General features: G+C 42.9%; 1 protein-coding gene across 1 annotated transcript; it reads right to left on the reverse strand.

Annotated features, from left to right (window-relative positions):
* Positions 1-17,463: 17,463 nt before the first annotated feature.
* Positions 17,464-56,536, reverse strand: LOC144616256 (uncharacterized). Its single transcript, XM_078446426.1, has 3 exons — positions 55,873-56,536; positions 28,866-28,978; positions 17,464-17,869 (listed from the first exon to the last, which is right to left on the reverse strand). Exons 1-3 carry the CDS (start codon positions 55,951-55,953, stop codon positions 17,545-17,547), a joined length of 519 nt encoding a protein of 172 aa, XP_078302552.1. The 5' UTR covers positions 55,954-56,536; the 3' UTR covers positions 17,464-17,544.
* Between the last annotated feature and the right edge of the window lie 15,553 nt (positions 56,537-72,089).

A 72,089-nucleotide genomic window follows, 5' to 3' on the forward strand; every position in this document is an offset into this window, starting at 1 on the left:
AAACCCAAGGCCGGTAAGGTGTCACAACCTGGCCGAGGCTTTCTGTGGGTAAAGGGAGGGGGACCAAATGCACAGAAGGTATGTGGAAAAGGCATCATCTTGGATCTTAAAAGGAAAGGAAGACACTATAGGAAGATGACTTTAGGGTGATATTTTTTCTCTAACCAAGAAATTTTTTTTTAAGCTTATTTGATTTACTTTGAGACAGAGAGTGCACGTGGGAGTGTGCGTGCGAGCGGGAGAAGGGCAGAGACAGGGAGACAGAGAATCCTAAGCAGGCACCGCGCTGTCAGCGTGGAGCCCAATGTGGGGCTCGAACTCACGAACTGTGAGATCGCGACTTGAGCCAAAATCAAGAGTTGGATGCCCAACCGACTGAGTCAGCCAGGCGCCCCTATAATTGCTTTAATTTTAATTCCAGTATAGGTAACATACAGTGTTCTACTAAATTGGTTTCAGGTGTGCAATATAGTGAATCAACAATTCTATACATTGCTCAGTCCCCATCCTGATAAGTGCGCTCTTAATCCCCTTCACCTATTTCACCCAACCGCCCACCCACCTCCCTTCTGGGAACCATCAGTTCTCTATAGTTAAGAGTCTGTTTTTTTTTTTTTTTTTTTTTGGTTTCTTAAATTCCACATGTAAGTGAAATCATATGATCTCTGTCTTTCTCTCATTTCACTTAGCATTATACTCTCTAGATCCATCCAGGTTGCAAATGGCGGCAGTAATCCATTCTTAAAAAGCAAGGTGACAGACTCAAGGTATCAAACACACACACACACACACACACAGGCAAGTGCCAGAGATTGTAGAGTAACGCACAGCACACAGGAGACCGGAAGGGTGGGTTCTCGTTCTGGTCCCACTCCGTAGCAGCACCCCAGATGTAAGATGGTTCCAAATACTACAAGTCCTGTCTTCTGCTCCCCAGGAACATTGGGAAGAACATAAAATGATTGTTAGGAACGTCTTTTGAAAAGAACAAACGCTGTTGAGATTAAAACTATTATAGCTATGGATGACCATTATAGTTTTGCTTTTTTTAAACGAAACTTTTCTTTGAATTACTCATGATGCAGCAGCAGCATAATCCTCCCCCATCAAGACGGGGCTCTGTTCAATGAGACGATCGCAGGCATGGCGGCCCGTCAGAATCACCGCCATGTAGTAAACACAGGTTCTCAAACATCTTCAATCATCTGTGAAGCTTGAGTTTTCTGAGTTGATATAAAGGAAATGGTATTAAAAAAGAGTTCGCCAAAGGATGTTGGTCACTTAGCCTTAGGATCCACTTTTTTTTTAATATTTATTTTCGGGAGTGTGCAAGTGGGGGAGGGGCAGACAGAGAGGGGGGCAGAGGATCCGAAGTGGGTTCTGCACTGATAGGCTAACAGCGGTGAGCCCAGTGTGGGGCTGGAACTCATGAACCACCACATCGTGACCTGAGCCAAAGTCAGACGCTCGATGGACTGAGCCACCCAGGCGCTCCAGGATCTGCTTTTTAAAAACAACTTTTTTGTGACTGAAAAAACTAAAGTATGACTCATGCAACTGTTTCTATTATTTCCCTGGTTGATGTGATGTATCACGTTCATTGATTTATGAATACTGATCAACCCTTGCATCCTGAATAAATTGCACTTGATTGTGGTGAATGATTTTTTTTTTTCAATGTATTGTTGAATTTGGCTGGCAAATATTTTGTTGAGGGATTTTGCATCCATGTTCATCAGAGATCTTGGCCTGTAGTTTCCTCGTGGATTTTCTGTTTGGATGATCTGCCAATGATGTAGGTAGGGTGTTAAAGTCCCCTACTATTATTGTATTACTATCAGTGACTTCCTTTATTTTATTATTCGTTGCTTTCTGTATTTGGGTGCTCTCATGTTGGGTGCATTCCATGTGCATGATAGATGATTTTCCATCCCTTCACTTTCAAGCTGCAGGTGTCTTTAGGTCTGAAATTAGTCACTTGTAGGCAGCATATAGATGGTCTTGTTTCTTCATCCATTCCCTCACCCTACGTCTTTTGAAGAGAAACCAGAGTATACACCCTACATCTTTTGATTATAGTGTTTGGTCCATTTGCATTCAAAGTAACTATTGATAGGTATGTACTTTTTGCCAATTTGTCACTTGCTTTATGGTGTTTTTTGTAGTTCTTCTCTGTTCTTTTCTTTCCTTGCTCTCTTATGATTAGCTGGCTTTCTTTGGTGATATGCTTGCATTCCTTTTTCTTTATTTTTTGCATATATATTAGTGGTTTTCGATTTGCGGTTGCCATTAGGTTTGTTCATATAGAAGTCTGTAAGAAGTTGCTGGTCACTTAAGTTTGAGCCCATTCTTTATTCCTCCCCCCACATCGCACTTTAGGTATATGGTGTCATACCTTTTATTTTGCGAATCCCTTCCTTGATTTTTATAGATATACTTAATTTTACTGCTTTTGTGCTTCCTACTCTTCCTACTCCTAAGAATATAGGAAATTATACGTGCAATGTTAAATGGGATGGTCAGGAAAGGTGTCACTTGAGAAGGTGGCATTTGAGTGCAGGTGTAAAGGAGGTGTGAGTCGAGGTCTGCAAATATCTACAGAGGAGCATTCCAGGCAGAGGACAGAGCCTGATGCAGGGGCATACCTGCCATGCCAGAGAGACAGCGAAGAGACCACTGAGGTTGGAATGGAGTAAGAAAGAGGGAGAAGGCATGAGGTCTAAGAGGGGACAAAGGCCAGATCACCCAGAGACCTGAGATCATTTTAATCACTATGCATTTTACCAAGATGTGAAAGTGTGGAGCAGGGGACTGAAGGATGCAATTTGAGGAAGGCATTTTTTTGAGGAGGGAGAGAATTTGCACTTTATATCAGAACTCCTCTCTCCGTTGGAATGTTTCTTTTTTTTTTTTTTAATTGTTTTTAATGTTTATTTTTGACAGAGAGAGAGAGAGAGAGAGAGAGAGAGAGATCATGAGCGGGGGAGGGGCAGAGAGAGAGGGAGACAATATCTGAAGCAGACTCCAGGCTCTGAGCTGTCAGCACAGAGCCCGATGCAGGGCCTGAACTCACAGACTGTGAGATCATGACCTGAGCGGAAGTTGGACGCTCAACCGACTGAGCCACCCGGGCGCCCCAGAATGTTTCCAAGGAGAGGTTCATCAGGAAAATGTCATGGTGCCGCAGTACCTTTGGAGGTTGGGAGCTTGCATTTTTAGAGCCTTGGGCACTCATCCCACCTTCTCCCTGAGTAGTAAGCTACCTAAAATCAAAGTTCCCCAAGGAGAGAGCAGTTTCCAAATTGTGTTAAATATGGAGGTCTGAACGTGAGAGGAATCAAGCTGATCTAGTCAACAAAAGCCCAAGGAGAAGCAGTGGGGGCTTGAAGCCACCCAGGGACTCTGCCCTTTGACTCCCAAACATGAGCTGTGTAGAGTGTCCCCGTCCCCACAAGGGGATTCAGGCACTCGTTCCTGCTAAGCATGTGACCAATGGCCAGAAGCCCACAGCTGGCATCTGAGGAGACGATGACAAGAACAAGGAACAGGGCGCTTGAGTGCACGCAGGCCTGGCTCAGACTCCGAAGCTGCGACCAGCCGCATATTTTCTTTAAAGGTGCGGTGATACTTCCGGACCTATGTTTTTGTTTTGCTTTGCTTTGTTTCATTTTTTCAAAATGTGGTAAAGTGCACGTAACACAGTACTTGCCATCTTCACCTGCCTTCAGTGTACAAGTCAGTGGTATTAAATATATTTGTAACACTGAAAACCTACACCCATTAGATGATAATCCTCCATCTTCCCTCCACCCAGTCCCGGGAAGCCACCATGTACTTTCTTTCTGAACCTACTTTCAATCACCCTTTGAGGTCAGGGAAAACCTCTTCTAAATCAATGGATTCATTCTCCAGGGTTCTAAGGTAGAGTTCTACAGGGCCCACACCTTGACCGAGGGCTGCTGGTTCCACCGCAGCAGAAAAGCAGGGAAGAGGTCCATAGGCATAACCCCCAGTCTTCCCACTGTGCTTTTTCTCCAGGGAGACCGGCCAAGGCCCAGAAAACTGCAAAAGGGTCCTCTGGAGAGACCTTTGAACTCTTGCTACAAAGCAAGAGCCCGTATTAAAATATGGGATATTTCTATTCTTTAGATTCCTTTTTACTGGAAAAACAAACTATCTGGGGAAAATTGTGGCCGATACAACAGCAAAGACGATTGGACTGTTGGAACGCAACTGATGTCAACTACCAAGCAGGATGAAACTTGTCTTTATTGAGGGAAGAGTTTGAGGCAAAGAGGTCAGGTTTGCCTACGGGTTGAGATTTGCACACAGAATTTCCAGAGTGCTGGATTTTAGTCGGGAGAACTATGAAGAGGCTGGAGCTCATCGTGTGCAAAGCTCTCAGGTGAGGAGGGACTGGACAACTGAGACTCCACTAATAAGTGATAAAAATTATGTGGGCAATAATTTGACATTTTTAGCGTTAATGTGTCTACTGAAATAGAATGCGTAAATTAATACTCTTAGGAGATCTGCTTGGTGGAAAAACAGAATGGGGATCACAAACCCTATTAACTCCTATGTCTCAAGCCTCTAATGGAAGATTCCCGATGGGATGAGGAGGATGCTTCGAGTTCATAGAAACTTTGTAAAGCTCACAAGCATGTGTTTTATAAAGTCATGTAGCAGAGTCCCCCAACTGATTTTATAACTGAGATTTATGTCTCTAACAAAATAAGATACACAGCAAATGAATGGCTCTGCTGGCCTTTTCTGGAGAGCGGATGATAAGTTCTCTAAAGATATTGTTTACTTTGCCCAGTTATCTGTTTTTATTCTGTAAATTCTCCACAGTGTCCCAGGCCGGAACTCCAAATCTACTGTTCCCATCAAATCAATTTCCCCACAGAATGAAGAATGCTGTAAATACTATGCTTAAAATTCATTGTTATCTGTGAAGAAGCCAACTCAACAGGAATCATTGAGATTAAGAGGGTCTATGCAGTGAAGGTGGATAGAATGTGTAGAAAAAAAGAGATCTACACACTGATTATTTTCTAATAAAACTGTTCCTTCTATCAGAAAGTGGAGGGAATTAATATAAACAGACAGATTTGTTTAAACCCAATTTCACTACCATTCTGTAGGTTGCTTTAACCCTGTTCTGACTTCACTTATTAAACAAATGATGGTATTTTCACAGATATGAAACCACTGAGCTAAAGTCACCCATTCCTACAGGATGGTCCTGCATTTAATTTCACTGTACAAAGGCTGAGAAAATTATATGGCTATCGAACATGTTCACAGATTGTACAAGCTTGGAATTCCATCCAACAAAATGACTATTTGTCAGAAAGCACACCAGAGTTTTTAAAACATGAAAACAGAAAACGAAAACAGTAACAGCAAGACTTTGTGGTATGGCTGATACGTGACAGGGCCTTGACATGTACTTTATATTTCCAGTTCTTCCAACAACCCTACAAAGTACTATTAATATTCCCATGTTACAGACAGGAGACCTGAAACTCATAGAAATGATCCAAGTTTACATAAAGTCTCATCCATAGTTAAAGAAAGTGTAGAACCAAGGTTTAAGCTGTATCTGTCTAACTCCTAAGTCCCATGTACATTGTACCGCGGTGCTGTGTCCCATATTACCATTAGTTGTCAAACAGAAATTCAAAGAGGCTAGCTCTCATAAATAAAATGCCAAATCCATAATTAAGGGACATAAGTTTATTCCAAATGTATTTGTGTGCATGCTTCCCTAATCAGCTTCCTTGACTGAATTCCAAATTAACAGACTTATTGTATTCTAACCCTACCCCTAACCCTAACTGCTTTCTCCCACAGACCAAATGCCTTCCTTGCCAGCACGGCTGTTTGGTTGCTTATCCAGGACAGTCCTGCACCCCCTGGCCTATAAAAATCTCCTCCGGTTGGAACCTTCTCCCTGATACCCCTGGTCTGAAGGGAGACCCCCACCCACTCTCCCATAGCACCTAGCCCTTACTTCTATCAAGCTTCACTTCTCTGCAAATGACAGACTTTCGTCTAATCCTGTCCTCATCCTTCCTGCTCCCTTCACAGTGGCAGAACAGCGCTCTACAGAGTGGTGCTCAATCAACATTGGCCGAGTAACTGAATCCATTTTTAATTAGCACGTGGAAGGGGTTAAGGAAGAAGGTCCTTTTCCTTAGCCAGGCTCCATTCAGTAATGATTTCAGTCATCAGAAAGACGTATAGAATACAGGTAATTATAAAATTTTTTCTTATGTTTTATTTTATATTTGAGAGAAAGAGAGAGATGGAGTGCAAGCGGAGGGAGGGGCAGAGAGAGAGGGAGACACAGAATCCGAAGCGGGCTCCAGCCTCCGAGCTGTCAGCACAGAGCCCGACGCAGGGTACAAACTCAGAAGCAGTAAGATCATCACCTGAGCCAAAGTCAGAGGCTTAAGTGACTGAGCCACCCAGGCACTCCTAGAAAAAAGGTAATCTTAAACAGCACATTTTCCAGTGAGGATACGATTCTCCACACTTAAAATCCCTCACGAGACTCCAATAAGGAAGTGATTTCGAGGGAAGATAATCAGTGATCTCCAAAAGTTTTGATTGTGTACTCCTATCATGAAAAAGGTATATTTTTTTAAGTTTGCTTATGTATGTTGAGATAGAGAGAGAGCATGTGAGTAGGGGAGAAGAAGAGAGAGGGAGGGAGAGAGAATCCCTAGCAAGCTCCGCACCGTCAGCACAGAGCCTAACGCTGGGCTCAAACCCACAAACTATGACAATATGACCTGAGCTGAAATCAAGAGTTGGACACTTGATTGACCGAGCCACCCAGATGCCTCATGATAAAGGTATTTTTAAAAAACTTAAAAAAACACATACCTTGTATTTTGTGTGTAAATAGAACACAGAATTTTATTTTACCTCAATATACATATACTTATGTATTTATAAAACATGTATATATCCTACTGTATTAATATAATATAATATATAAGATATACACAGAAAATATAACTTTCAATGAATAAATGAAAATAACATTTTAATATTTTCTTTTTGCACCCCAATAAATAGTCTGGCAGGAGGAAAGACTAATCTTGGCTGAGCAGCTATATTTTCTGGTAGAAGAAAGGAAATCATGTTTTTCTTTTCCTAGGCTATTCCCCAACATTGGCTACTTCCTCTCTTTATTCAGATTCTCTTACAAGACCACCAACATACTTCAAACATCAGTGAAATAAAACAGGAGGAAGGTTTAGGGCTCTGGATTCGCAGTCTGGAAATGTCACGATTTAATCTCAGAGATTTGCTGTGAAGTTGTAAGCATGACAGTGTGAAACCCAACAGATTACTCTTGAATTCCTTGTTTGTTTTCATTGTGACCAAACTCTCATAAAATTTATTTTCTTTAGCTTCAAAACTCAAAGGATGTGTGGACACATGACTTAAATGGAGAAAAACATCATCAAAACAATATTAAGAAGTAATTACTTTTATATTGTTTTCATTAAATAAAAACCCCTCATATTCAGATAATCACATAGTATAGTTTTCATCTCTTTTAAAGAAAAAAGTCAATAAATATTAAAAGGGTTTGGAAATGATACATGCAGTGCCCACCGCATTAAAACCATTTTAATTGTTTTTAAACACACACACACACGCACACACACACACAGGAAAAAATATCAGATAGATATTCTCCAAAAAAATGAACAAGCTATATCCCAAAATGGTGAGAATAAGTTTACTTTTCTTTTCTTCTTTAGGCATTTCTGTGACTTTTCAAACACCCTTTAGTGGCCACGTATTTTTTTTGAAAGAGTATAAATATAACCAATTGTAAATAATTTACATAGATTTCTATATTTTAATAGAATGAGAATCCTATTCTTCTAATAGAACATTTTAACTCCTTTTGGAGTTACTAGCATTCGGAAGAAAAGTGCCTATTATTTCCATGTTTTAGAATTCATTTTAACTTCAGTACAATTTTTAATGTTACTTTGGTTTCACATAAGAAAGTTGCACTTTTAATAATCAAAACAGTATGGTACTGGCACAAAAATAGACACATAGATCAAGAATAGAATAGAGAGCCCAGAAATAAACCCACACTTTTATGGTCAATTAATCTATGACAAAGGAGGCAAGAACATACAATGGGGAAAACAACAGTCTCTTCAATAAATAGTGCTGGGAAAACTGGACAGCTACGTGCAAAAGAATGAAACCGGATGACTTTATTATGCCACATATAAAAATAAACTCAAAGTGAATTAAAGGCCTAAATGTGAGAGCTTGAAACCATACCCCCAAAAGAAAACTTAGGCAGTAATCTCTTGGACATTGGTCTTAGCAACATATTTATGAATGTATCTCCTCAGGCTAAGGAAACAAAAGCAAAAATAAACTATTGGGACTACACCCAAAAAAGCTTCTGCACAGCAAAGGAAACCATCAACAAAATGAGAAGGCAACTTACTGAGTGGGAGAAGATAATCTGTAAATGACATATCTGATTAAGGGTTAGTATCCAAAATATATAAAGAACTTACCCAACTCAATGCCCAAACAAAAACAAGAATAGCCAAACTGATCTGATCAAAAGAGGGCAGACAACCTAGATATTTTTCCATAGATGGCCAACAGTTACACGAAAAGATGTTCCACATTGTTAACCATTAGGGAAGTGCAAATAAAACCACAGTGTGATATCACCTCACACCTAATGCAATGGCTAGTACCAAAAAGACAAGGAATAACAAGTATTGGTGAGGATGTGGAGAAAGAGGAACCTCTTTCACTATTGGTAGGAATATAAATGGATGCAGTCACTGTGGAAAACAATTATGGAGTTTCCTCAAAATATTAAACAAAGAAATACCATGTGATCCAATAATCCCACTACCAGTTATTTACCCAAAGAAAACAAAATACTAATTTGAAAAGATATCTGCATCCCTGTGTTTATTGCAGCATTATTTACAATAGCCAAGATATGGAAGCCACCCAAGTGTCCATCAATAGATGAATGGGTAAAGAAGATGTGATACACACACACACACACACACACACACACACACACACACAGTGGAATATTACTCTGCCATAAAAAGGATTAGATCTTGTCATTTGCAACCATATGGATGGACCTACAGGGTATAATGCTAAGTGAAATAAGTCAGAGAGATTAAGACAAATACCATATGATTTCACTTCTATGTGGAATCTAAAAACAAAACAAACAGACTCTTAAAAAGAACAAACTGATGATTGCCAGAGGGGAGGTGGCGGGGGGTGGGGGATGGGGATGGGTGAAATAGATAAAGGGAATTAAGAAGTAGCAACTTCCAGTTATAAAATAAATAAGTCACAGAGATGAAATGTACAGCATAGGGAATATAGTCAATGGTATTGGAATAGCATATGGTGACTTATGTAGTTACACTTATGGTGAGCATAGCATAATGTATGGAGTTGTTGAATCACTATGTTGTATACCTTAAACCAATGTTACACTGTATGTCAACTACTCTTCAATAAAAAAAGGAAAATGGTACTATCCACAATAGCCAAAGTATGGAAAGAGCCCAGATGTCCACTGATGGATGAATGGATAAAGAAGATGTGGTATACATATATATAATGGAGTATTACTGGGCAATCAAAAAGAATGAAATCTTGCCATTTGCAACTACATGGATGGAACTAGAGGATATTATGCTAAGCGAAATTAGTCAGAGAAAGACAAATATCATATGACTTCACTCATATGAGGACTTTAAGACACAGAACAGATGAACACAAGGGAAGGGAAGCAAAAAATAATATAAAAACAGGGAGGGGGACATAAGAAACTGTTAAATATGGAGAACAAACAGAGGGTTATTGAAGGGCTTGTGGGAGGGGGGATGGGCTAAATGGGTAAGGGGCATTAAGGAATCTACCCATGAAATCATTGTTGCACTATATGCTAACTAACTTGGATGTAAATTAAAAAATAAAATAAAATAAGAAAAATGACATTTTAAATCACATGCTTCATAACAGAGACCCAGTTATCCAGATTACAGATATATTTTAGATTGAGGATACAGAGAGAGGCAGCGAATGGGTCCAAAGGAACTTGCAAATTAATGGAATCAAGGCAGAAAGAGAGAGTAAATTAGGAGGTAAGTCTGTCTGGAGAAGATTAAGATTATGGAGAGCCCGTGCAATCTAAACATGTGACAGTTCTTGTAAGGAAACCCATCATCATCTAAATAAATAATATGGAAAAAAAATAAATAATATAGAATCCTAGTTTCTGCAATTATTTTCTGGCAGAGTCTCAATTTTGCTCAGGTGTTCACCTTTCCATGTGCCCAAGTTGGTCTAAACTATATATGATGGTCTTATTCCCCTTGTCATTGACTCTTTTAGTCAATTCCTGCCATTGAGATGTCAAGAATTCTGCTGGGGGCATTCTGGATAGATTCTTCCCTCCTTATCAAAGCTGAATAAGGGGCACCTGGGTGGCTTAGCTGGTTGAGCGTCCAACTCTTGATTTTGTCTCAGGTCATGATCCCAGGGTTGTGGTATCGAGTCCTGCATTAGGCTCCGAGCTCTTCCCTCTGCCCCTCTCCCTCATTTGTGCTCTCTAAAATTAAAAAAAAAAAAAGTTAAAGCTGAATAAGAAATTTAAACCAACTATTGAAAGGCACAAGAGAACAACTAAGGCAGACAGAACTTGATTGGCCAGAATCCTGGAGAGAGGGGGAGAGAGATACTGAAAGAAGCCTCATGTTTGCCTCTATTTCCACCTAGTATGGGATGGAGAATAGAGATAGGCAAAAAAGTGGGCTGGGGATAGGGACAATTTTTCTGGGATGGAAAATGGCAGGGTTTGGCGTTCCCAAAGGGGATGGACAGATAGAGTTTGAAGTGTGGGGCCTAGAAAGATTGAAGGGCTCTGGCACCATTGAGACTCCAGAGGACTCTACCATGAGAGCAAGAGCAAACCATAAAAAGATCAAGTCTGGGGCGCCTGGGTGGCTCAGTCAGTTAAGCATCTGACTTCGGCTCAGGTCATGATCTCATGGTTCATGGGTTTGAGCCCTGCATCAGGCTCTGTGCTGACAGCTCAGAGCCTGGAGCCTGCTTCAGATTCTGTGTCTCCCTCTCTCTCTGCCCCTCTCCTGCTCATGATCTGTCTCTCAAAAATAAATAAATGTTAAAAAAAAAAAAAAAGATCAAGTCTAACAAAGCCTAAGACTCATGCTCAACCAGATCAAGTCTGTCTGCATAAAGCCTGTCTGTCTACCAGAAAAGAATTAAATCTTCTTTGGGTAGAAATGCCATTAGTCAGAGCTTTACAATTTCTCATACACAATGTCTGACATTCAATAAAAAAAAATCTACCAGTAAAAAAAATAAAAATCTACCAGGATATGAATAAATAGGATCACATGATGAAAACCAAAAGAAGAAACAGGTAATATACACAGACCTAAGGGTGATGATTGCCAGAGGGGAGGTGGTGGGGGGTAGGGGAGAATAGGTGAAATAGCTAACAAATTATTGGAGTTATCCGACAAGAAATTAAAGGTAACTCTGGTTAACATGCTTAAGAAAATAGAAGAGGGGCGCCTGGGTGGCTCAGTCGGTTGAGTGTCTGCTTTCAGCTCAGGTCATGATCTCATAGCTCGTGAGTTCGAGCCCCGTGTTAGGCTCCGTGCTGACAGCTTGGAGCGTGGAGCCTGTTTCAGATTCTGTGTCTCCCTCTCTCTCCGCCCCTCCCCTGCTCATGTTCTGTCTCTCTCTCCCTCAAGAATAAGTAAACATTAAAAAAAAGAAAGAAAGAAAATAGAAGAAAAGTATTCGATTTCATTAGGAAAACCACAGGAATCTTGGAGGGGTTGTGAGGCACTGGTAATGATATATATCTCGGTCTGTGTGGTGGTTAATTTTAGTCAATTCTTTTAGTCATCAAGTCATCAAGCTAGACATCAAGCTGAACATTTAAGATTTGCGTATGGGGGGCACCCGGGTGGCTCAGTCGGTTACGTGTCCGACTTCAGCTCAGGTCATGATCTCATAGCTCGTGGGTTTAAGCCCCGCATTGGGCTCTGTGCTGACAGCTCAGAGCCTGGAACCTGCTTCGGATTGTGTGTCTTCTTCTCTCTCTGTCCTTCCCCCCACCTTTCACTCCGTCTCCCCCTCTCTCAAAAATAAATAAACATTAAAAAACCCATAAAATATGTGTTTATTGACTACGTTATTAGTAAGGCTTCTGGTCTATAGTAGACTATTAGCAGTTAACTTTTTAGGGAGTCAAAAGTTATAGGCGGATTTCTGACTGTGTCGGGGGTTGTTGCCACCAACCCCCATGTTGTGCAAGGGTCAACTATATATCCAAGTGCAAAGCATGGTAGTGTTAGGGTAATAGGAGTGCGGAATTTTTTGGTTGTTTCTTTTCTCTGTATAGCAAGTAGAATTATATTAGTTGTATTAGTGGAAAAATTTCAAATTAAATTAATTAAAAATAATATGATTTGAATATATTGTGTATTCCTGGAAATATGAAACTAAGGGCCACAGAACTGAAACAAAGTTACGTGTATTCTGAACACTTCATATAAATCTCTATCAGCTGCCGATTAAATCCTATGCTATAAATTCACCTTTTATTAATTTCAGTGACACCCCATTTAGATAATCAGCTTAAATCTCTGGAATGTGGTCAGGAAACAGATAAAAGTAAAAAGTAAAATTTCTTACAAGCAAAATGACTGTCAATGCCCCTATGCGTTATTCACAGGTACTTACTGAGAGCCAGGTAGGCTCACTATTGCCATAATTCGAACAAGCTAGAATTGCTACCCCAGGAAACGGAAAAGTGGATGGGGTTGCAGAAAGTGACATCTGCCAGCCTGACAGTAAAGTCCAGAGGTAGAAAAAACAACCCCAAAGCAGACCAAAATATATTGAAAATGATTTAATACTGGGTACCGAGCATAACTATATTCCAGCATTTTCTATGGCAGTTGGCTCTAATAATGACTAGAGCTCTCAATAGCAACACACTTACCCTACTTGGGAGGCTATCTAGTCAGAGAAGCATGTGGAATGCACATTTTGGAAAGGATTCCACTTAATATGGTTTCTTTTTAAAATATATTTTTGGTTGTTTTGCCTGAACACACACGTGTGCACTCTGCACGCACACACACGTACCCCTGTAAGGAACTGCTCACTTTTCCTTAACAGGCAATAAATGAGGAGATCTACTCAAGCTTTTCTGGAAAAAAAAAAAAGTGACAATTTATCAAAGCAACTCGCGCCTCAAATTTCCGTCATTTTGCTGTGTTAGTAAATGAAGCACTAAGAAAACATTTTTCAATCTCAAGGCTTGTCTCCTGTTCCATACTTGCCTCCACCCACCCCTTCTTCCCTCTACCCTCCGTCCCCCCACTTGCTTATCGCAGCCGCAAGCTGCACCAGTCTGGGGGCGGGGGGGGGGGGGGGTGGGAATTAACGCGGAGATCTGTAAATGTCAGTTGCTATTAGAGCCAACGAGAAACTCTTCCGCCAGGGTCCCCGCAGCACTGCGGGCCGGGCCGTGGGAGCTGCGTTCCACTGGAGCTGGGCTGCCTGTGGCTCGCAACAGTCAGGGCTGTCTGGAAAGTTTTCAGGTTGTTTGCTTTCGTGGATTCGCTCCAAGTGAGGCACATGTTTTTCAAAAATGAATGCCAAAGATAACAAAAAAACGCAAAGGAGAGGAGAAAGGGAGGATTATCCAGAATATACGAGTGAACCAGGATAAGGCTTAGCGAACGACACAAGGGTTCAAGGGCACTTGGCTCCCCACCACATTTAGAACGGCCCACAGAGACCGAGGTTAAAAACAATGTACATAATGACTTGAAAGACAGTTATTTGGGCCCCTGGATGTGTTTTACATCTTCTTCATATTGCTTGGGGCAGAGGTCACTGAATTATTCTGTTATTTAAGCTGTTTACAGCTATATTTGAGTGGTCTTTGTTGACAATTTTGCTTCCAAGTAATTTTCTAAAAACATCCTAATTACTGTTCCCTGTCATTAGCTACTGTAATTTGTTTTCAGGGCTGATGGTCAGCACTGTGACTGCATTTAGAACACCGAACGGGTTTGCATGATCATTCAGTGCGTGTCCCTGTTAAACCTATTGCTGTTTCTTCAAACCACTTCAGGTTTTTGGGTTTTTGTTTTTTAAGTATTCCATTTACATCTTTAAAGAAGAAAATGGAAGATGATTCTTTTTGTGTCATTATAATTTAGTGTTTCCATAGGACTTTCATTTCTAAAGGCATTACAATCATTTATTAATTACCCAGCCGTGTGCCCTTAAGCTCTCAGCCATTTGGAGTCTCTCTGATTTCTAGATAAGCCACTGAGGCTAGGGAAGGGCACTTGGCTGGGGAGAGGTTCCTCCCTTCCTGTTAGGATTCCCACCCTTTTTCCAGGCCACCCCACCCAAGTGGGATCTGCACAGGCTGGCTTCATTGCTGTATTTGAAGTTTCGTGTTTGATGTTCCCTGAACGTGTGTATAAAATACATACCAAAGGAACATATAGATTATTTTTGGGTTATTTGATGTTTTGGATTTTCCCTGTTACTATTCATTTCTGTTCATTCATTTACCCCTTCATGGAACCCTGTGTTGGGCTCCCCCTCTATGTCAGTCAGTGAACCGGGCTCTGAGGAGAGGAGAGCCACAGTCTCACCATGCAGTTAAGAATAGGGCTGAAGATACTGTTAGACGAGGTGCGTGATGGCATCTGATGAAAATGCCATGGGAGGGGGGAGTGTGCAAAAGAGACGGAGATAAATAACATTATTCCAGGGAGATAAACCAACATGGAAAATGGGAATTCAGGGAGCAACAGGTCACTTAGTTGCCCTACCTGGAGGGTTTATTGTGAGGACTAATGGTAAATGAGGCTGGGGTCGTGGTTTAGAGGAAGATTTCGGATGGTGCTGAACTGCCTGCTGGGTGAACCTCTCCAGCCAACGCAAAGTCTCCCCAACCGGACTGTAAGTGATCACTAGTAGCCAGAAAGACAGAGAAAGCAAGGGCCTTAATTGCATTCACTATATGGCAGAAAAATTCACAGAGAGATTAATTAATTGTATGGCTGAAAGACCAGTAGGCAAACGACCAGGTGATCTAAAACAAGGCCAAGAAAATGGGCTTTAGGAAGGAAAACAGGTAATTATGCAACAGATTAATTATACTGAAGAATGTCGAAAGCGACCAGATTGTGGGAAGTTTTCTGATTTTACAGCAATAGAAAATCATACCTGAAACCACACGGGCTTCACGCACTCATGCATTCATTTATTTGTAGGTGATAATACAGGGTTTCATATTCTGTGAATTTCCGATCTTATTTACTTACAGAGTCCTCTGTCTCTACTCCCTTCTGACTTTCTGTCTCCACCCTATAGTCAATACCAGACTCGTGCCAAGCTTCATTTCATGCCAACTTCCACAGGAAATCCAGTCATATCAACAATCCTATGATTTCTGCAGTTTACAGATACATATGGGATATTGGGGAGTGTGGGTCACATCACAAGCCTCTATCATGTCCCTCTCCTCAGCATCACCCTGCTTGTAAAGCCTCCCTCTGACTCACAAGGCTCCCTTTCATGACAAGTGACCCTCGCCTCCTACTCTCAGTCTGTGGACACTGAAGATCTGGCCCCGATCCACAATTGGATGTGTATAATGATCCAAAAATACAAAAATAAAGTAGTAGAAACTACCATTTATTGGGCATTGACTATGGGCCAGGTCCTAAACTGAGAGCTTACCCGCATGACGTCATCTGACTGTCCAGCCCCATGGTAGGTATTATTAAGCCATGTCACAGATAAGGAAAAAGAAACACAGAGACGTTAAGTGATGTGCCCAAACAAATCCGAATGTTAAGAAGCAGATCAGTTGGCTGCCAAAGCATGGCATCTTAACAAAGTATCATTCGAGTTGTCTTCCAGACCCAATGCGAAAGACATATTGTTCTAGGCATCCCCTGGATAATAGCGAAAGAGACCACAGCACAATTTTAAACACAGGAACACAGAGGACTTAATCTGACTGCTTCTAGAAGGCTTGTCTTTGAGACACTGAAAGCATTTGTTATTGTACTGAGTGTAGCAGGTGAGGCTGTCAGGGATCAGTGCCTTTACGGCAGCATGAGGTTCTCACATGGGTTTTTGCTAAATGCCACACCTCTGCTCCCCAATTATGGGTTGAATTTTGCACCCCTGAGATTCATATGTTGGAGTCCTAACACCCAGTACCTTAGAATGTGACCTTATTTGAAGACAGGGTCTTTCCAGAGGTAATCAAGTTAAAATGAGCTCATTAGGATGGGCCCTAACCCAGTATGACTGGTGTCCTTGCAAAAGGGGGAAACTTGGACCCAGGAACACTCAGAGAGGGAAAACCTAGGGAGGAGATTGCTATCGACGAGCTAAGAAGACAGACCAGCTCCAGATTCTCCACCAGCCTTGGAAGGAACCGACCCCACTGATACTTTGATTTCGAACTTCCCAGCCTCCAGAACCATCAGACAATAAATTTCTGTTATTCGAGCCACTCGTTCTGTGATACTTTGTCACCGCAGCCCTAGCAAACGGAAATACCCCCCATTCCATACTGCCCCAGTTGGAATTCTCTCTCCTTTCCTCAGGTTCATCAACACCAAAAAGAACCAACAGAACTAAGTGTTCCAGAACTTAGAACCAACAGAACTAAGCTGCCACATTTTGAACAAGGTACCAGATAGTGAGCCTGTCCCCAAAGAGTTCCCTTTGATTTGATCCGCTCGACTGATTGAGTATATAAGAACAAACATTTGAATATTACTTCCTCTGGGTTAAAAAAAAGGAGTTCTTTAGGGTCCGTAGCAACTTCAGGGTAGCAGGCGCTGACCCTGATCATAGAGGGACTCTTCTGGAAGACTGCTGGGGAGTGCCGGTAGTATTCCAAACAGATCTTAAAACAAGTATATGCAGCTTCTTGTTTAAGATGTGTAAATAAACTGTCAGCCAAGTCAGCAGCCCCTTGTCTGTTCCTTTTTTTTTTTTTTTTAAGTAATTTTCAAGACAAGCTCAAACATAACTCTCACAGTTGGTTACTAGAGGAGTTAATGGCTTTAAGCTCAAAAGGAATGACTTTTTTGAATTATCCATTTGACAAAAGTCTCCCTAAGGCAACACTTTTACCCCCTGCCCGCTCCCCTAGTTGAAGTTAGCAACCATGTATTAATTAACTGAAGCCAATCTCAGGAAACACTAAACCTCTGTCTTTTCTTTTTAAGAATACAGAGTTTACATTAGAAAACAAGTAATTCTAAATTACCTGAGAGCTTCTTGTTATGTGAACGGAAAGGTTTCCTGGTAAATGTTTTCCACAAACCACCTGAATTAAGGGGCTCTCATTTCAGTAGGACTGATGCTCTAGGAAGGCAGTCAGTTGCCTACGTGAGATGATTAGAGAGTTAAAAAGAATGTGTTTCTCCCCAAAACATTTCCTTCGCTGGCTTGTTGCAAATGTCTGAATTTCACAACAAATACATCAACTTTAGAGTTCGTCCTTGCTTCTGTTTCTGCATCAAAATGTACCCCTGAAAGAGGTAACGTCTGGTTCCTACCTGAACTCAGCCGTGTGGTGGGGTCCAGCGGAGACAGGCCACGAGGGCCACACCAGGCCCTGGACACGAGGCATAGTTTCGCAGGAAGCACTGGGGCAACTGGTAGCAGAGGGTCACTCCCTTGGCTGTGTCTGAAGATAAGGTTGGCTTTCCAGAGCTTCTTCCTGTTGGGAGTCAAATACACACAGTTGATGGTTTGGTGGTACTATCTGGGTAAGTCCACTGTTGCATGAACGTGTAACTTTTTTTTTTTTTTTTTTTTTTTTAAGACAGAGAGACAGAGTAGGGGAGGGGCAGAGAGAGAGGGAGACACAGAATCTGAAGCAGGCTCCAGGCTCCGAGCTGTCAGCACAGAGCCCGACGCGGGGCTCGAACCCACAAACTGCGGGATCATGACCTAGGCCTAAGTCGGATGCTCAACCGACTGAGCCACTCAGGCGCCCCATGAACAGGTAACATTTTAAGTTGCTTGCACATTAGTAAGAATTAGGCTTTTGTGTCTAATGTTCTATGTGATCCAAATGATGCCAGCTGGATAAGAGGACTGTTCCCCAGAGGAGGCTGGGGGAAGGAGGGAGTGTTGGGAGGGGGAGGGGTGGGGACCCCAAAAAAGGGTAACAGAAGAAACTAAAGACAAACATCTAGCCTCTAGAAATGTGAAAAAATAAACTGCTATTCTTTAAACCATCCAGGTTGTGGGACTTTGTTACAGCAGTCCTAGCGAACTGATGTATTTGCCTTGTTTTTAGTCTCTTTATTTGTGTGAAGTTCTATACAAGATTGGAAATGCCTTTTGCCAAATACATTGCTTCTTTCTGGGGTGAGCTACCACAATACATTCAGCCCACATCTGGGGTGCCTGGGTGGCTCAGTCGGCTGAGTGTCGACTTCGGCTCAGGTCATGATCTCACAGTTCGTGGGTTCGAGCTCCAAGTTGGGCCATGTGCTGACAGCTCAGAGCCTGGAGCCTGCTTTGGATTCTGTGTCTCCTTCTCTCTCTGCCCCTCCCCCACTCACGCTCTGTCCCTCTCTCTCTCAAAAATAAATAAACATTAAAAAAAATTAAATTCAGCCCACATCCAACCCTCTTGGAACATTCAAGGTACATTAAAATCTATCTGCTAAGGCTTATTCATGATAAGACACTTATCAAGTCTGCTAGTGAAAAGATACACCCAGAGGTGATGATGGGATAGTTCTTTTTTTTTTTTTTAATTTTTTTTTTTTTAACGTTTATTTATTTTTGAGACAGAGAGAGACAGAGCATGAACAGGGGAGGGTCAGAGAGAGGGAGACACAATCTGAAACAGGCTCCAGGCTCTGAGCTGTCAGCACAGAGCCCGATGCGGGGCTTGAACTCACTGACCGCAAGATCATGACCTGAGCCGAAGTCGGCCGCTTAACCGACTGAGCCACCCAGGCGCCCCTGGGATAGTTCTAAATGTAAGTAAAGTTCACAGAGCCAGTGATGACGATAGCTAATAATCAATGCTTACTGTGCATCTGCACTTTAAACGCACAGACTCTTTCTCAGGACAATTCTATAATTTGATTTTAATGCAAACTAGTGAGGTAGTTACTGCCTATCCCCCTTTACATATGGGAAAGGTGAGGCATGGAGAAATGAGGGAACTTTCCTTAAGATCAATCTTGTAACTGGAGAAGGAAGGTTGTTTTACAATACAGCAGCTGGATGCTGGAGCCTGAGCTTGTCATCACTCTGTTGTTCTACCAAGACATTTAATTCTAGTGATAGAAAAACAAAATGAAGTTGGAACCCTACCTCACGCCATATAAAAAGATGTATTAAAGACCTAAATGGGGGCGCCTGGGTGGCGCAGTCGGTTAAGCGTCCGACTTCAGCCAGGTCACGATCTCGCGGTCCGTGAGTTCGAGCCCCGCGTCAGGCTCTGGGCTGATGGCTCGGAGCCTGGAGCCTGTTTCCGATTCTGTGTCTCCCTCTCTCTCTACCCCTCCCCCGTTCATGCTCTGTCTCTCTCTGTCCCAAAAATAAATAAAAAACGTTGAAAAAAAAAAAAATTTAAAGACCTAAATGTAAGAGTAAACTCTAAAACTCTGAGAAGAAAATATACATCTTTTGGACCTGGGATTAGGCAATGGTTTCTTAGACATGATACCAAAAGCATAAATGACAAAAGAACAAATGAATAAATTGGACTTCATAAAAATTAAAAACCTTTGGGCTTCAAAGGACACTATCAAGAAAGTGAAGACACTCTAAAGAATAGGAGAAAATATTTGCAAATCACATATCATATAAGGGGCTAGTATCTAGAATATATATATATATATTTTTTTTAATTTTTTTAACGTTTATTCATTTTTGAGAGACACAGAGACAGCATGTGAATGGGGTAAGGGCAGAGAGAGAGGGAGACACAGAATCCAAAGCAGGATCCAGGCTCTGAGCTGTCAGCATAGAGCCTGATGTGGGTTCGAACCCACGAACTGTGAGATCATGACCTGAGCTGAAGCCAGACACTCAACCGACTGAGCCACCCAGGCGCCCCTAGAATGTATTTTTTAAAAAAAACTCTTAAAACTCAACATTGAAAAGACAACACAATTTAAAAATGGGCAAAGGATCTGAACAGACATTTCTCCAAAGCAGATATACAACGGCCAACATGTGAGGTGCTCAATATCATTACTCATCAGGGAAATGCAAATCAAAATCACAGTGATATACCATCTCTTACCCACTGTGATGACTGTAATTAAAAACCAGAATAGAAAGGAGAATAACGCGTGTCAGGGAGGATGTGGAAACATTAGAGCCTCACACCTTACCGGTAGGAAAGTACAAAGGTATAGCTGCTGTACAAATCACAGTGCGACAGCTCTTCAAAAACTGAACATAGTTTAAACCAACCAATTTCGTTCCTAGGTATATGCCCAAGAGAATTGGAAATGTACTAGCACAGAAAAAGTTATACGTGAGTGTTTGTAGCAGTATTATAATAGAAAGTGAGGGGGACTGGGTGGCTTAGTCATTTGGGCGTCCAACTCTTGGTTTCAGCTCAGGTCATGATCTCACAGTTTGTGGGATGGAGATCCGGGTAGGCAAATTCTGTGCCTACTGCGTGGATTCTGCTTGGGATCTCTATCTCTCCCTCTCTCTGCCCCTCCCCAACTCACTCTCTTCGTCTCTTTCAAAATGAATGAGTAAAAAAATGTAAAAAAAAAAAAAAAAAAAAAAAAGATTCCCTCTCACCTTCTTCCCCATGCTCTCCCTCTCTCTCTCTCAAAACACAAAACCCACAAAAACCACTGAAGTGCACACTCTAAAGGGTGAATTTAATGGTATGTGAATTATATCCTTCTAAAAAATTTTTTAGGTCTCACAAATTTTAGCCACGATGCAAAGAAAATGATTTTAGGTGCTACTTGATTAAGAAGTGCCTTTTGTCCCTTGCCTTTGCTATAGGGAGCACATTAAAAAAATTTTTAAAGCTCTAGAGACGACTTTCAAAATGACTTAAAAAAAAAAAGCTGTCGGGGCGCCTGGGTGGCTCAGTCGGTTAAGCGGCCGACTTCGGCTCAGGTCATGATCTCGCGGTCAGTGAGTTCAAGCCCCGCGTCGGGCTCTGTGCTGACAGCTCAGAGCCTGGAGCCTGTTTCAGATTCTGTGTCTCCCTCTCTCTGACCCTCCCCCGTTCATGCTCTGTCTCTCTCTGTCTCAAAAATAAATAAATGCTAAAAAAAAAAAAATTAAAAAAAAAAAAAGCTGTCACACATACGGATAATATGGCTAAATGGAAGTTCTGGGAGAAAGTTTCTAAGTTGTTTTCCGGAAAAGATAAATTTCTGCTGGCTTTGAACTAAAAGTTCCTCAAAATAATTGAGAACGAAAACGAACGAGGTTTAACAGATTATTTTTAAAAACTCAGCAAGTTCTAGTAAGATTTATAGATATTAAATCACATAAAATTTTGGGTTTTCAACTTAAGATGGTTGTGTTGATTATTTGAGTGATGATGACTAAGACACGACCACCTGATTTACCTTTCTGTTAACTGAATAATGGATGCAAACGGAAAACGTTGACTCTGTCTTCTTGGTCTTTATTGTAGTTGGGGAAAACTGGTCAAACCAATGGCCCACAGTTGCCCAGAATTCAACAACTCATGTTTCATATAACCCTACACGTTCACACACTTAGGCACAGACATTCAGTGTGGTACACTGAGAGGGCTGTGTGGTCCCACGTGGGCTTTCCTCTTCACTCTGCCACCGGGTATAGACGCCGGGCAAGCTTCTTCATCTCTTCGAACGTGACTTTTCCTATTTGCAAAATGAGCAAAACAGTGTCTCCGGTGCAGGGGATTTGCTAACATTCAAAGAAATAACGCATCGAAAGTGCCTGACACACTTTTCATCACACGCTGCCTGCGTGGATGATGGCGGTGCCGTTGGTGTTGAACAGCGCAAGGATCCCTGAATGAGGTAAGTTCCTGCAGACCAATAGGCCCGGGCACAGGGCTACACATGAAGTAGATCCTAAATAAATCCGTGTGAGTTGATGAATTACTTCCTACTGGAAACCACACAAATCAAAAACATTTGTCTTCTGACTTGTTGCCTTTCCCCAAGTGACGTCCAACCCCCGGACTTCGGTAGATGCCCTCTCTGACTAGCAAATCCACCTTCCCATTCATGAATAGTGGCTAAGGTCAGGCTCCTCATGACATTATTTTCTTTTGATAACATTTTCCCCACCGAAGAAAGTTTACTCATTCTGTATTATGCCAAACCGCATCATCTGGGGGGACGAGCTACAACTCCAGTTGGAAAGACCTAATTGGGTTCCAGCCATTTGCTGGGAAAGTTGTAGTCCTTGTTTAAAATTATTATTTTAACTGGCCAAGTGCCTTTTGTTCTCAGATTAATAATCTCTGCATCGTGCCTGAAGCCTTGATGTTATTTTCACTTCTACACTAAATATCGCCCAATTAAAAAAAAAAAAATAGCACAACTCTCAATTTCAGAAGTCAAAACTCCTGTTTTTCTAATTGCCTATTTCAGAGGTCTGAGCTTTTGAAAATAAATCTCATCACACTGGTTTTAGTTTTCTTTGGCTGGTCCATCCAGCCGGCTACTTTCACTGGCAAAAGGAAATAATATTTGGTTATTGTTCATTTATTTGTTTCAGGGAGACTTTGTCATGCCTCAGTTTTAACCATACATGTTAACATTGGTCCAGTAAGAAAAAAAAAGCAATATTTTGGGGTCCAATTGGTCTCAGACTGCGGTGTTGAGATATTCTAGCACAGCGAGTTATGTACAATAGGGTACAGCCTACAAATTGTCTTGCCTGCAAATTGTAAATTACTACAAAATCTAAAAGCAAAAACATAAGCTGAAGTCAGAGTGGAAAATGGAAGTGTTGTTTCTTCAATAAGGTGTTTAAAGTTTTGAAACTCTTGGGCTAATTCTCAAATGTTCCCTGTTAATTAACTGGGCTATTGAAAACCTGAGGTCACCCAGAACTTTACTTTTGCCTCCTCCAAGATAAAATTCAAGTTCATTCTCGGTAACAAGGGAAATAATTTACTGGTCTCCATGCCTCTGCCTCCCTCTCTCATGCTGTCACCTCCAGGCTCTGAAATAGCTCAGACTCAGGAACACATTAATGCTCAACCCAAGGGCAAGTTCATTGAGAATTTGCAAAATTAGGCTCTGAAAATCTGAAGCTGACTGCAATTCCAGAGAGGTCTGTTTGGAAGAGACAGTCCAGTCGATCAGTCCAGGAGGCTGCCGTTAACATGTCACCGTGGGGCCCGCTCTTGCCGGCCCCGTGTGCGCCCCAACCAGGGGTATCTGTGGGCGAGAATGGGAATTGCCCTCGGATGTTAACTCCTGTCCCCTGCTTCCTCTCAACTGTCTGTTATTGATTTATTGTCTGTATCTTTGTCTAAACCCTAAAGCTATTTATCTTTTCACCAGGGTAACAAGTTCTGTATGTATCCAATCTGCTCCATAAAATAGAACTTCTTATTTTTTCCCCTAAACTGGCTCCTTTAAGCTTCAAAAAGATTCCTGGAGGGGCGCCTGGGTGGCGCAGTCGGTTAAGCGTCCGACTTCAGCCAGGTCACGATCTCACGGTCCATGAGTTCGAGCCCCGCGTCAGGCTCTGGGCTGATGGCTCGGAGCCTGGAGCCTGTTTCCGATTCTGTGTCTCCCTCTCTCTCTGCCCCTCCCCCGTTCATGCTATGTCTCTCTCTGTCCCAAAAATAAATAAAAAACGTTGAAAAAAAAAAATTAAAAAAAAAAAAAAAAAAGATTCCTGGATTCGGGGAGCAAGTTCTTACACAGATTTTCCCTACCTTTCATGATTTTATGGACTTTCGGCAGTGCCCCTCAGCTTTAGTCTTTTACTGCCAACACTTTCATCCCACTGAGCATGCAGAAAGGGGTGGGACACATGGTAAACCCTGAGAAGCGTAATGGGAGACGCTAGGTGGGGGTGCTGGGGGAGAGACGAAGGCTTGAGCGATTGGCCACAGCACGAGTAAAGGCTTCCGGTCAATTACCAGTGGTAACTTGGAAGCAAGTTTCACGTGAGTTTATTTGTTGGTCTTTTCAAGTGGTAGGTCCTTGAAGGAAAGAGATACAGGTTGAGCCTATGGCCACACATGCCAAAAGGATTAAAAATAGTCTTGCTGATATAAAACCTTTCGAAGTCACATACAGTTAAACCACACTGACCGAAAAGGTCTCAGAGTGTATGACTCCATTTACATGAAATATTGAGAGTAGATAAAGCCCTAGAGATGGAAAGCAGATTAGTGGTTGCCAGAAGCTGGGGTTGAGCTGAAGTATGAGGGTGACTGTTTACTGGGTGTGGGGTTTCTTTCTGGGTTGATAAAATGCTTGGAAACTGGAAAGAGGTGGTGATTTTGCAACATTATGGATGTAAAAAATGCCCCTGAACTGCATGCAGACTTTAACATAGCTAATTCCGTATCATGTGAATTTTAACTCACTAAATTATAATCCTGTCTTGTGTGTGTATGTATGTGCGTGTGTATTCAATTTAACAAATATTTGAGTGTGGACAGTGTGCTGACCACTTTGCAAACACTACTGGAAACAGCTGTAGAGGGGCATTTCACCCAGACTTAGAGGATCATGGGAGGTTTCCTCCAAAAGTAACATTTAAAGGGAATACAAAGCTGCCATTCGTTTCACAAATGTGTACTAAGCACCTGGCACCTATCAGTCATTGATACAGGCCCTGGGGATACAGGAGTGAACAAAACAAAGCCCTTTCCCTCATAAACCTTACATCCCTGCAGTGAGAGACAAAAGAAAGCAAGTAAATACAATCGTATCCACGAAAACGCCTTGGAGAAAAATAATATAAGGAAGGCAGGTGGAGAGTTGTGCGTGGAAAGTTCCAAGTGCTGCTCAACATTTGGGTCAAGGTCCCCCTCGCTGCCGAGCTGATGTTTGAGCAGAAACCCGAAGTTAGCGAGCCAGGCAGCCAGGCTGCTATCTGGGGAAATGGCAGTCTGAGCAGGGCAGTGGGTCTGGAACCCAGTGAGAGACAGGAAGAGGACAGGAATGCCACTGGGAGGATCAGTGTGGCCTTCTTGTCCATAGGACACTGGTTTGACTCTTTGGGCAATTTTAAGCAGAGCAGCAATTTTAAAAGAACTCCTCTCGCTGCCGTGCTGAGAATATCAATGCTAAAGGCACAAGTGAGGAAGCAGGAAGATGAGTTAGGAGCTGCTGCCATTTAGGGGCGCCTGCATGGCTCCTTCAGTGGAGCATGCAACTCTTGATCTCAGGGTTGTGAGTTCAAGCCCCAGGTTAGGTGTAGAGATTATTCAAGGGTAACACCTTTAAGAAAAAAAAAAAAAAAAAGAAAGAAAGAATAAGAAGCTATTGTATTTAACCGGGCAAGAGGCAAGGGGTGCCTTGGGCCAGATACAGACACACAGGCAGTAAGAAATGACTAGATTGGGGATAGATGTTCTTTGAAGTTGGAACCAATCATTTTTGCAGATAGATTAGATATACTTAGCGAGAGATGGGATGATACCAAGGTTCTTGGCCTAAACAAATGAGGAGGGAGATAGCATTGACATCTGCTGAGATGCATAAGGCTGCAGGAGGAACAGGTCTGCTGATTGGGAGCCAGGAATCAAGGTTCTGGACATGTGAGGCCTGAGATGCCTATGGGATGTCTTAGTGGGTGAGAGTGAATGAGAAGCAGGAGTTTATGTAGAAGTCTGGACTGGGAGACATTAGCAAGCAGACGGTATTTAAGCCGGGAAACTGAATGAGATCACCTCAGCGGCACGTTACCTGATGCTTAAAAGTCAACTGAAAAACAGAGGACCCCACGTCTTACACTAAGCAGATCATTTATGTGGGGAGGGAAGAAGAAGCAGTCATTACAGACCTTTTCACCAGACATCTCAAAAATGGCTCAGGAAAGAGAGTCCATGCACATGTACAGACAGGAAAGACAACGGCTTATCTCCAAAGACAGACAGGAGTTGATTTAAAAGGGAGAAGTCTGACAGTCATTGATCACAGCATGTTTGTTGTACTGCCCCCCCCCCCCAACAGATTTCAGGGAAATTGGGCACCTCGCAAGAATAGTCATCCCAGCCCAAGAAAGCTGGAAGCACCAAATGGATTGCCTATGAATTTGTTCTCTTTCATTTCATTATTTTGAATAAACACTTGTATTTCTAGTAGGGCAGTTGAAGGAACTTCTCAGAATATTTAGCCCGAGGATTTTCAACCAAGAAGATCATTTCTTTTTCACTCTTTACAACTAGCAGAATGGTATGGAATAGACCAACTTTTGCTATTGGAGGGACTGGTTGGTAGACAGGGCTCGATCATCAGACAGACCTAGGTATCAATTTCCCCAAATGTTCATTCCCTCCTAGAAGACCCTTACAACAGAGGTGCCCTCTAACATGCACCTGATGATCCCAGACACATTTGCAACACTATACTAATGCGGATAGAAATTTTACTTCCTGTTCTCATCAAGTGTTCGAGTGAATGGTTCTTTATGTTTACCCTACAGGTTACTGTTGATTTGTCTGTCTTCCCAATTCTTTGGCTCTCACTCACCCCAGTTCCCCATTACTGACCCAGAACTCCCACATTTACTGGTAACCTTATTAAAGTTAGACTCTGCATTTCATAATCTATGATGGTAACACTAGGTTCACTTTGCTGACACACTTAACCTCGCCAAAATTACTTGGGCAAAGAGCTCTGTAACAACCATTGGTTACAATTATTCCTTTCCTGGGGCAAAAAGTTTCCATTTCCATTGAGACAAGATCCCTGTCTTCAGCACCAGATCTGTTTCCCAGGAAAGCTACCAAAAGTTCTGACTCTTGTTGCCAGTTGTTGGCGAATACCAAGAACATGATCTGCTCTGACAGAGCCAACATACAAATGGAGGGATTCGGTAGCCTCTGCCCGGTATGATTTGAGGCTCCCTTGCAGAATTCTCTTCTGGACTGCCTGAGCCCTGCTACCTGAGTCTCGACCACTAGTGAATCATGTCTTTGCATTAAGCATTGCCTTCTGGAAAACACTCTTCAAAGAGTTATCATATTTAAGTTAGTTGGTGGTCAAAGGGGTGGGAGGGGAGACAGCAAGGAGAGGAAAAAGGAAGAGAGCTGAAATACAGGTGGTAACATAAAGCTTCGTGTGTTGAGAGTTTTATTCAGGACTGCATTGCAACATTAGTGCAAACAGAGTAGGTAGTAATTATGACAATGATTCTAGCACGGCTCAAACCTACAGGCTTATGCCTAATGTGGTCTTATTCTTTATTTACAGGAAGCTTAGTAAATAGTGCAGATTTCACCTGATGTGTAGTTGGCCTACTGGTTCAGTAGGAATTAGAAGTTCCTTTAGGAGAGTGACTCTCAACTATGGGCAATTCTGCCCTGCTCTCCCAGGAGTTCTTGGCAATATCCGGAGATATTTTCGGTTGTCACAGTTGGGGGAGAGGGTACTACTGCCATTGACTGGGTAGAGCCCACGAACGCTGGTAAGCATCCTACAATGCACGGGGCAGCCTCTCCCAGAAAAGACCTGTCCAGCCCAAAGTGGCGACCATGCTGCAGTTGAGAGACCGTGCTTTAGGGTTATAGGCCAGCAGCCAGGGTTGTGGAAATGATGGAACTGTAGTGTAGTAGCTTCTAGCTATGTCTTGCAGAGGAACAGGAATCCACGGGTGTAAAAGCATGAATGAAAAGAGTGACCCTGGAATGTTGTCCCTCTTCAGAAACCCCTTGTTACGTTCAGCCCCATGACCTGCTATTGGGAGAGTTGTTTTGTGGACCTTATACTTGACTATCCATTGCCATTTCAGTAGCCAGAAGGCTACGAATCTTTACCAATTCATTTTAAGAGTTTTATGGGGGGAAATGTCCTAGAAATGAACCGCTCGGTTGACGTATCTTGAAGAGTGGCAAACACGCTTGCGTTCCCAGCTTCTAGCTGTTCCAGCCAAACCAATGGCACATAGGTGTCCCGGGATGCCATCTCCCCTGGCCCCTCCTGAGGGCAGTCACTGCCTCCTACCTTCCTGCCAACAGTGTATACTCTGAAGCCCTCCCCTGCTCTCCTTCTCCTCCATCCCACTCCATCCTTCCCAAAGAGCCACAGCAGCTAAGAACAGAGAAGGTCCCACCATCACCTACTTCCCTCTATTGACTGATGCACTTGAATGGCTACTCACCCTTAGGAAACGGATTACCTCACAGGATTTTATTTGTGGAATAAAAGGGTTTCTCCATTCCACCCTCCACTTTGGCAAAGCCACTCCAGACATTAAAGGTAACAGGGAGGGGCGCCTGGGTGGCTCAGATGGTTAAGGGTCCCAACTTTGGCTCAGGTCATGATCTCACGGTTCGTGGGTTGGAGCCCCGCGTCGGGCCCTGTGCTGACAGCTCAGAGCCTGGAGCCTGCTTCGGATTCTGTGTCTCCCTCTCTCTCCGCCCCTCCCCCCTCCCTCAAATACAAATAAACATTAAAAAAGACACACACACACAAAACTTTACAAGTTGCAGGGAGACCTCGGGCGAGGGCAAACCCAATCTGGAAATTTCATGAAGCACAGGTAAGCCCGTGTTAGTCCCGAAAGCTTACCTGGGGAAGGGGAGAGGTGTTACAACTGGTTCGCGCCCAGGAGGGACCCAGCACGGTGAGCCTGCACCACTGGACAGTCTCTGAATCACGGAGGACCCGCCAACTTGGCCGACCTGGGAAGAAAAGAAATTTTCTTCAGTGTTTCCTGAACCCAACAGAACCATACTCTATTTTTAAAAATATTTATTCATTTATTTATTTATTTATAAATTTACATCCAAGTTAGTTAGCATATAGGTTTTTAAAAAATTATTTATTTATTTATACATACACACATACATACATATATAGAAGAACCGTGCTCTTAAACAATAGCCTCTTCTGGCGACCCCCTCCCTTTCTCTGGTTTCTGTCGGTCAGCCAACCAATCCATCGATGGTTCCCCTTAGCATGGAGGCTTCTAGATACCCATTTCATATCTTCTGGCACATAGCTGCTGGAACCGACATTCATACTGGAGGACTGCTATTCCTTTGGTGCCCCAGGAGCCCTGAGATAGCGCCACAGAGCCCGTCTTTAACCCTCCTGTATTCTGACTCTGATTATGTGCTTTCTGATAATCTGTGTCCCTGGAATGCACCCTCGTGGCTAATGGAAGCATCATTTTCTGCAGTCACGATCCCTTTTCAGGAGACTCTGGTTTTAACCTGACTGGTATCTGTAGGATAAAAGAGAAATGTTGCTGAGTAGTGAAGAGAATATGTGCAGACCTCCAGCCAGAGGGAGAAGAGGAGAGGGGGAGGGAGGGAACCCAACTAATCTTCATTCTCCCAGCAGAGATATAGAGGCTGGGAAACATCTCTGTAACAACCAGCCATGGCTCGCTCCCTTTTACGCTCCTTTCCATAAAGCATTTAGAGAAGAGGAAAAAAAAAAAAAAAGAAAAATTCAGTCCGCCTATTTCCCCGAGGCTGTATTCTTTCAGCCAAGTTGTGACAAGCCACTGATTTCTACCCTATAAATTATTTAAAATTCCACCTTCACACTGGGATTGGAAAATCAATCTCCCTGATTAAAAAGTGACCAGCTTCACATTTCCAAATGTCTCTTTAATCTTTTAATTATGTCTGGTTACAGACAGCACGAGTCTCCAAGAAGCGGAGAGTGGCATTCTGTGCTAACTGAGCTCCAAAGATCTATACGCCCATCAGCCTTTCTACTTAACCATCTGGCATTGCTACCATCAGGTGGGGCTGCTTTTAGAAATACTGCCAGAAGAGCAGAATCTTGATATACTCCTATTTCAGTATCACGCGTAAAGTATTGTTGTTTGTAATCTCTCAGCTAAATGAAATATTATGGGACTAGCCGGAGACTTTGCAGATATGAATGCCAGTTTAATAACAAGCATTGGGGCATATGGACGTTTGGGCACTGGCCTGAGAATTCAACCCAAACCCGCCGTCATAAATAGGGCTAGCCAAAGTAACCCAGGCAAATGTATACATTTGTAAATTGATGCTGCGTGCCAAGATTTCCGGGAGAAGAATTACAATCAATTCAACAACATAATTCTTCATGAAAAAAACCAAAAAACAAAAAAACCCTGCTTCTCTCTAGTAAGCCAGATGAAAAACAGTCTCCAGAAGACGTTGAAATGTAAGCAACAGATTACTGAGTGCAAAACGAGGAGGAAGGGATCCAGGTAAGACTTAAGAGTGATTCCTGGAGAAGTCGTTTATCGTGTGCATTGTTTAAAAACGCAGCGAAGTCTGCGATAATGTGGCCTGAGAAACCAAACCACTTTAAAACCCAAAACAAAGACATGTAGCCAGTTATTCTTAACTTTATGCCCTGAGGACCATCAGCAGAGATCCCTGCTGGCTAATCAGCTCGCCTGAACACTGTTTTAAAATCTCCTTGCCATGGTATGAACCGCACTATAAATCTCACTGCCCCTTTCCCAAGTGTCCCAAGGAGAGAAAGCACAAGGTCTAGTCTAAACAGAGACCAGGTCAGAGGCTCCAGGGAGACACCTCAGAGCTGACACGGCAAATTCCAGTTCCCTCCCTTGTAAGTCTTCATGGCTGGGATGTCCGGGAATTATTAGAAAACACTGGTGAATCTGAACAGTAATGATGTGCTCCATGGTCTTGGCATGGTGTGTGTATGATCATGGGAGTCTGGACAACTCTTGAACTTAAAAGACCTTATCTAGCGTTGTGCTTCAAGAGCCACACCTGATATCTCTTAGAAGTAACAAAAACTTGTTATTTTCCAAGGCTATTCTGAAAGAGATGATTTAACTCCTGCCCTCTATAAAATTGCACAAAATTGCTCAAATCTCTGCACTAGATATCTCAAAAGTCTAAACTTCAGCTAATTTAGACACTTCAGTTGAGCTGATTGTGGTAATGTAATGGTCTGATATTTTCCCTTACAAAATCAACTTTTACATGTTGTGTATTTATGCCCTTAAAATTTTATTTTAAATTTGTTTTGTCTTAAGTCCTATAATCTTCTCTGGAGAACACACTGGACCCATTCCTTCCTTTGGGATTAGAAGGATCATCAGCTCAAAGCACTGCCCTCCCCACCGGACCTTATTTAATTGTAAAGGCCAAAACAGTGACTCAAGATAAACCATCAAACATTCATTAGGCATCTACATTGGCCAAATGATGGGGGTAATTGGTATAAATACACATAGTGGTACCTGGGTAGCTGTTTGTTGGGTGTCCGACTCTTGGCTTTGGCTCGGGTCATGATCCCAGGGTTGTGGGATCCAGTCCCACATAGGGCTCCACAGAGCCTGCTTGAGATTCTCTCTCTCTCTCTCTCTCTCTCTCTCTGTCTCTGTCTCTCTCCCTCCCTCCCTCCCTCCGCCACTCTCCTCTGTTCATGCTCTTTCTCTAAAAACAAATATTTAAAAAATATACAGAGACATCAATTTGATATATGATCTACAGAGTTTAAAATGAAGAGAAACATACTAAAAGTAACTAAATAAATACAAGATAGAATAAAAAAAAATCCAGAAGACAGGAAAACCCATTTGGGCCAAAGTATACTAAATTTCCTTTTAGGTTCATTGATTATGAATTTCCTAAGAGGTGCAAATGAATGCGCCCATTGGCTGTCAGTTGCACAGACGTCATAATCCCAGTCCCGGGCGTCGATGGGATGTGCCCTGGGGGGAAAATGAAGGAAGGAGACCCGATGAGCAACATACCCAAGAGTGCGAAGTGGGGCTCCTGGGCGCGCTGACAGTACAGGGCCTGCTTGGGATTCTCTCTCTCTCCCTCTCTTTCTCCCTCTCAAAATAAATAAATAAAGCTTAAAGGGGAGGGGGGGCAGAATAAGCTCAAAGAAATCCTCGGAAGAGAGTTGAATCCAAACAGGTGTTGCAGAGAGAGCGGAGCGGCAGAGAGGCTCGGGGGACACTATCAGGTAAGAGCCCTCCGGCCGGAGGGTCTCTTCGGAGCAAGGTGCGCGCCCGCCGGCGAGGAAGGCACGGTCTCGGCACACGACAGGCCTCCCGCAGACCCCAGGGCAGGACGAGCCCGGCCGGGAGCGCGGTGCGAAACCTCAGGGCCAACGCGCGGGACGCTGACTGCAGCAGCCGGGGGCGTCTGCGACGGTCCCGGGCGTCTGCCGCCAGGGGGACGGGAGCCCAGGGCCAGCAGAGGCACGTGCTGCTCAGACCGCTCGCGGTGACGACGCCACTGAGGCTTGTTTCGTTTTGGGTACAAACAGCCCTGACGCACTGTCACCGCCCCAGCCACAAAGTGCCGGACGGTGGGTTAGCCAAACACGGCTCCCGCTCTCGTGAACGCAACGGTGGCTGGACGATCTGGCCGGGGGCCACTCTCCAGCTCTGTGCAGGGAGAGCCACCACCATCACGTGCAACGCACACACAACTCCTCGCCTCACCCTCTCCTCTGCCTTTGGGTCTCAGCGCGGAGCCTCACGACCGAAGATTCTCCTATCCGGGAGGCTGCCGAGAGAGATGATTGCCAAATGGCCTTTTCAACTAAGAAAGTGGAGACAATCTGCTGCTTCAGACACCTCTTTTATTTCAGGGGCACTTCTTTATATGCCCTACCGCGGGGTGCATAAGGGGGTTTGAATTTCAAGTGTCATTTGGGTGTTTAAAGATCGTGTTAGTGTTTCTTTTTTTTTTTTTTTTTCTTATTTTATTTTTAAATGTTTTTATTTATTTTTGAGACAGTGAGAGACAGAGCATGAGCAGGGGAGGGGCAGAGAGAGAGGGAGACACAGAATCTGAAACGGGCTCCAGGCTCTGAGCTGTCAGCACAGAGCCTGATGCGGGGCTCGAACTCACAGACTGTGAGATCATGACCTGCGCTGAAGTCGGACGCTTAACAGACTGGGCCACCTGGGCGCCTCCCATGTCAATGTTTCTTAGCTCTATTTGCAGCACCACAGAATTTGTAATCCAGGAGCTCAGAAAAGAATCCTGGCTTATTAGTATCAGCAAATAGTTGAGAGCAGTCTAAAGGAAGAAACCTCAACCCGTGGAATCCAAACATCCTTTTATTTATTCCTTCATTGAATAAATACGCATTAAGTGTCAACTGTGTGCCCCGCCTTGCACTAAGGGTGGGATTACACATAATAATAGCATATGTTCTCAGGGGCGCCTGGGTGGCTCAGTCCGTTGAGTGTCCGACTTCAGCTCAGGTCATGATCTCACAGTTGGTGAGTTTGAGCCCTGTGTTGGGCTCTGTGTGGACAGCTCAGAGCCTGGAGCCTGCTTCAGATTCTGTGTCTCCCTCTCTCTCTCTCTAAAAAGTAAATAAATGTTAAAAATTGTGTGTGTGTGTGTGTGTGTGTGTGTGTGTGTGTGTGGAGAGAGAGAGAGAGAGGGAGGGAATAGCATATGTTTTCTGCATTTGAAAGGATCACTGTCTGGTGGGAAAGGAAGAAAAAAATACTATCTATCATTCTGCACCAGGAAATGTAGACGTAGCGAGATCAAGTAACTTGAATATCACACAGTTAGTATGTGGCATTCAAACCCAGCTCCCCTGGCTTCAAAGTTCATGCTTTTTGCAATGCACCACTGGACCTCCTTGAAATGAGTAAGACCTTCCACCTGCCCCCAAAGGTTCTGCACATGTGTTTACAAACAATAACATGATTACTGCAATAAATAGAATCACATTCAAGGCTTACCTAGGTCTCTTCTCATGAAGGAACAGTTTTGAACCCAGACATGCTACTGTATCAGCTCTGAAGGGCAAAGCTTGGGGAGTCTCCTAAGGAGAAGATGCATTTAGAGCTTCTATCTCTGGTGACGTTTCTGTAAGGTACAGGGCCCACTAAAATATAGCATCTATTGGTTTCTCTATGTATCCATCTATAGCATCTAGCTATATATCTAAAATATAGCAGATAGCTATATGAACTGATTTCTAACCTTTCCACTAGCCAGAGTCTTGGATTCCCACATGAAGAGCATCAAGAGAATATTAAGTAGGCATTTTTATCACTTTCGGGGGAATGGCGCTCCCAAATTGCTAAGCCAAGATGTATTACATGGCCTCGTAGTTACCTGTTTTCTGGTTAGTCTCTCTCACTAGCAGTGAAGCCCTCCAGGGTAAGGACCTTTGTTCATTCCCCGTGGTATCTCCAGTTCATACGGCTATTTCACTACACTTCATAGGTGACCACTAAAATGTTTATTGAAAGAAGAAAGAAAACTGTAGCCTCGTGATTCACTGTTTTGTTGCTGTTGCTGTTTTTAAGTTTCTTTGCAAAAGTATGTACTAAGTCCTAAGAGAATGGTCAACACAGAACTGGATAACACAAACCCTGGGCCTGGTCTTTTCAAAAATTATTTTATTTTAATGTTTGTTTATATTTGAGAGAGAGACAGAGACAGAGACAGAGACAGAATCTGAAGCAGGCTCCAGGCTCTGAGCTGACAGCGTAGAACCCAATGCGGGGCTCAATCTTACAAGCCATGAGATCATGACCTGAGCCAAAGTCAAACACTTAACCGACGGGGCCACCTAGGCGCCCCACCCTGGGCCTGGTCTTACCTTGGTTAGCATATCCAACTTTAGCATATTATTATTTTTAAAGTTTATTTTATTTATTTTTGAAAGGGGGGGCAGGGAGAGAGGGAGGGGGGAAGAATCTCAAGGGGGCTTTGTGCTGTCATCGCAGAGCCCAATATGTGGGGCTTGATCTCACAAACCTGTGAGATTATGACCTGAGCTGAAATCAAGAGTTGGACGCTTAACCCACTGAGCCACCCAGGTACCCCTAGAATACTATTAGTTTAATTTATAAGGGAAGACCCAGTCCTTGCAGGTATCAATACTAAAATAAATGATATGCTAATATGATTTACTTATCAGTATGTTAAGGTCCAAAATTCCTTTAAAAATAAGCTGTAGCTCAGAAGTAATCATCAATTAAATCACAAAGTTCATGTTCATTTTATATACTATTCATCTCCACTCCTTCCTGGAAACCCACTTAAACGTCAGTAAAAGAATCCAAGTGTATAAACCTACAAGAATGAGCAGAACAAAGAGGACAACAGTGGGCAAGAATGTCAACAAATGCCAACCTTATGCAAGCTATTAGAGCAATGATAACAGTTTAAGCAGAACACAGATGGCTGGAGTCTATGCCTCCCATCGGGGCAACCCAATAAGAAATAAGCTAGTCATCCTTCAGAACTTGGAGGGCTCAGGAACTGGAGCCATAGGGACCACAGAGGATACTGGTACGAAGTCAGTGGTGGACTAAAAACCCATGTAGAGTGCGGTTAGCTCCTTAGGTCCATTTGTCATCATCATCTCCAACCCTCAAAGACAGCTGACTTATTCTGAACCAGACAGGCTCTGGACCAGGGACCCAAGGCACAGAAGACATAGAAACAGGGGCTATTAGCAAAAGTCTGATCATCAAACTCTTTTAACCTCCTTTTTTCACCTACTACGCAGAAGGCCACAGCCAGGCTTATAATCCCTAGGAAGATATTTGGAAGATCCTTTTGTGGAGAAGTTAAAGGGCGTTCAGGAAAAACCCTGTAGAATTCAGTGGTATTCTAGTAAAAATGTTGGCTCACTGCCCTATAATTCTATAGTGAATCCCTCAGTCAGTGAGCCTTACGCATGCACACAGAACATTCAGTTGGCAAGGGACAGCCTCCAACATGAAAGACAGAGACAAACGAGCAAACAGAAAACAAAGAAATCAGAGGGAAGATAGACAATACAGGGATTAGAAGAACACTTCCAATAAAATATGATGAATTTTCACAGAGAGGCTGAAAAACATATTTCATCCTTGCAACAGCAATCTTAGAACACGAAAGATTCCTTGGAAATTAAAAATATGAGCCATGGTGTTTAAAAAAAATCTAGAAAGTTTGGGAGATGAAGTAGATAAAATCTTCCAGAAAATAAAACAAAAAAAAAAAATAACATGGGCATTAGGCAAGAAGAAAAAAGAAAATATGAGATTAATCCAAAAGTTTCAATAGTTGCCCAATATGAGTTCTAGAAGAGAAACTGGGGTTGCGAGAAGGGAGAAGAAAACAAACTATTGAAGAAACAATACAAGAAAATTTCCTAGACTGGAAGGATAGGGACATTTAAAGGCTATGACCACTTAATGCCCAACACAATAAGTAGGAAAAGACTCAACCAAAGCATATCCTTTTGATATTTTAAATTCAGAATGAGAATTATTTTTAACCTAGAATTAATTTTCAGCCAAATTACCAAAAAAATTGCAAGGGTAGAATAAAGACATTTTCAGGTAGGAAAGTTCTCAGTAAATTTACCTCACATGCACTCTTACTCAGGAAGGGTGTGCCACTCAAATGAGGGAACAAAGCGAGAAAGAGGAAAACACGAAAACCAGGAAGGAGAGCCTCTAATACAAGAAGGAGGTACAGAGAATCACTGAGATGATGACAGAGAGAAGTTCTGGGATAACAGTGATACTATGGCCCAAAAGAAACAGTGGTCCAGGTTGGAAAAAAAGAATAAAAGGGCCCAAGGAAGGAGGTCTTTAGATTCTCATAGATTATCTCTTCTATATTACTATGTGGAAAGTTTTGGGAAGACTGTTGGATGTTGTGGCAGAATTTAGGGACAGTTATATACAAAGTCAGGCTGATGAAAAACAAGGCAATTATTAACTCCAAGAAAAACAAAAAGGTGTACAAGAAAGGAAAGGTAATTATAGTGTAGTGTTAGCTCAGTAGAGAACATTATTTACATAGTTATAATAATATACGCTCTGAATATCGATTTAACCAAAAAAGGGAACAAGAGGAAGCAGTGTTATGGGATAGCAGACTTAAATCCTCCCCAACTGTTATTTATTAAATAATGATCTAGTAGAACATATATATTACTTAGATATATGCAGGTAAATACCAGAAGAAACTGCTAAAATTAATTAAAAGTAGCTGCCTGCAGGGACTGGTGGTGAAAGGGTAGAACAGGAGAATTGCTGTGGGTTTTTTCCCTTTATGTAAAAAAGCCTTTTAGTAATATTTGGTTCTTAAGATGTATATATTTATCTGGATAATTTTTAAAGACGACAAACTGCCGTAACTCTGATTTTTAAAAAAATGTGTATTTATTTTTGAGAGAGAGAGACAGCGCACAAGTGGGAGAGGTGCAGAGAGAGAGGGGGACAGAGAAACCAAAGCGGGCTCCATGCTGACAGCAGAGAACCCAATGTGGGGCTTGAACTCACGAACCGCGAAATCATGACTTGAGCTGCAGTTGGCCACTCAGCTGACTGAGCCACCGAGGTGCCCTCCTAAGTCTGATTCTAATGAGGCTTACGGTCAACAAATTAGATCATATAATTTAAAGGATCATATAATTTCAACACAAACCTCAGAGAAATCAGACTATTTTCTAATGTAAAGAAGCCTAGGACATTTCAGAACCAATCTGAATGCATTTGCTCCTCCTTCTTCCATCTGTAGAAATCCTTAAAGTGTTAAAAAGTTGCACGAGTAGATACTCCCATATTTTCCCAAGATGTTTAAGAGATTAATTACGAAACCGTCACCACAATCTGGAGTGAATATTTGTGCACCATACCACTCGCTAACCAAGGCTGAGAAACCGACTGATGTTGGAAGAATTTGTTCTGTCTTTTTATCTAAGTTCAGAGAAGGCACCACGGATAGACGGGGTTGGAGCCAAATCTTCAAATAAAATAGATGTGCAATGTGGCGACTAGGAGACAGTTTGTCCCTGATTTGAATAGAACAGCTTGGAAAGGAGTATGTAGGTCAAATTGAGAGTCAGAATGGCCCCGGGGGTTCTCAGAAGCCTGCAAGGTTTGGGGAAATAAGACACTCAGAAGTCACAGAGAACGTAACCTGCTAATTCGTCCCCAAACTGGAATTTCTTCCTCACAGCAGAAATCCCTGGTAGACTAAAAAGGACTTTTCGCCTAAAGTGGCATCTCCACAACCAGGCAATAGCTAGCCTCCTGACAACAACAATAACGTGTTAATGACTTTGATAAGGGAGGACGAATATCATTATCACCTCTTAATTACCTTTTGCGCAAGGGGAACGCAGCTGTAGAATACACAGATGGAGGAGGCCGGGGAAGGAAGTTTCCCGTGAAGTGGTCCCTGTGATTCTCTGCCTCCATTTTGTATCATTCTGCCTCCATTAATTATCTTATTTTTGAAAAAGGTTACCATTAGTCAGGAAGCAAAGTACAGGTTGCGGGTGGTTCGGTTTTCATTACAAACATGGCGTGTACCTGTAGGAAGATCCTTTCCTCTGGGCTTAGTGTGTATCCCTCCCCATCTTCACATTCATGGGCAAACCAAGAACCAGGAGACACTTTGTAGGGCTGTGATTCCTTAAGAAGACAAGCTCCACTTTTTATGTGCCATGGCACCTCGCCCTACAGAAAGCCCTAGAGTAAATATTAGGTGAGAAAAATACATGTGTCTACTGCAGGCATTAGAGAGGTTTCACTGTTTTGGTTTGGGTATTGCTTTGAGATCCCTATTAATACACTGTATTTGTATGGATACGTCTACAGCACTGCTGTTTGTTCCACAACACAGTCAGCAAACTTCCTAAGCAGGAAAAGGATCAAAACTTGCTTCCATGGGTCACACACATTTCCAGGTAAGAGGAGGAATGGCTTTGATTCTTTTTTTTTTTTTTTAAATTTTTAATTTTATTCTAGAGGGAGAGAAGGAGCACGAGTCGGGGAGAGGGGTGGAGGGAGAGAGGGAGGGAAGGAGGGAGGGGGAGAGGGAGGGAGGGAGAGAGAGAGAGAGAGAGAGAGAGAGGATCTTAAGCAGACCCCACACTGAGTGTCGAGCCCTATGTGGGGCTCCATCCCACGACCCTGGGATCATGACCTGAACCAAAATCAAGAGTCAGACACTCAACCGACCGAGCCACCCAAGTGCCCGAGTCTTACTTAGCAAGCTTTTCAAACTCTTGCCCATCCTTTATACAGGTGGGATGTGAGTCCCCAAAACTTCAGTTCTGAGGTGTCTTGTTCCCCAAAACTCTGCTCAGTGGCCAGCCAGGGAGTAATTCTTGTGCAGTAAATCAATACTTCTCTCCACACAAAAGGCAGTCATCAACTTTACATTTCCTTTGCAACATGCTCTCTGGGAGTTGAAGGTTACCTGAAAGCAATTCCCATTATCACTCCAGAATTCCTCTGTCTTAATGTTATCTAGCCCTCAGTGGAATTATTTTTCAGCTGTACAAAATTCCACCCCAATTCCCTGTTCATTTTTCACTGTTATCATCTATAATATTTAATGCTTCTGTGACAATTCATTTCAATTTATCTCTCTCAACAGGTTTGCAAAATCACTGCCCACAAGAAAGAAAGATAGGAGAGGGAAAGAAAGAAAGAAAGAAAGAAGAGGGAGAGAGAGAAAGAAAGAAAAAAAAGAGAGAGAAAGAAAAAAAGAGAAAGAAAGAAAGAAAGAAAGAAAGAAAGAAAGAAAGAAAGAGGAAGGAAGGAGGGAGGGAGGGAGGGAGGGAGGGAGGGAGGGAGGAAGGGAGGAAGGAAGGAAGGAAGAGAGAGAGAGGAAAAGGGGGAGGAGAGGGGAGAAGAGGGGAGAGGAAGGAATGGAAGGAGGCAAGAAAGAAAGAAATTGGCCTGTGAATATTTTTGTTCTTAAAGCTTGTCTTGCTCTGTTATTTTTATTTTTACAGATTTTATTCTACTTAACTGTTTCTGGCCTAGAGGCAGAGGAGTTACAGAGGCTCTTTATATTCATGAACTCAGAGCAATCTAAATCTAAGATGATCCCTCAAATATGAAGTTATCATAAAACCACAAAGGAGCAGTGGGCTCATTTTGAGATGACCACAGATCCCATTCTTTGGACGGGATAAAATGAGATTAGAGAAAGTGCTGTCTAGATAAACAGTCATCCTGATTTTCCTACAGTGAGTCTGCATTGCACGTCTAATTTTCAAAAGCTCAATGGGGCATCTGAATTTTGTGAAACGTAGTTCACCGGTTTAGACGTATTCCTCACACATAAGCGGAGGGAGAGCCCCTGCTCCAGCCTGCTACCCTCGTGGCCCTCTGGCTGCTGGGGTCAGGCACGCCCCTTACGTCATCCCAGGTACATGGCAAAGAGGGGGGAATGAGAGAGAAAGGAGAGAGAACGCTCCTTTCTCTTCCACCCCACCTGTGGCGGCCCCCCCAGCTTCACCAAACCCGCAGCCTCACTTTCCAAAAGCCCCTGATCCTCCTTTTTCTTGGTCCTAGAAATCAGTCCCCAGTGGTGCTCCGAGGCTGGGACTCTACTACAGCAAACGGTAATTTTTACTATAGACAATGATGTTTAGGAATAACCTGCTGTTGGCTTCTATTATCTCACGCATCTATCTCTGTCCCGGGTTGAAGTTGAAGTTGCAGGACAAGGGCGGGGGGGGGGGGGGGGGCGGGGGGCAGAAGCCCCGAGCTGCTTCTGTGTTTGCTTTCAGGGCGGCAACATAAGACAACCGGGGGGGGGGGGGGGGGGGAGGTCGAGGCAGAAAGGAGCCCCGGCTTCCGACCGGTGTGCAAGTGAACACCGAAAATCCCATAATGGGCCAGTGGAGCGGGAGAGAAGGGGGTGCCTCAGAGCTCACGCGGCCCCAAGCAGGTGTGTGAGTGGGTGGGCGTGGGCGAGCAGAGACTGCAGACGGGTGGTGCTGGCTCCCAGCGCTCTTGGTCCTCCCACCGCCCCTTGTCCGCTTTCACGCGTCATCCTCCGGCCCCTCTCCTCAGCCCACCCACTGGCAACTACCAAAGCACATGTCTGGAGCTTTCTATGACCGCCTCTGTTCCGGGTGACTGTTCTACTGACCCTACGAGCAATAATAGCAAAAGCCAGGGTGCTGGGCTCCGGCCTCAGACTGCCCAGTTGTGAACCTCAGCTTTGTCCTTATTTACTGGGTGGCCTTCCTTAACCTTCTGTCTCCGTTTCTCATCCGTAAATGGGCTAGAACAGCCCCCTGGGGTGCTGTGAGAATTAAAAGCGACATCAAATAAGAAGCCCTATCGAATAGTATCTCATTATTCTCTCCTAGTAAGAGTAAGCTCTCAGTAAATACTAAACTTACTCTACTCAGAACTGTCATTCGCCCATTAAGTAGAAACCTTATATACACTCTCTCTAATCCTCCTCTAAGCCCAGGAGGGGGTAAAAGGTCTGAGAAATTCCAGAACTTGGTGACAAATCATCATCTCCCAGACTGCCTCTCCTACCAGGGGAACATCCAAAAACCTTCTGTCACACTGCTTATCTCCATTTCCAACTGAGGAAATGTGGCTGCGGTACACAGAGCTCTCTTAACCTGCCCCTGTGTTCTCCATGCTCCCAGGAAGCCTCACTCCCAGCCACCATGGGAGAGGCTGGGTGATCACTTATCCCCATGTAGCGTGCATGGAGGGAACAGGGAAAGAGGGTACCCCCTCCTTCTTGAATGGTAGGGTAAGGGGAGCCCGGAGAAGCAGGTGAGAGGGGGCGGGTTGCCATGGTCCCAGTGGACAGATGTGGAGCTCTGCTGCTTTCTGAAAAAAATCCATTTACATCTGGTTAGATTTTATAGCATTAATATTACGCTGTGCTAAACTTCAGGTACACAGTGAATATAACCAGCTTTCATGTGTAGCCCAAGGACAGAATCACTAAGCAAAACTGTGTTTGAATTTGAAAAAGGTGTCCCAAATTTCCAAAGAATATTCTTAGCAATGAGCTCTTAGGACATAACTGGTATAATGTGCAAACTCTCTGTATGAATTTAAGTCAACCTTAGTCATTCTCTTCCTAAGAATTTGTAGCAAATCTCCACAATTGGATCAATGAGTTAAACCTCAGTAACCATCTGTTTTGACCTCACAGGGCTGCAAAGCTGTGGCCTTCAGAGGGAGGGAGTTGCTCTCTGCAGTTTTAAGTGTCTCCTCAGCTTAATTCTTTCCACATTGTATCACTGGTTTGTCTTTTCCAAGAGACCTAGCCAGGTTGTAGTTACTTTTACATCTCCATAGCCTAATACGGCCCACCTTTCAGTAGGTGTCTGAGAATTCTGGTTAAATGAATACATTGATAAAATTCATAGTTGAAGAGATATCGACTCTGCAAGCATGTGGAGGCTAGGGAAGGAAGGAAAGAGGGAGGGACCAGAGGATGAAGGAAAGGATGGAAAGAAGAAAGTAAGGATTAGGGGAAGGAAGGAAGGAAGGAAGGAAGGAAGGAAGGAAGGAAAGGAAGGAAGGAAAGAAAGGAAGGAAGGAAAGAAGGAAGGAAGGAAGAAAAGAAGGAAGGAAGGAAGGAAGGAAGGAAGGAAGGAAAACTGGATGGAACGATGGAAGGAAAGACGGAAGGACTATGGAAATGGTTCTCTCTCTAATACAGCAGAGTTCATTTGCCCACCTATTAGCTGAATTTAAAAGTTCCAATTCTAAGATCTTATGAATTATTGAACATCTATTAGTGGACTGAGCACTTGATGGCTACTGAGTGTCCATCCCACTGGGTGAAGAAAGGGAGAGTGAGGAGAGTTTAGCAAATAGACATTAGTCACAGAAGTTATGCTAACTGGGGAATTAAAGTTAACTCATGACACAAAGGACGGTACATGCTAGCTCCTAATTAGGTTCTAAATGACTTGATACGGGTGAAATTGTGAGGTCAGAGGGGAGGAACGGTAGTAGGTATTATATAAGCTGGAGGAATCAGGGAAGATTTCTCGGAGATTTGACACTTGGGCTGTCCCACCTGGAAGGATCATGGGGAAGAGCAACAATCTCAGTGAAGACCGAGGCTGAGATGACTCTGTTTGTGGATCATGGGGGCCAATTTGGCTCCGGAGAGAAATTGGCAGGGCGGGGCCAAATCAGCAACGGCCTTGGAAGTCAGCCTGAGGAATGTTAGCACAGGATGTGGTAGCAAATAGAAGCAGGCTGGGAGGTTTCTGAGCAAGACTCCTTCCCCATTATTTCTCTTCTCTTCCTCTTCCCAGTGGATGAGGTGACTTGAATTGGCCAGAGTCGCCCCGTGGGTGGTGAATTTCCCAGAATGTGGCAGATTAAAGCAGTGGTGGCATCACCAGGCATCTCATTGTGGTTCCCAGATGGTGATAAATCTAGGCCAGGAAGCGCCACTATTTCCTCCCCAAGTTCTGTGACTTCACAGAAGTTGCAGGAAACAGGGTGGAGATGGGAATGGAGAGCTTTTCTCCACTGCCTCAGAGGGTGGTATTTTACAAGATGCATATGGAGCTGGCTTAGAGCTGAGATGGTTTCCACATGTGTGCCACTGCTCATGACAGATAAGAAACTAATCAGAGAAGTATCCTCTTGGCAACACAACTCAACGCTGGGTGATACTACGTTCCATCTTTCTAGATCATCAAGATTTTGTATGGATAGAAAAGTTGTCTCTGAAGACAAATCTTAAATGTTACTGGATGGATTACATAATAATGGCTATCCATGAAAATAAATTCACCACAAAAATTGAGCTATCATAACATCCTGATTATCTCAGAATAATAACTGTTTGAAGCCATTGTCATATTCATAAAGCATCTGAGCTTTCACGAAATGAAAATATGCCAGAAAGTAAATTCCCTTCAAAATTTATGCAAATTACTCGATTTGAATAAAATAAATGTTAATTAAGTTTACATATGCAGATTAATTCTAGCTAGCCATGTTTTCATACTTAGTTATTAACCACAGTTTTCTTTTTATGTCTCTTTGAAATTAGTCTTATTATTTAGAAAATATTGATGAAAGAATGCTTTAAATTTCTGTGCGCTAAATATGAAATATTATCCAAATAAGAAAAAAAGACATATTTGAAAATATACTATGAAACAATAAGAAATGACTTTATGGGATGAATTTTACATTAATTTGAGATTTTACTGGCGATCAGAGAAACCATGTGTATTTGCGCCTATCTTTATTGTATATATTATATAGCTGTGGTCCTACTGGGTCTGTATCTCCATCAACTCAGTCTTAGGATGATTTCTTATGGGAACAATACAAGGGATCTTCTATCAGTGAATAAAGTAGCAAAAACATGTTTGGGGGTAAGCACTGAGAAGCAAATTTGATCTTTTGTTTTATATGCCAATGAATAAGCATAGCGGTTTTCATCCATGTACCCCCTGCAGCCTAAATACATTTCAAATCACATTTGCAACCAACATGAAGGATCATTGCTTACAAAATCTATTTTGTAGGCAGAAAAAAACTCATCGCAAGAATAGACGAGGCGTTTGAAAAGGGATTGTTACTAACAGATAAAATCAAATCTGGCTGTCTTCACTTCGAGCTCAAAGTACTTCTCATTGACCTCATGTACCACCTACCACTGGACAAGATCTTAGCCCAGAGAAAGGCTCACAGAAGGAAAACAAAGGATCTTAGGATAAGACTCCCTATCATATACCACCTCTTTTGATTCATACAGGAAATTAAACCACTGGTTCCCAAATATGGTTGATCATTAAAAATCGCCCATGAGGTTTAAAAACATGCAACGATCAGGGCCCACACTAGAGCTAGTGAAATATAACCTCTGGGGGTGGAGTCTTTTCAGACTTCTTTTTCCAGAAAAATAACATATGTTTACTAATCAACTGCCTGACACACTTCTGTATTGCTTTTTATTTCCTGTTTCTCATCATCCACTTATTTTTATTTATTTATATTAAATATAAATTATAAGTAAATATATAAATTTTCTACATTTTCTGGGCCCTTAGTCTTTTAAAAAGCTCCCTCCAAAGGATTTTGATAATCTTGCAGGTTTCGAAAGCAGCAACTACTACTAAAAGGTCTCAAGAACACTCTGTTTTAGAATGAAAAAAATTAAAGGGAAATAATTTGGGCTGCGGGTGTCTTAGTCATCATCTCAGCAGCGTTTATGGAGATGGTTGTCAGGGCAAGAAGATTCGTGAATGAAACAACACAAAGGGAAATATATACAAAGAGGAGATCGTTCTTACCCCGGAAGAAACAGACCCAGCTACGCTAGCTCAATATTCAAGTCTTACTCTGAGGCCTGTTTCCATTCTCTGTAATGGTAGTCTTGAATGAAAAAAGGCTCCCTACAGGGAAGAATGGCTATCAAAGAAGTTTCTTTTATCTTCTTTGCTGCACACGGTTCTATTAACCACTGTTATAATAGGATTCCTCTGAAAACCGAATACAACGGCAAAAAACAACAAAATCACAAACTTAATATTCCTCCAGGATGTTTGGTAGAGAGCTTTAATTAATCTAGCATTGTGATACATGGGTAATTAGGATGTTTACCATTCCATATAATGTATTTAACAGTAAACACAGCCTGAATATAATTTTTTTGTGATAAACCAAAGAGCATGGTGGATGGTCAGTCATGACTTTAGTTCTCATTGTGCCAATTCTTGAAGTGCAAATGCACACACACAAAATTGGCATGAAGTGACTAAATGGGAATACGCGAGTCCTCTCTCCCTTTCCATCATGACAACGTGTCAGAAGACACAGTCAATGGGGAGAAGGCATCATGCATGGGTGCACACATGTTTGTCTAAGCCACTGGTGGCCTACACAACAAACATTTATTTCTCACAGTTCTGGAGGCTGACGTCCAAGATTAAGGCTTTTGGATGTCTGGTAGGAGCACTCCTTGTGTTTGCAAATAGCAGTCTTCTTGTACCCTCACATGGCTGACAGAGCAAGCTCCAGTCCCTCCCTGGAAGGACACTAATCCCCTTCATGGGGCCTTCATCCTCATGGCCTCGTTTAAACATAATTACCTCCCAAACTCACTGGCTAATACCATTCCTCATGGGTTAGAGTTTCACCATATTAATTTTGTGCAGCTACTGAGATGATCCTAGAATTTTCATCCTTTGTTAATGCGGTGTATCATGTTGATGGATTTGCAGATGTTGAACCATCCTTGTATTCCTGGAATAAATCCGACTTAATCATGGTGTATTTGTTGAATACCATTTGTTCTGATGTATTTGTTGAATTTGGTTTGCTAAGATCTTGTTGAGGATTTTTACATATATGTTTCTAAGGGATATTGGCCTGTAATTTTCTCTTATTGTGGTACCCTTTTCTGGTTTGGGTATCAGTGTAATGCTGATTTCATAAAATGCATTTGGGAGCATTCCTACCTCTTCAGTTTTTTCGAAGAGTTTGAGAATGATAGGTATTAACCTTCTTTGAATTTTTGGTAGAATTCACTGATGACTTGGTCCTGTCTTGGTCCTGGACTAATGTTTTTTGGGAGAATATTGATTACAGATTCAGTCTCCTCACTAGCAATTGGTTTATTTAGTTTTTCTCTTTCTTCATTATTCTCTTTTGGAAGACTGTATGTTTCCAGGGATTTATCCATTTCTTCTGCATTGTCCAATTTGTTGGCTTATAATTGTTCATAGGTCTTTTACAATCCTTTGCACTTCTGTGGTATCAGTTGTAATTTCTCCTCTTTAATTTCTGATTTTATTCAAGCCCTCTCTCTTTCTCTTTGTGAATCTGGCTAAAGATTTTCCCATTTTGTTTATCTTTTCAAAGAACTAGCTCTTAGTTTCACTGATCTTTTTAATTGTCCTTTTTGTCTCTATTTCATTTATTTCCACACCGAACTTCATTATTTCCTTCCTTCTACTAACATGGGGATTCATTTGTTCTTCTTTATCTAATTCTTTTAGGTATCAAGTTCATTTGAGATTTCTCTTGTTTCTTGAGGTAGGCCTGTATCACTATGAATTTCCCTCTTAGAATTGCTTTTGCTTCATCTCATAGACTCTGATATATTGTATTTCCATTTTCATTTGTCTCAAGGTTTTTGTTTTGTTTTTTTTCTTTTCTCCTTTGATTTCTTGATCTATTGATTGTTCAGCAGCATGCAGCTTAATCTCCACATATTCATGATTTTTCCAGTCTTCTTTTTATAACTGATTTCTAGTTCCATACCATTGTAGTCAGAAAAGATGCTTAATATGATTTCAGTATTCTTAAATTTATCAAGACTTGTTTCGTGGCCTAGCATGTGATCTATTCTAGAGAACATTTCATGTGCACTTAAGAAGAATGTATATTCTGCTGCTTTGGATGGGATGTTTTATATATATCTATTAAGTCCATCTGGTCTAATGTGTCATTTAAGACTGATGTTTCCTCATTGATTTTCTGTTTAGATGATCTATACATTAATGTGAGTAGGGTATTTAAGTTTCCTACTATTATTGTATTGCTGTCATTTTTTCCCCTTTAGGTCTGCTAAGATTTGCTTATATATGTTTTGATGATCCTATGTTGGATGCATAAGTATTTCCAAATGTAATATCTCTTGTTGGATTAACTCCTTTTTGTTACGTAATGCCCATCTTTGTCTTTTATTATAGCCTTTGCTTTAAAATTTAATGTTTTTTTTTTAAATTTATTTTTGAGAGACAGAGAGAGACAGAGCATGAGCGGGGGAGGGGCAGAGAGAGAGGGAGACATGGAATTGTGTCTGATGCAGGCTCCAGGCTCTGAGCTGTCAGCACAGAGCTTGATGTGGGGCTTGAACCAGTGAACTGCGAGATCATGATCTGAGCCAAAGTCAGATGTCTAACTGACTGAGCCACCCAGGCACCCCTACAGCTTTTGCTTTAAAGTGTATTTTGTCTGATATAAATTTAGCTACCCCAGCCATCTTTTGGTTTCCATTTGCATGAAACATCTTTTTCCATTCCTTCACTTTTAGCCTGTGTGTCCTCTTGTAAATAACATATAGATGAGGCTTGTATTTTTTACCTATTCAGCCACTCTATGCCTTTTGATTGGAGAATTTAGTCCTTTTACACTTAAACTCATTATTGATAATTTTAATATTTAGTTTAATAATTAATTTAATAATTTAATAATAATAATTAAAATAATTATTTATAGTTACTTTATGGCTATTTTGTGGAGCTACTCTGTTCCTTTTTTCTTCTCTTGCTTTCTTCCCCTGTGGTTTGATGGCTTTCTGTACTGTTGTGCTTAGGTTCTTCTCTCATTATCATTTTTGTTTAGAGAGAGAGAGCACAAGTGGGAGAGAGGAAAAGAGGGAGAGAGAAAGAGAGAGAGAGAGAGAGAGAGAGAGAATCCTAAGCAGGTTCCATTCTCAGTATGGAGCCTGATGTGGGGCTCAATCCCATGACCCTGGAATCATGACCTGAGCTGAAATCAAGAGTCAGACACTCAACTGACTGAATCACCCAGGCACCCCTTTCTCTTTCTCTTTTTTTTGTTTTTGTTTTTTTTTTTTAAACATATATAGTTTGCACAGATCTTTTTTTTTTTAATTTTTATTTATTTTTGAGAGATAGAGACAGAGAGAGACAGAGCATGAGCAGGGGAGGGGCAGAGAGAGACAGGGAGACACAGAATCTGAAGCAGGCTCTATCTAAACTCTGAACTGTCAGCACAGAGCCCAACATGGGGCTCAAACTCATGAAATGTGAAATCATGACCTGAGCTGAAGTCTGCCACTTAACCGACTGAGCCACCCAGGTGCCCCTATCTTTTGTGTATCTATTATAGGTTATGGATTTGTGGTTACCATGAGGCTCACGTATATGTGTGTGTATATGTGTGTGTGTGTGTGTGTGTGTATGCCAATATACACACAGATCAGTCTATTTTAAGTTGATATCAAGTTAACTTTGAATGCATTTTAAAGCTCTGTATTTTTACCCTCCCCATCCCATGTTCTGTTTTTGATTTCACATTTTACATCTTTTTAAATTTGTGTATCCTTGAGCTAATTACTATAGTTAACATTATTTTTACTACTTTGTCCTTTAAATTTCATAGTAACATTAAATTAACCTCCTTTCCTTTAAATATAGATATTTGCCTTTGCCAATGAGATTTTTACTTTCGTATTTTTTCTTATTACCAACCACTGCCCTTTTTTTTCTGCTTAAAGAAGTTCTAACATTTCTTGTAAGGCTGGTTTAGTGATGATGAACTCTTTTTAGCTTTTGCCTGTCTGGAAAACTCTTTGTCTGCCCTTCAATTCTGAATGATAACTTTGCCAGGTAAAGTTCTCTTGGTTGGAAGTTTTTTTCCTTTCAGTACTTTAATTTATCATGCCACTCCCTTCTGGCCTGAAAAGTTTCTGCTGAAAAATCTAATGACAGTCTTACAGGGGTTCCCTTGTATGTAATAAGTTATTTTTCTCTTGCTGCCTTTAAGGTTTTTTCTTTATCTTTGGACATTTTAATTGTAATATGTCTTGGTGTAGGTCTTTTTGGATTCATCTTTTTTGGAACTCTCTAGGATTACTGAATCTGAATGTCTGTTTCCTTCTCCAGGTTAGGGAAGTTTTCAGCCATTATTTCTTCAAATGAGTTTTCTGCCCCATTCTCTCTCTCTTCTCCTTCTGGGACTCCTTTAATGCAAATATTACCTACTCGATGTTGTCCTGAAGGTCCTTTAAGGTATCTGAACTTTTTAATTTTTTTTGTTGTTGTTGTCCTTTTTGTTGCTCTATTTGGGTGAATTCCACTTCTCTGTCTTCCAGATCATTGATTCTTTCTTCTGCTTCTTCTAGTCTGCTGTTGAACCCCTCTAGTGTATATTTCAGTTCAGTTATTGTATTCTTCAGCTCTGTGACTTATCTTTGGTACTTTAATATATTTTCTAACTCTTTGTTGAAGTTCTCTCTGTGTCCATCCATTCTTTTCCCCAATTTAGTGAGCATCTTTATGACCATTACTTTGTATTCTATATCATGTAAATTAATTTATCTGTTTCATCGAGGTTTTGATTTTTGTTTGTTTTTTTTAGAAAGACAGCACCAGCAGTAGAGGGAGAGAGAGAATCCTGAGCAGGCTTCACACCCATCATGGAGCTTTATCTCATGATCCTGAGATCATGACCTGAGCCAAAATCAGGAGTTGGACGCTTAGCCAACTGAGCAACCCAGACACTCCACATCCAAGGTATTTTTTTCCTGGGGTTTTATCTTATTCTTTCATTTGTCAGGTATTGCTTTTTTCCTTCATTTTGCTTGACTCTCTGTGTTTATTTGTATGTGTTAGGCAAAACAGCCATCTTTCCCAGTCTTGAAGGGGTGGCCCTGTATGGATGATGAACCTTATCATTTAACCTTGCCCAAATTCTTGATTGTCTCTCCAATCATCTGTCCAATTTTTCACATGTGTGGGGCCCAGAAACACAATCCTCCATGGCTACCAGACCCTCACAATCAGGAGGCATCCCCTGTGTGGGCTGCATATGCCTGCTGGCTCCGGGAAGGTGGCGTGTTTGCCCACTGGGAACCTGGGCAGCAGTGCAGTAGAGGGGAACTTACCCACTACCTCTGATGCTACCACAAGCAGGTGCTAGCAGGTGCTAGCAAATTAGAGTGAGCACGCAAAAATGGCTCCCTCCTGCATGGGCACTAGCAAGGTAAAGGGAAACTGTAACAATGGTGCCTGCCAACATGGGTCCTAGCAAGGTAGAGAGAGACTGTAAAAATAGTGCCTGTCAGCTATCCAACCTTGAAGAGTTTCCCAACAGGCTTTTGCTCCTCTGGCAGATGCCAAATGAATCTCCTTCGCATATGGTCTGGGCTCTTTTCAAACTGCTGCTTTTGCACTGGGTCCTGGGACAAATGAGTCTGCATATGAGTTAAGAGTGGGCACATCATTTGCTATAGCCCTGTGGTTCTCCTGGATATAATAAGTCCCACTGGTTTTCAAAGCCAGACTTTGGGGGTTTGCCTCTCTAGTGCATGTCCCAAGGGTTGGGTGTGCTTGACGTGGGCCACAAAGAACTCTTCAAGGGGGAGTTCCATATTTGTAAAGCCCCTCTGTCAGTGGGTTGCTGCAGTAGGGGTTCGGGTTTTTGGTAAAAGTGCATCTCTGTCTTTTTTACTGGTCTCGATGTGGCCCTTTTATCCTTCATTATGGAGTAGCCATTCAGCTAGTTCTCAGGTTCTTTCCAGAAGGAAATGTTCTATATGTGGCTGTAGATGTTTCATGTCCACGGGAAGAAGTGAGTTCAGGAGCTTCCTATGCTGCCATCTTGAACTGCATCCTCAACATAGGAATCTTGGAGGGACACAAACTCACATTCCATAACAGCCATCTAGTCCTGTGCTGTCCTGTTGGTAGACAGCCATTAGCCACATGTGACAACTGAGCACTTGTCCAAGTTGAGGTGTGATGTGAGTACAAAATCCACACCAAATTTCACAGATTTGGTAAGAAAATAAAGAAAAACAACCATGGAAAAGATGTCATGAATAATTTTTACATTGTTACATATTAAGATAATATTTTGAATACATATGGTTAAATTAAAAATCATTACAATTCATTTTGCTAATTTCTTTTTACTTTTTTTAATGTTTATTTATTTTGAGAGAGAGACACAAGAGAGTGAGAGCACACGAGTGGGGGAGGGGCACACTCTTGCTTTTGTTTAATGTAGCCACTAGCAAATTTAAAATTACTTCTAAGGGGGTGCCTGGGTGGCTCAGTCGGTTAAATGTCTCACTTCGGCTCAGGTCATGATCTCATGGTTCATGAGTTCGAGCCCCACATCGGGCTCCATGCTGACAGCTCAGAGCCTAGAGCCTGCTTCGGCGTCTGTGTCTCCCTCTCTCTCTGCTCCTTCCCTGCTCGTGCTGTCTCTCTCTCAAAAATAAATAATATAAAATACATAAATAAATAAACCTTAAAAAATTTTTAAAAATAAATAAAATCACTTCTGAGGCTCACACTTACGAATTGCATTATGTTTCTGTTGGACAGAAGTGGTCTAGCCTGGTGGTTCTCAAATGAGAGTGATTTTGGCGGGGCACCTGGGTGGCTCAGTTGGTTAAGTGTCTGACTCTTGATTTTGGCTCAGGTCATGGTCTCATGGTTTGTGGGATCAAGTCCCATGTAGGGCTCAGTGTGGAGCCTGCTTGGGATTCTCTCTCTCCTTCTGCCCCTCCCCTGCACATGCGCACATGCTCTCTCTCTCTCAAAAGGAATAGGTGAACATTAAAAAAAATATTCACTCCAAAAAAATGCTGGCAATTAAAAAAAAAAATGGGAGTGATTTTGGCCCCCAAGGGACATTGGCAATGTCTGGAGGCATTTTTGTTTGTCACACTGGCATCGCTGACATCTGCTTGGTAGAGGCCTGGGATGCTGCTGAACATCTTCTCACCCATAGGACAGCCTCCACTCCATTACAAAGAATTACCCATCCAAAATGTCTAGCACCATGGTTGACAAACCCTGATCTAAAAAATCAATTAAACAAGTATAAAAGGAGCTTAAAGGGAACAAGTGACAAATCTATATCTATATGATGGCATATATATGATATAGTAATCTACAAGCAGTAAGCTGCCATTTGCAATATAAAGGGCCTGAGGCCAGAAGCATCTTGACTACAGAGAACACATAGATGGTTCCCAGAGGGAAGGTTGTTGGGGGGGGATGGGTGAAACAGGGGAAAGGGATGAGGAGTACACTTATCTGGGGGCGCCTGGGTGGCTCAGTGGGTTAAGTATCTGACTCTCGGTTTTGACTCAGGTTACGATCTCACAGCTTGTGAGTTCGAGTCCCGCATCAGGCTCTGCGCCGGCAGTGTGGAACCTGCCTGGGGTTCTGTCTCTCTCCCTCTCTCTCTTCCCCTCTGCCACTCATGCTGTCTCTCTCTCAAAATAAATAAATAAGATAAACTTAAAAAAAACAAAATGAAAATTTAAGTAAAACATATAAATAAATAAATAAATAAATAAATAAATAAATAAATAAAAATAAAATAAGGGGGCTGAGGTCAATAGCATCCTGGTTGTCTTATGTCACCAGCATGTTAATGAGGGAGGAATGAAAGGTGCTCTCAGGACCCATAATAGATGGTTGGAAGTTTACGGCATATACTCGCGGGTATGAATGTTCCCAACAAATCTTCACAACAGATCTCATTAGGTCCCACATTGAAGACCACGTTACTTATAATTCAGGCGAGTTGGAACCTTCTATAATACGGATTTCAGATTTCAAAATGAGCGAAGTCAGGTAAGTGGTTCATCCTGGTGGAGTTTATTCCTGCCTGAATGTGCCATGTGTTTTAGAGAGGTTAAGAAATGGGCTGAAATCAGTCCCAACCCTGTAACGTTCTGGATCTGCCTTTCTTCTGAACGTGTTCCTGATTTCAACTGGTTTACTTGCCATGCGTGTTTTCTTCCTCCAATGCAGTAACGAGTTCTGATTATTTCAGCCTTCTGCTTGTTTGGATTTTCAGCAAAGAGGTGTAACCAGACTTGGATATGATGCACAACATATTTGCAGCTGCAAGATCAAACGGCTTTGGGTCTGTGGCTAAGTATCTGGAACCCCTGCTTCTCTGTTTCCATCTTTCTGCAAGAGAGAGGCCCAGTGCTGTCACTGCAGTTCTTCCCAAATAACTGCTGGAAAATAGGTTTCCTTCCTTAGTCCCCAGAGGTGCACACATACTCTGCTCCTTCCCCGTTCCACATGTCTCATCTGAAGACTGTACTTAGATCCTCTAGATCGATAGGCCCTGCTCACCTTAACCTCTCCTGCTGGCAGCACAACTGTTGCCCTGAGATTTAGATGAATACGTTTTTCTCGTTCATGCATTAGCATTTCTACTTCCAGACCACCTTGGGTCATTTCCTGGGCAGAAAGTGGTGTTTGCTTAAATTCACAATCTTCAGAAATTGGGCAAAAAGAAGGCTGCACTTGGAAGCAAGAGTAAATTGGTTAGTGATTAGGTGAAATAAAATTATCTTGTTATAGAAACCACTTAAGGAAGACTGGCATTGGTCTGTAAATCCTGTGCTGTGCCATTAAACCGCAAGAAGAAGAAAAAGGAAACCACATTACTTTACATAACTTTCGTACCTCATATAACCTCCCAGGCCCTCCCTCTTTAGCCAGCTTCATGATCTTGCCTTCAAAGTACAATAATTTTCTGGGGTAAACCATGTCTAGGGAAAGTTCCTATACTTTGGATAAAAATAAACATAACTAGTTTATATTCCAGGTGAGGTATGAAAATGTTGACTAGCAGGAAGAATCCCAGATTGAGTTGGAATGTGTCCCAAATGCTCCACTTCTCCTTCTGGGCACATGGCGGAATGGCATTTTCTCCCTCTTTCGAATACAGAGAGAGCCCTGTGAAGACGGCAAATGACATACGATGAACATCACTTCCGGTCAGCTTTGAGAGGAAGCGATCACGGCCAGCACAGATCAGCACGGATCCCTGAGCGACTTGCACAACGAGGGTCCTCCTGAAGACTCAACGTTGGGTATGCAGCCTGAGATGTTAAGTCACAGAGGTTTGGGGGTTTCCGCTGCTACGACATTCCCTAGCCCGTTCTGACTGGTAAACACATCGCGTGGTATTTAGTCTCTTGCTTTTACCTTCTGTGTATCTTTTCTAGGTATCGTTTAATTCTTCCCAACCTAACACAGGAGAGAGAATTTCATAAACACACGTGATAATAAGAATTGCAAAGAGAAAAATACACGTAAGGCAAGAGAGTAGTATCAGGGAAGAAGAGCGTGATCATCTGACGACAGCCATTTCTGCTGCCACAGTGTGTGTGTGTGTGTGTGTGTGTGTGTGTGTGTGTGCACGCGTGCATATGTGTGTATGGAGTGTTTGGTTTTTACAGCACCGCTGCTCCATGTTGAATAATGGTGATTTGCTCCACTTTTTAATCATGCCAATTCAACAGTGTTACCACAGAATAATCTTTTTTTTTTTTAAACCACAGAATAATTTTTAATGACCGATTTTTCCAGGCCCTGATTTTGGCGGCGGCCAGCACTCCATTATTGTTGATGTTTGCGGTCCTTAGTTGCGTCCATTAGAACGGAGACTACCAGCTTGGAGAACACCTGCAGCGTCTGAGACCCTGCGTCCAACTTTTCCATGTGCTGTTTTCAATTCTCCCGCTGTGTACTAACCACAAGTATGTGAGCACGAAGACTGAATACTAATCAAAAGGGAAAATGGGGCTGGTTGTGGGAATGTCTTAGCAGGAAATTCCTCTAGCCACCAGGGCATGTGTTGAACACATGACTATCGCTGGCAATGGCGAACGCTCTACACCAGCTGACTATCAATAACTTGGGAGTTCAGTTCCTTTTCTGTTTCCACTTGGTTGGCAGTTTTATCCAAGTGAAATGTGTACATAATTTTCAAAACTCAAACCATTCTAAAAAGCCTCTGATGAAAAAGCACAGTCCTCTGCTTGGCCCCTCCTGACATCCCTCGGATATCCACTTGAGAATCTACTCACTGTTTTGTCCCCGTGTTCCTAAATGACCTGCTTCCACTGTATGGCTTGATTTTCCAGACTTAGGCAGATGTAGTGATTACCCGTTACAGAACACAAAAACTTAGTCTGTGCATTAACGGCTTCCCGTAGACACACACGCACATAGGCAAAATATCAATTAGTTTTTACCGTGCAACCAAGCACTTCGAAACATAGTGGCTTAAAGCACCCATGTATGTACTTACAATGCCGAGGATCAGCAGTTGAACCAGGCTGGACTGGGCTGGGCGGGGCTGGGCAATCCTTCTGGACTTGGCTGAGCTCATTCATGCAGCTGTGGCCCGTTACTGGGCTGGCTGGGGGCCGGCCGGCGTGAGTGGCCTCAGCTGGGGTCGCTCTCCCGCACTCCACTGGGGCCTCTTATCCCCTGGCAGGCTGTGCCGGGCTCGCTCACACAGAGGACGGTCAGGGCTCCCAGGTGCAGGTGCCCACGAAGCTTCTTGAGGACCAGGCTCAGAACTGGTAGTCCCCACTGCATTCCGACAGAAGGCCAGTTGGGTTTGAGGGCAGGAAAAATAGACTCCACCTCTTGACGGAGATGCTATGCCTCACGCTGTGAAGGACACAGGGAGAAGACAATTGCGGTCACTCTCGCAATCTAGCGCGACAAATGGAATATACACACATCTGCGCCCCTCACCACTGTTCTCTTTCCACAGCCATGAGCATATCAGGCATCATCAACTGGGATTAAATCGGTGTTCAGTATTTGCCCTATTGTCACGCTGGACGTTTCACTAGATCTCATACCAAACTAGGATTACATTTTCTTTTACATGTACGGATTTCTGCTCTGATCCTCAGAGTAAATAATTGTCTTGTTTTGAGTTGTTTGCTTAGTCTTCCAAGGTGCTTACCACTAATTCAGCTCCAAGGAAACTCTCTTCAGTAAGTATGCATCTCCTAAGGGCAAGCGAAACAGATGAACTGTCGGATGCCTCTCCCTCCACCACCCCCTTGGAGTCATCCCTTCTGAGCTCTCTGTCCTTCTATGCCAATCTGGACTGGGTGTTCTTTGGGCCTGCTACATAGTAATCATTCTGACCTTCCCTTGGCTACTTTTTTATTTAGAATGCCCTGTTTCTTGGCTAAGAATGTCTTCTTTCTTGGAGGAACATCACGTCTAGTAGATTCCTGAAAAACAAGTGCATGGGAGGCAACTTTTTGAGACTTTGAATGGCTGAAGAAGCTCTCCTACTTGGATGGAAATTCCATGGGGAAACTACTTTCTTCAGAAGTGTTCAGGTGTTTTTAAGCCTCTGGGATCTGATGCCCGATCCTTGGTCCCTCATCAGGTTTTCTTCTTGAGAAGTTTCCAGAGGAATCATCTGTATTACTGGACTTCTGAAAAAATACAATGATGTATCTCATTGGGGGTCTTCTGTTCCTGCTGTAGGCTTGTAGACGCTGAGTCCAATAAATTTTCCACCTTATTCTGGGACACCTGTTGGGTATCCTTTACAGAGACACTTATTTTCTTACTTTTCTCTTATTTTTAAAACTGTTTTATGAAGGCTTTTCTTTCTTTTCTTTTTTCCTTTTTCCTTGTTCTTTTTACTTAGCTGCTTGGTCAATAAGTTTGCCTTTATCTGAACAATCTTCCCAGAAAATTGTGGTTTGGCTGGCTCCTGAGCTCTGAGGAAGCGTGCCCGCTGAGGTTCATGATCTCTCTTCTGAGCCAGAGGTACTTTGGAAGACTTGTACCTCTTCTTTGGAACTTCTTTCTTAGGCTTCTTCTCATGGACTCTCCCATCATAGGGATTCTCTCATACAATAGTATGAGCTGTCTTGTGCACATCTCCCACCGTGTCTGGAGTCTCTGCTGCTCTTTACGTAGCGACAGAATTGTTTCCTTAAGAATCTTTGTTCCCTTCTAATAGGGGACACATGTCATCTGCAATGACTGGACCCATGGTGTGCTTTCAACGTACTTCTGCACTGAATTCCCTGCTTTCTGAATCACAACCAGGGAATCCCGCAGTACTGTGAGGGCCTCCAAAACTATTTCCGGGAGCAGTTCTGGTGAGGCCTACATTCCAGCAGCAGGTGAAAGTACCAGGTTGACCATCAATGCTTTCCTCGTTGTTTTGCCTTTAATGTTAGATATTTCCTTCACATATCCATTATTCCTTGGATGTTCTAAAAAGCTAACGGCAGCCCAGAGAATATGGGTGGGATTTGCAACTGATGGGATTCACTGATCTGGTATTGGGAGCCCCCCCTTAGTCAGTATCTGCATTAGTTTTCTATTGCAGCGTAGGAAGCCCCCAGTGATTCGGCCCCTTAAAGCAACACATTTGGGGTGCCCGGGTGATGCAGTCGGTTAAATGTCCGACTCTTTTTTAATGTTTATTTATTTATTTATTTATTTTTGAGAGAGAGAAAGAGAGAGGATGAATGGGGAGGGGCAGAGAGAGAAGGAGACACAGGATCAGAAGCAGGCTCCGTGCTGTCAGCGCAGAGTCTGGCTTGGGGCTCAAACTCATAAACCATGAGATCATGACCTGAGCCTAAGTCAGATGCTTAACCGACTGAGCCTCCCAGGTGCCCCTAAGCCTCCAACTCTTGATTTTGGCTTAGGTCGTGATCGCAGTTTGTGGGCTCAAGCCCCACATTGGGCTCTGCGCTGATCGCGTGGCATCTGCCTGGGATTCTCTCTCTCCTTCTCTGTCCCTCCCCTGCTTGTGCTCTCTTTCTCTCTCTCTCAAAATAAATAAACTTAAAAAAAATTTTTTTAAGCCACCCATTTTAATTATCTCACAGTTCTGGAGGTCAGAAGTTTAACACAGTCTCACTGGGCTAAAACTAGGGTGTTGGGAGGACTGCATTCCTTTCTGGAGCCTCTCGGGAAGAATCCTTTTCCCAGCTCTAGAAGCCATTCGTATTCTTTGGGTTTGGGTCCCTTCCTCCATCTTCAAAGCCATCAACGGTAGGTCCATGCCTTTCATGTCACATCACTCCGACCCCTTCTGCCTCCCTCTTTTACTTTTAAGAACCTGGTGATTACGCTGGGTCCCCCTAGGTCACCCAGGACACCCCGTACGTCAAAGGCGGCTGATTAGCCACCTTAATTCTTCTTTGCCATGTAATTAACACACTCACTGGCTTCGGGGACTAGGACGCGGACACTATTCTGCTCACCCTAGTTGCCACGGTATCTGTAGACACTTTCTCCTGGGAAGATTAGCTTATTCAAAAGGAAGCCTCCTTTCTCCTGCCAGTGCATGTGCCCGGCTGCCCGCAATCCAGGAGCAGGAGCACAGTGGTGCTGGTGATGCCAGTGTTTGGTCTGCACACGCCCCCTCGGTCTCCTGGGGTGCCAGCTGTGCCCAGTGGTCCCCAGTCCAGGAACTTCTTGCTCAACCTCTTTTGAGAGTGAACCTCCTGTCTTACACGAGGTAGGGAAGGGACACTCTAGGGGATCTAGGTGGATCTACCCCTTAAACAGACTTCACCTCTCCTCCCGGTTCCAGTCCTGCCCGCGACCCTTCCGAGGCGGCCAGTGCCATATTGCTGAGCCTCTCCAGATGTCTGCGGCCCCATCAATCCTGGAGTTTGACTTCACCCCTCCTGGCGCTCACCCTCCAGCTTTCGCTTGCCCTGGTCAGTCAGTCATTACATATCCTGCTCTCTGGCTTTCAAAATATCGCATTTCCTCTTTTGTTCGCATAGTCCTTATTGATGTTTGCCTTTTCTTTCTGTTACTGTCATCTTAGTGGGAGTTTGAGAGGGATTGGACGTATAGTCATTTTTTTTTTTTTCCATCTGCCACATTTAACTACAAGTCCCTATGGTTTGTTTTTTAGGAGCATTAAGTAATTGTGAAACCAATTATATTCTTTGTGTTCTGCATCACAGTCCGTTTCTATTAGTTTTCATTAAACACTAGTGACAAGAGTTCAGAAATTTTTGTATTCCTGTGAAGGAAAAAAAAAAAAAGAAAAAATGGAGTGAAGGTGGCAATTACCAAGTGGCAATCTCAAAATAGGAATGTCAAAACTGCCTTCTTCGCCTGGACCAGAATTGGTCCTCAATGGGGCTTTTAAATGAATTTGCACGATGCCTTAAACGTACTCCAAGAATCGTGCAGGTGCAAACTCTCGTCCCCGAATCTGAGCACAGGCCCGTGCCTGTTGAGCTGGTGCTGAATAAATACCGGGTGTTTTTCTGAGGTAAAGCTCGAGAAGCAAGCTCATTGCTCATTCTCAGCGTCTAAAACGAAAAGTGAAAGCAGCTACATTCTAATCAATTTCAGTGAAGGTAACATATTGAATTCCCTGGGATGATCAAAGGGAACTTTGATATCTGATGTGCCGGTGATCCCATAGTAGTGCATCAGATAGATTATGCAGCCGCGATGTGGATTTGATCACCTCCTTGTTATCTTACATTAATTCCACAGTATCTCTCCTCCTCCCCGCAAAGCATGCTATTTCATTACTCGTTGCACTCTTGCCTCATGACTTCCGTCCCAGGAACGAAAAGCCCGGCCAAATACAATACTGACAGTGCAGGGGGATGGGGTGGGGACATCCCCCCCGCTGCAGGTGGAGTGGTGGCGACAATTCAGTTTCTTTCTCTTGGCTCTATGGTTCTTTTCACAAGTACTTGCTGTCTCTTTCAGTGCCTGCCGTTTGTTCCATGTGAATAACTGTCCGAGGTGTTGGGAGCTAGTGCTGGGTGACCAGGGGCCTTCAGGCATCTAGTGCTTTGCTCAGACCAGTGGCCAACACAGCGACTTGGCAGGCTCCAGATGAGTCGCTGGCCTCTCTCAGGAGACTTCTCCCAGGCCTGGGTAATGTCTCCACTGTGTTGGGCTTTGTTGACGCCTAAAAGCAGCAGCTGTACCCTGCATCACGGCGACACAGAAACTTGGTTGTGTTAGCAAGGTCTACTTCTGCTCTGAAATGCTACTAATTAGCCATTAACACATGACATCTTCAAACACACACCTCAGTGCAAAGAACAGCCAGTTCAACCCATGCATAAAGAGCTGACAACAAAAGGGCAAAAGAATGAGTGGTTGTGATACATTCTGTTCCTACAGGGTAAAAAAAAAAAAAAAAAAAAAAAAAAAATCATCAGTTGATAAATTGTATATAGTGGTACTTTGTTATGCCATATTTATGATTCCAACCATGGGGGCCTCATCTGGAATGCCTGGTGGCTGGGAAAACAGAAGGGGAGGAAAAAATATTTCTTTTTAATCTGTCCTGCGAAGACATGAAAGGAATGGAAGAGATACTTATTAAAACCTCAACCAGCTTTGCGACCTTGGGCACAATCTTCCTTCTCTCAAGACCTCAATTTTCCTCATTTACAAATGAGGGGATTGGATTATTTATATATTGAACTAAGAGGTTTCTTTCAGTGTTAAAAAACCTGAGATTCTGAGACAGACCACTTTTCCTGAAGCGCTGGGGCAGAGAGCCTGGGAAGAAGCGTATCTCCCGTTCCATAGGATTTCTTGCAGCCGACTCCATTTCAAAACGACAAACGTTTTGAAAGCCAACCTTCTCTTTTGTGGGTGGCAGATGAGAGTTCGGTGTTTGGTCACCCGTGACCTTATGGCAAAGAGGAATGTTCCATTCCACTTCCCCCCGGTTTTCCATGGCACAACCGATATTCCTGTTGGACAGGGAATTAGGGGCTGATAAAATGGTACTGACGAGAACTGGCTTAGGAGCCTCGAGGGGGGAGTTTAGAGCCTAATCCTGTTATTAATGAAGCAGGTGGCTGGTTTAGGGTAAATCACTTTCCTTTCTGGACCTCGGTTTCTCTCCCGGAACATAACGCCCATGTCTCTACACTGCTGGAAAGAGTTTCTGTGAGCAGAGTTGGCTCTGTGGAATAACGCCCGGCTGGAATTTTTTGTTTTCTTCCTTCTTTTTTAAAATTTTTATTTATTTATTTATTTATTTATTTATTTATTTATTTATTTTTATTTTGTTTTCTTCTTTAAAACTCCTGGAAATAGCTTAAATAAGTAGAGGTATTATTATCAAAAACTTATTTTTTGGGGCGCCTGGGTGGCTCAGTCGGTTAAGCGTCCGACTTCGGCTCAGGTCATGATCTCGCGGTCCGTGAGTTTGAGCCCCGCATCGGGCTCTGGGCTGATGGCTCAGAGCCTGGAGCCTGCTTCCGATTCTGTGTCTCCCTCTCTCTCTGCCCCTCCCCCATTCATGCTCTGTCTCTCTCTGTCTCAAAAATAAATAAAAACGTTAAAAAAACAACAACAACAAAAACCTTATTTTTTAAATTTATTTTAAGAGAGAGAGAGAGATAGAAAGAAGCAGTGGGGGAAGGTCAGACAGAGAAGGAGACAAGATCGGAAATGGGCTCCACCCTGTCAGCACAGAGCCCGATTGAGGGCGGGGGGGTGGGGGGGGGTGGGGGGGCTGGAACTCCCAAACCACAAGATCATCACCTGAGCTGAAGTCGGACGCTCAAACCACTGAGCCACCCAGGCGCCCCACTAAAAACTTATATTGGTATGTTAATTGCCATAAACAAAATTATTAGTTCTGTAGTTGAGGAATGAAGGGACCATGTGATCAAAATCTCCGTCTCCTATGTTTTGAAGTCTCCTCCCGGTAGCCTAAAAGGCCAATACACATTACATTCTGGCTTCCTGAGTACCTTCCGGTTTTCCTCTTGCTCACACGTCAGTTCTCTGGTATTCCCTGCCCTTCCAGAGTATTAGAACTGCACTGGGGGCACATTCTCTGCTCTCACCAAGGAGAAGGGAAGATGCCCTTTAGCACACGATTTCTGATCTTCTTCCTCTCCCCTGTAATGATTTGTATATTATTATTATCTGGGCGGAGCATCAATTTGGGTCTTGCTCAAGGGTTCTTTGTAATTCTCTAGCCTCTGCTCTTTCCTATGACTATATTCAATTGGGATTAGGTTTGGCTGTGAATAATGAAGCCCTAAATCATGAAGACCTACACAACACGCAGAAGCCTTCCTTCTCTTTCATGTGTGAGAAGTCTGGAGGCAGGGGGCACGCGGCTGGCTCAATCGGTTAAGTGTCTGACTCTTGGCTTCGTCTCAGGTCATGATCTGACGGTTTCGTGGGTTCAAGCCCCGCATCGGGCTCGGCACGGACAGTATAGAGCCTGCTTGGGATTCTCTGTCTCCCTCTTTCTCTGCCCCTCCTGCACGTGTGCTGTCTCTGTCTCTCTCAAAATAAATAGATAAACTTAAAAAAAAATCTGGAGGTACGTAGTCTGGAAGTGCATCTTCAGAAAGTCATCATAGACTCAGGCTCTTTGTATCTCGTTCCACGGTCATTTTTAGCATAGGGATTCCGCCTCAGCATCTAAGATGGTTGCTCAAGCTTCACCTTGGCATCCCCCTTGGCTGGAAGGAGAAAGGGTCCAAAAGGGCGAAACTTCTGACCTCAAAAGCCATTTGGGTTTACATCTCCTTGACCAGAACTCAGTCACATGGCCGTACCTAGACGCAAGGAAGCCTGGGAGATGTAATCTCCATTCCAGGCGGTCATGGAGGAGGCGGGCTCTGCCCTGTTCACATAGCCTGAAGAAGTCTTTCACGATCAAATATTCGTGAGCTATTTCTCTAGAAAGGCTACAAGATTAAATAGGAAATTCTATCAGAAGGGACAATCCAAAGAGGAGACGAGATGGACAAAAGACAGCCTCGCGCTGTATTAGACTGCATCAATAATGCCTTCACACGCCCACACAGAACATATTAACCTATCAGAGTGATGCCAGGTGGCTGGTGGTGGTGAGTTCACTAGAAAAGTTTTCATGGATAAATTTTATCCCAAATCAGAAAGATGGGAAAGATATAATTTGGAAGGACAATGAGGCAGACTACTTCAGAAATGAGCAGAGATGCTTTTTGGCAAAATGTCAGGTGGAAGGTGTTCTCCTGGGTGCCCCTCAATTCTAACCTCTACACATTCCCTCCCTCTCAGTATTGTTCCCCTCCCACGAGCATGTCCTCTCTCACACATACACACGCATGCGCACGCACAGACGTACACAATGTTTCCATGAACCATAATTTGAGGAAAAACCAAATCTGCTAAACTAACTCTTACCTACGTACGTCATAAATTGCTACCCCATCCCAGGAGTCAGTATTGCTTCACTTCTAGCCGACAAATGCCTTAGAGACTATTTCATACAGAACCCTCGGAGGATGAAAAAGAATACCTTTCTTCCCTCAAAGAGATCATACTCTCTGGTAGACAGAGAGCCATGCACATACCTTCCAAGAAAAACACAGGAGATGACCTTTTTTCTTCGTAAAGTATTGTGAGGGTTTTAGGGAAGCAGAGTTCAATCCCAGCTGCAGAGAAGGATGGTGAGAAACGGGAAATACTTTGTAGGGACAATTAGATGGGATAGAAGGAGGACATGCCATGTCGAAAGAGCAGCCTGAGAAGGGTGTCGAGGTGGATGAAGCAAGGAGTCCACGTGATGGAACGAAAGGTAGCAGCGAGAGCATAATGAGATGCATTTGAGACCTTGTCTGGAAGGGACCTGAAAGCTTAACATTGAACGAAACAGGCAATACAAGAAAGTTAGATGAGAAAGGGCCCTGATCGAGACTATTCTATAAGAAATGTCATCTGGAGGCAGCATATGGGCTGGAGGTTGGAGAGACAGGATCCAGGCAGACAAACTTGGAGACAGAAGACTTGAACAAAGTTAGTGGAAATTAAGACAGAATGTGAATTTATCACTGATGGCGGGTGCCTAGGTGGCTCAGTCGGTTAAGCGTCCAACTCTTGGTTTCAGCTCAGGTCATGATCTCACAGTTTGTGAGTTTGAGCCCCGCATCAGGCTCTGCATTGGCAATGTGGAGAATGCTTGGGATTGCTCTCTCCCTCTCTCTGCCCCTCCCTGGCTTACTCTCTCTCTCTCAAGTTATATATATATATATGTGTGTGTGTGTGTGTGTGCACACACATATATATTTTAAAAAATGTATCACTGATGGTGAAATTTCAAATGAAAATTAGGTGGAATACTTGGGGAATGGAGCCTTTCTCGGTACTTCCCAGGTAACATTATGTTAGGCCCCACACTTCCCAATGGATGTGTGCCCCAGAGCCGGAGCTCAGGGAGGCAGAGGGAGGGGAAGGCAGAGGAAACTTAGCAAACCAGAATGTAAGAAAATAGTACTGGAGACTTGCAGAGACAAGGGGGCTCTGGAGACCACCTATAACACAGCTCACATTTTTTTTAACAGATTAAAAACTAATGTTTTGTGACGCTAATAGTGACACAAAAGAGATGTGGGACTTGCCCCCTGCCCCAGTATTAGGGTCTTTGCAGGGGAAGTAAATACTAACTATCCCAAATCCCCATAGGGAAAGTCATATGAATGACAAACTGGGAGAAATATTGGCAATACATATCACAGAGAAATGGCTAATCTCTGTAAGAAAAGGCACCCAGATAACAGGAAGGAAAAGACTAATCACCCCAATAGAAAATGGGCGGGGAACCTGAAGACGCACTTTCTGCACAGAAACCCTACCAATGGTCCCGAAGCACCTGGAAAGATGGTCGGCCTTACTCAAAATCAGAAAGATGCACATTAAAACAGCACCGGGCACCCCTTCTCACCTCCCAATCACAAAGTTGGACAACATGACTGTGAAGCTGTGGGGAGAAATGGACAATCCTGTTCTACTGATGAAGCCACAACAGGAAACTGCTCGCAGCTCACAGGGAGGGTGGTACGCTGAGAGCCACCAAAATTACTGATGCGTTTATCCTTGACCCGGCAATCCTACTTGTGGGTCTTTGCTCCAGAAGGAACCTGCATACGCATAACAGGGAGACACATGCGTGCACACAAGGGGTTATTAACTGCAGTACTACGTGTAACAGTAAAAAACCAAAAACAATTTAACTGCCAGCATAAGGAACTGGTTCCATAAACAATGGAAGCGTTACACAGCGGAATTCTATGCAGCTATAAAAAGAAGGAGAAAGGTTCTTTATGTCTCAACACAGAATAAGCTCCAGAGTATCTTGTCAGGGAGGAAAAAGCATGACATAGACCAAGTGCAAAGTATGTTATCTTTTGTGTTAGAAAGGAGGAAAACAAGATATATATTTAGGATATACATTTGCATTTGTCCTTGCAAAACAAAATATTGGAAAGATAAATAAGAAACTAATAAAAAAAAGTTTACCTCTAACGGGAGATGTAATGGAATATATGAGAATGGGGATCAAAGCAAGACAGCCTAGTATAAACCTTTTTATTTCATTTTAATTTTTGTAACCATGAAAACACATTAAAAATTAAAAATTGTTTTTTCTTAAAAATGTCAACTGCGACAAATATTTAAATCTTTTTAATGTTACTTATTTTTTTGAAAGAGACCGAGCGCGAGGAGGGGAGGGGCAGAGCGAGAGGGAGACACAGAATCCGAAGCAGGTTCCAGGCTCCGAGCTGTCAGCACAGAGCCCAACGTGGGGCTTGAACTCACAAACTGCTTATGAAAAATGAAAAGCAAGCACCATAGCGAGCCAGCTATGAAGAGGGCTGGACCAATAGGCTAGGCACACCCGACCATGTGGGGGTTGTAGACCATGCTGAGAAAAGTTTTTCTATCCCAAGAGCAATGAGGGGTTTTTTTTTGTTTGTTTTTGTTTTGTTTTGTTTTTTTTAAGCAGGCAGGGAGGAGGAGGTCCAGGGAAGTTCGTATCTTGTTCAAGGGAATACCTGTAGTCACTTAAGATTTAGAGGAAAGGTATGGCATGGCCACTACATTTGTTCTTTATTTTTTTTCCTTTCATTTGTTCTTAGAACTGTCAAGTCCCACCCATCTCACAAACTCTCCTGTAAAATCACAGCCAAGGCTTGCTAACAACATTCCACGTATTTCAATTATGACCCATCAGTTGCTATTTGCTAAAAACATTACACAAATTGCACAAAGGATAAAGTTGTTATAGTCTAATTTACATTGGAACTTATCTCCGTTTCTAGGCAACATCATCGCACTGGATAACGATGGCTCCGACCCTCAGAATCTTTCACAATCTGCTAAGTGGAATGAACGAAGGAACCAATTTCTGTGTGTTCAGGCCAGTATCTCAAACTATTAGATCCAGCCTGGGAATAAAACCCATTTTTAATGCACCATTTGATAAGAACACTTAACCTCAGTATGTGTTGTAATTAGAGAGATAATTAGAACTTCAGTAGAATGTCTGAAGACGAGGAATCCATTTGAAATTCACCTAGAATGAAAATCGCATTATCTAACACCAATCCAAGTTATTTTTCCTTCCACCTTTACCTTGCCTCCCCCCACCCTCACTCCAAAGATTTTGCAGCCTAAGGAGTGCGAGAAGATAAGAATTTTATAGGTGGTGCATATTACAGACGGCTAATGGATTCAGTTGAAAACTGCTCTACAGTTATTTGAAAGGAAAAAAAAAACACCTTAATTTTGAAAATGAGCTTCAGAGGGCGAGCATGAAGACGAACTGTGAGTCATGTGTGCAGACAGAAAAAAACTGCTCTTGCACGAATCCACTCATAAAATGTTAATATATGCATAAGAAAATTGTGTTCCTTAATCTCTGAAGAAACACTTATCACTAAGAACCCTTTAATTCCTTTCCTGTGCTTGATTTATTAGCTTATGAAATTATGTTAATAACCTTCATGTTAATGGTTTGGGGGCTCAAATGACCTGATTTTAATAATGAAGTAATTTATGCAATAAATGTAATCAGCATCTATGAATCTCACTTAACAGAACATATTGGTGATTAGCCAATGCTAAAACAAGTGACTGTCAGCATGGGGCAATGCATGTGCTTCTGTAGAGAAAATAGATCTCGCTGATGGGCGCAGAGGAGGGGGCGACTGGGGGCACGTGATCTGAGCTGCCGCTCTTGGCCGCAAAAGCTTTGCCAGAGACTGAATTTGAAATTAATTTACGAGCTGTAAAATGAGTCTGATACTTCAGAGTGAATCTACATGTGAGGTGTATCCATGACAAGGAAACCGTCTGTCTTTCTTGGAGCGAAGTGATTTCCTGGAAGGAAATTGGGCAGTACAGAAACAAGGGCTGAAGGAACAGACAGACAGCTTCCGGAGGGGAGAGAGGAGCACCAGGCGGGGAGACACCCATCCGAGGAGGAGGTGGATGGAAGCCTAGGAAGAATGAAGGGTTTCCAGTCCTTCCATCGTGAAATCCACATCCTAGGATAACCCGGGTGCTAGTGTTACTCAACTTTGGCTTTTCAGAGTATTAGGCTGAGTTACCCTGTTCGCTTTGCTTTGTTTGTTTGTTTGTTTTTACTTGCTTTCCATTTTCTATAGGTCTAAAGCTTAGGAACAACTAATTGACACTCTTATCTACTCATCTGAGTGGAGACACACTTTAATCTTGCTGGATGGATGAGACTTTCTCCTGTCTTCAGAGATCCCCAAGGAAATGAGTTTCCATTTCTTTCCCTTATTAAACATTCGGTCAAGAATGCTGTCTCCTCCCTCCCAACCAAAACCTACTAAATCATCCTCTGACTTCCTATAAAGAAAGACAGGTGTGGTCCTTGCCCCTCCTACTGACTCTGCAAAACCCTAGCCCAGGTTGAGGAGAGCAGGTCCTTGCACAAAAGCTGTGTTTCCAGCAGGGACCAGATGCCACAGTGGAGTCCCCTGCATCCTTGACCTTCACCTTCGACAATGGTGTTCCACAAGACATCACTTTTAGAAGTCCAGAAACACTTCTGGAGTATGAGATAGAATGTTATGCCTCCCTCTAAGGAAGTTTTACATCAAACATCCTTTTGGCACAATGTTAAATGAAAAAAAAAGCAAAATGTTAAAATAGTTAAACTCTAAGGTATGATCCAGTGAAAACATTAGCTTTGAAATCAGAGTCTGTGGATTCCTAACTTGGCTTCTGCCTCTGACTACTTGAAGAACTGGTTGAGGTCCTTGACTCTTTAAAAGAAATTTGTATTCGTTCCTATTTTCCCTATATTTTAATGAATGGGCGTTAATTTAATGATAAAATCATGAAATGCGTACTTTTGGAAACTATAGGCTGAACACACCTTGCAAAAATTGAAATCTTTGGAATTTTAATTCCTCACCCCCTGCGGTCCGTTGGCATGGTACCGGCCAGAGCAGAAGCCAGAGGCAACCTCGTGTCTCGCACGAAACAAAGTTCTACTCTTTCTTGGGATTTACATAGAGTTGATCATAATCTTACTATACTGTAAAGCATGAAATAAAATGCCTTTGGGAGGCTTTGTGTGCAATCCGCCATAAGGGCTGCTCTGTGTAATCCCATAACTTAAAAAATGACAAGGGGTAATAATGGTTTGCACTCTGCAGCATCTAAAAGTCTCCAATCCCTTGGGGCGCCTGGGTGGCTCAGTCGGTTAAGCGGCCGACTTCGGCTCAGGTCATGATCTCGCGGTCCGTGAGTTTGAGCCCCGCGTCGGGCTCTGTGCTGACCGCTCAGAGCCTGGAGCCTGTTTCAGATTCTGTGTCTCCCTCTCTCTCTGCCTCTCCCCCATTCATGCTCTGTCTCTCTCTGTCTCAAAATAAATAAACGGTAAAAAAAAAATTTTTTTTAATAAATAAATAAATAAAAGTCTCAAATCCCTACATGCAGGCCGTCAAGCCTGGTGCTGTGTTGGTGCTGAAGAAGGGTCAACACCACTGTCTCATGAATCCCCACTGCTGGAAAGCATCTGCAAATGTTGCTGCATTTCACAAACAGAGTTATCTGCGGGGAGGCCTTGTACCGGCCGTGCCCGTGTCTCTAGGTACATAATCTGGATTCTTAGCCCACCGTAAGAATCACGGCATGGCCGTATTTTCCTCTCCCACGATTCTCGGCAAACATGGGTTTAACCTGTGACCTCACAAGTAAATACCTTAAAAAAATTGCAAGCGCACTGTCCCCTCCCAGCAGAGGTAACATCCGAAGTTATGTAAGCCATTTCTCCTCATGCAAGATTGCCAGGAGTTCTTATCACATAGCCAGAAACTAGTGTAAAAAGAGAAAAAACCATACCTTTCCCTCATATTGATGTAGAAAGTAGAGATCTAAGCTAAGCTCTCCTTGGACCCTAAGTGACGGCATCCAAGATGCACAGCCGTTGCCGTTCTTGTGGGATTCCATGGCTTTTAATATTTTTTTCCAAGCTCTTACTTCTGTGATTACTTTAGGTCCCCTCCCCCCTCACCAGTTAGGGCTTTCAGAATCACCAGGGCATTTTCTTCCATTTTTACGGCAAATGTGGTACCTTGCAAAGCGGGAAGGAGAAAGGGAGGGGTGTTAATAGCAGTTGGGTTGGAGGCGGCCATTCCCAGCCTTCTTCTTTTATTCCTTTACTGGGTCCCTGATTCTGCACAACGCTCCACTTTACTGGGGTTAGAGGAGGGGACAGCGAATCTCTTCCTCTTTGCTTCAACCTCCTCTCCCGTCTGCCCACCTGCACTCTCTACCCTTCAAGGAACACCGGCTAGGTCACAACCATGTGGACAGGCTGTGTAAATCATTCTTTGGGTGGCAGAAACAGATGCTACTTCTAACCCCGTGGTGCGGGGACATCCATCACGTCAAGAGACACAGTGCTTCCCTTTGCTCTGAGTGTGGCGACCAGCTCGTTCTTCTCCTCTCTGGGCAGCTTGCTCTTGGTACACAGGAGCCGCTCACACCTTCTGACTTCGGGGTTCAAAACACGTTTCTTCCGCGCTCTTTGTTAAAGTATTTCTTTTTTATCACTCCCCGATGCTGGGTAAATTAAACCAGCCATTATGTCGCAGAGAAGAAAATGAATGAAAAAAATAAAAACCAGTTCTTTAAATTTTATTTCCATTTTTTTTTTTCTCGAAAGGAACATATACTTGATCCGTGTCGGACCAGGGAGATAACACAGTCTCTTCTCAACGCGTGCTTTTCTTCCTCACCCTCCCCACACCTTACTGCAATCTTTTTGGCAGTGTGAAGACTGACTTGGTTTGTATTGAAACTCATTTTACGAAATGAATGGGTAACAGAGAGGAGACTTCCTCCTGCTAACACAACTATTCCCCCGGTAAATGAATATATCTTCCCACCAATGGCCAGAAATAGATTATTTAAAAAACTCCGGTATCTTCATATAATGGGACCACCACAGTATTGTGGTTGTTGAGCGTGGATTCTGGAGTCAGAATAACTCAGATATGAATCCTGCCTCTCTTGTTAAGAGGTGTGTGACCTCAGGCAGTGACCTAGCCTTGCTGGTCTCATCTTTAAAATGGGGATAATAAGAATAGCTCCACCTTTGATTGTAGGGAAGACTAACTGAATTTGTACATATAAAGCACCTAGAATGGTGTTTGGCATTGAGAACAAATGCTCAATTACTGTTATCTGTTATTCACGGGATGTAAACAGTCCATGAAAAATCCCATTGATAAAAGGCCCTCCACCCACCGCAACTCCAGGAGGATTCTGGGAATCTCCAGGTAGGATCATGAATGAAGAAAATGTCTTGCATCTCATTTCTTCTCCAAGACGTTTTCCCCCTTTCTACTCAAAAATTCTTTTGATTCGGCATAGTCTTGTGCCGATAAAGATAACAGTTCAAGGAAGTATATCCTTTAAATATGATAACTCGCGTCAGCTAGATAAGCGTTGGACTCATAATGTTTAGAACTCTTAATAACTTGGGTTTAAGCTCTCTGAAATCGAAACAATCAAAGTGGTGGCTGTGTCAGGTTCTCCGCAGAAGCAAAAAATCATCAGAGGCCAGAGGAAGTTAAGACATTTGCCTTTCTCCTGCAAGGATTTCTCATTTTACGTATAAAATACAGATTACTGGTCAAAGCATCAGGCTTTAGGGAAATTAAGATCTGGCTTGTGGAAGGAATGAAAAAGTATTCATCTGAGGAGTTCTGCAATGCTCCACGGGGGTGGGGGAAGGGCACTGCTTCTCTTACGTCCACCCCATCAAGATTACCCTCCAATCTGACATTTCTTAATCTGAGTTTATTTTCCAGGCCATTACGTTGAGTTCTCAATGTTTCACCCCCTTTAAAATTCTCAGTTAAAATAGCATATTGACACTAATCATTCCTTTTCCTTACTTCCTTATTTTTTTTTCTTTTCTCCCACTATTTTTGTTGATTTCTTTCTTTAATGCTTTTTCCATCACTAGTTTTGAGTAGACTTGGACATTTCTTTGCGTCAACCCAGGCCGATCGAACTTAATAAATGAAGTTTGAGTCTCCCAAAGGAGACAAACAGAGAAACAGGCAGGCCTGTATCCTGGATTGTGGAAACCAAAGGAATAGCAACGTGGAAGCAGATATTGATCTTTACAGTACTTTTCCTGAAAAACCACAAACTAGGCTACCAACCAAGAAGATAATAGTACAC

The sequence above is a fragment of the Panthera onca genome, chromosome B2 (genome assembly GCF_046562875.1).
Source record: "Panthera onca isolate mPanOnc1 chromosome B2, mPanOnc1 haplotype 2, whole genome shotgun sequence".
Classification (NCBI taxonomy): Eukaryota; Metazoa; Chordata; class Mammalia; order Carnivora; family Felidae; genus Panthera; species Panthera onca.

Coding starts and splice junctions, on each gene's coding strand:
- LOC144616256 (XM_078446426.1), bottom strand. CDS start 55,953: ATGAGCTCAGCCAAGTCCAGAAGGATTGCCCAGCCCCGCCCAGCCCAG. Junction 28,979..55,872: donor AACTGCTGATCCTCGGCATT/GTAAGTACATAC, acceptor TTTTCTTCCCAG/GTCGGCCAAGTTGGCGGGTC. Junction 17,870..28,865: donor ACACCTCTCCCCTTCCCCAG/GTAAGCTTTCGG, acceptor GACTCCCAACAG/GAAGAAGCTCTGGAAAGCCA.